The 72089-nt window shown below is 34.6% G+C and overlaps 3 long non-coding RNA genes across 5 annotated transcripts; 2 read left to right on the forward strand and 1 right to left on the reverse strand.

Moving 5' to 3' along the window:
• Window positions 1-618: 618 nt before the first annotated feature.
• LOC310900992 lies at window positions 619-9646 on the forward strand. 2 transcript variants are annotated; one of them, XR_014585506.1, is made up of 3 exons: window positions 619-743; window positions 6390-6679; window positions 9532-9646. It is a non-coding gene; the product is annotated as an uncharacterized lncRNA (long non-coding RNA). The 2 variants fall into 2 exon arrangements; XR_014585507.1 differs by having other exon boundaries at window positions 630-743; window positions 6564-6679.
• A 16125-nt stretch (window positions 9647-25771) lies between these two features.
• LOC310900990 lies at window positions 25772-35021 on the reverse strand. 2 transcript variants are annotated; one of them, XR_014585503.1, is made up of 3 exons: window positions 34889-35021; window positions 28179-28304; window positions 25772-27658 (listed from the first exon to the last, which is right to left on the reverse strand). It is a non-coding gene; the product is annotated as an uncharacterized lncRNA (long non-coding RNA). The 2 variants fall into 2 exon arrangements; XR_014585504.1 differs by having other exon boundaries at window positions 34884-35021.
• On the forward strand, window positions 30838-56862 carry LOC310900989. The gene is made up of 3 exons (XR_014585502.1): window positions 30838-31012; window positions 39165-39770; window positions 55808-56862. It is a non-coding gene; the product is annotated as an uncharacterized lncRNA (long non-coding RNA).
• Window positions 56863-72089: the final 15227 nt, after the last annotated feature.

Raw genomic sequence — 72089 nt, forward strand, 5'->3', positions numbered from 1 at the left:
ATGTTTCAGATTCTGTGTTATGCAGTAATGCAGCTGGTCTTCAGTGTACTTAAATTAAAGTAGATATCCATTTACTAGGCCACTTATCATAGGTCTGTGCAATGTACAAATTAGGATACTAGTTATAAGCAATTGCTTGTTTCTGTTCCCTCAAGTTTGCTTGCAAGCTGCTGAGAATTACCTTGCAAATGTTTTAATTTACTGTTTACTTTATAGTAATGACACTACATTGTCCCTAAGAACTTGCTTATAACAAGTACACAAATGTCTTTATTTTTTTTAATTTATGCAATTGGTGCAAACCTTCCTAGAGTCCATAGTGGTTATGCTTGGAATCTGTTTAAGTTTTCTGGGTTAAAGCTGTTTTTATCAAGAAAACAATTTAGAAATTACATATGAAAGTTCCCTTCCTTCCTTCCTTCCTTCCTTCCTTCCTTCCTTCCTTCCTTCCTTCCTTCCTTCCTTCCTTCCTTCCTTCCTTCCTTCCTTCCTTCCTTCCTATTTATATATATTACTTTCCAAGCTCACACAAATGAAACTTTTATGATGTGATAAACACACAATGAAGGTTTTAATTTTAATATGTTTCTCATTTTTATTTATTTATTTATTTTTAAGTATAAGAGATACCTATCTTTTGGAGAAATTAAACAATCCTTGAGGAAGTGAACTGAATGTATGTTCCAGAGTCTAAATAAAATGTAATTGAAGGAAAAAATCTCCATCTAAACTCCAACTAGATGGTAAGTGAAATATTACCTTTCACTAATACTGTTCTTAAATGTTTTACAAATATTAATGTCTAACCAATATTTTCAAAGACCTAATGGATTGTATAGTTCCTAGTTTTTCACCCGTTCTAAAGTTCTGTGGGAAGAAAGTAGCAATTTTGAAAGAAATGAAGTATCTTCCGGCCTCTACATTTGAAGCTCTGACAGTCTTCTTACCGTCTTGTCTTAGAACAATTCTCTCTCTCTATAACAAGATGAAAAGACTCAGGGACACAGTGGTTTCCTAGTCATAAGAAGACTCAGAAACACTCAGAGACACTGTAGTGCCCTAGCCATCAAATAGCCACAAAATCAGAATATGTCACAGCCTGCAGACAGAACTTGGAAGGACAGAAATAAACATTATGTTTAGTCCCGGTGTTCTGAACCATCAAACACATATGGGCAGATTTTCTTAATTTCTCAAATGCCTCTTCATCTCTAGTTCAGGTACAAGCTTATTGTTATCCCTTTTTTATTGCTTCCTTAGTTCTTATTTCAAATAATCATTGTGAAAAAGCAAAGGATTAAGAAGAAAAAAAGAATAATTCGCAATATTGTAGGACAAAATATAGCTGGCATATCCACATACAATGATCCATTATGCATCAAAGCTTGTTAAATTTTACATCCAGATTATAAAGAGCTGGTTTAACAAAATGAATTATCAGCCAATGTTTCTCAAATCCACCCAATACACAGAGTCAATGCAGCTGTGAGATATATGTATATCAATCAGCTGGTGACTGTGCTGAATGCTATACTATTACCTATTTATAAGTAGCAGATACAGGCATGTTTGCAAGCACCTCTAGGCTAAAAAGGGCTTTGCAGTAATAAAGCAATGATAAAATTTTGATTCTAAGGCCAAAATTTAGAGTACATGCTAACACATTCAGGAAGCCTGTCTGGCAAATGTGCTCAACGAGAGCACAGATTTGAACACCAGACCTGTTATCCCACACCAAGCTTTCTTGATTGTGAATTCAATGGTCATGACCAACCCCCAGGCTACTTCTCTAGACCTTGGCCATATATCTGTTTGAGTTCAAATGGGCAGAAGGTGTCCAAAAAGTCCTCCTAGCTCTTAGATGATGAGCTCGCTTGTCTGTTAAGCAGTCCATCTTGTCAGGACAACACAACATATTTGTATCGCTAATGAGATAAAAATATAATAAGATTATTGTTAAAAATAAGGTCAATATGCTATGTTGTAACACAGGGAAATGATGTGGCATGAAAATTAATGAACTGAATTATTTTACCAGTGCTTTTCAGTAGACTTTTTTTGGTTTGATTTTTCGCTTCTAAGCAAGTAAGAAGGATAAGGTACAAACAGGCTTATCACAGATGGCAGGAGAAAGCATCTGTTTTCAGAAATTTCATTTCAACCACATTACAAAGCATATTATCTGCATATATATAAGGAATTTAAATTGTAAAGTAATTATGGAACTTAATGTTAATTTGTACCTTTTTTATGACGTTGATTGTGGCTTTGTGGTTTCCTTGATTCTTTTGCACAAGTCTTGTCTTACATTTAAAAGCTGCCTATGTGCTAGTTACATATTTCAGATTCACTTTTCCCTGTGCTCTACCTATAAAAAGATACAAGACAATCATTAACAAATTCTAAAATGATTACTTCACTGAAATGAGCAGTCAGTAAAAATAATTGTCTAATATGAAACTGTTACCTAGACTTGTAAAATGCTTTTTCAGTTGCTGAGATAGCAGATAATAAGGATGGATCAGGGAAATACTGTGAACACAGACAATCCCAGCAAAACAGATTGCAGGTTTAAAGAGCTGACCCAAATGAAAAGTCTAGTTTAAATTTAAAAACTGCTTAAATAAATGAATGGAGCAATAGTTATAAGGTCCAAAAAATGATAAAATACATAAATTATTTTTGAAGCTCTTACTTCAAGTTCTCAAATAGACTACAGTAGTATATTAAATTGCATAGAATCCCCTTATTTCATGGTGAGTATTAGCTGCTCCATGAATTGCTGAAAAGACATTGATCACTGAGGTCAGTTCCTTACCACCACAGGCAAGATGTGTGGTCTTTTAAACTTCTTGAACTCCATCTAAGTCAGGTCACTGACCGGAATTAGGCTAATGCTTTAGTCTCTTTTTTTTTTTTTTTTTGAAAATGTACTTTAAATAGGCACAATAACATCTAATGGAAATAAGTTAGGATTACACCTACTCTGTATTTGGCTGTATGAAAAACAACAACAACAACAAAACCAAACAGAATAACTACATGGCCTGCGCCTACATCACCTCACTTGAAATAGGTAAAGTGCATAATGAAGTCTTTCCCCTCTCTAGAATTCCTGTACGAACAATTGATCTTTAGAAAACATTGCAACTCCAAATCTGTTGCTTTGTTTTGTTTACTCCTTTCTTTAGGTTTTCTCAAATTCTTAGCACTTACTGACCAAAATTCATGTGAGGCAGCTTGATCAGTGCCAGATTTCAGTGGCTGACATAGAAATATCTAGTTGTTCTCTCCCTGAGCTGAAAGCAAGTGGTCTCGTGAAATATTATCTTTATCATCAGGTGGTTGTGCTAGCAATATTTTGTCAAAGAATAAGCAATTTTTGCACTGTGACCTACACATGGATGACATTAGTTGTTCTTTCACTCTGGAACCCCACTCTAATATAGCCAGTTTAATACGTACAACTCATTCATGAGCTTTGGGCACAGTTTACAAAGCACACATGCAAAGATATATGAAAGTACAAATATATCAGATTAAAATTCATTCAGGAAAATCCCTCCATCTAATTTCTAATTATTTTTCTTTATTCTACCTATATTTGAATATATTTTTCAGATTGAACAAGATAAAATTATGATACCATTTCAGCATTTTACTTCCCAAATAGAGGAGATGATTCTGTGGAATCTGCAGTTACTAATTTGTGTAATTTTAGAGAGTTTTAATGGATGATAAGAAGATGAGTCCTGAAATTTACATAAAGTAAAACAAAGAATTTTGGGAAACATATTAAAAATAAAAATCATTCCATATGCTAACATTTTGCAGATAATTTCAATCTGCTTGTACTGAATAAGATTTGGGACGTAGCTAAAAACAACAACAAAAAAAAACAGTGTCAGAGAAAACTTTACTTTTGCTTAATGACTTATCAGAAATCCTTGTGGCTGCTTGGACGGATGTGTTTCATGTTAGTCTTCACATTTAAATATGTTCTTAAAAGCTCTTAAACAGCTTAGTGAACTGTGAATGTTCTCTGACTTCTGCATCTGTTTCTGAGTGCAAAACATTTTTTAAAAAAATCTGCATTGATATCCAAAGCATTTATCACAATTCTGTCCTTGATAAAGTAATTATATGAGCAGTATAATCATACTGACCTTAATATGGCTTAATATGGATGGAAAGAACAGGCCACAGTGGAATATCATCAAATTGATTCAAGTTCTGTTATGTCGTTCTAATGGCTTTCTCACTACATTAAGGATTTCTTGTTTTCAGGACTGATAAACACAGACAAAATCCAATTTCCATCCATGGGTTAAGGAAAGCCTAATTAAAAGTGGTTATTGCTGATATAATTTTCATGTTGAAAGTATCTAGTACTTACTAAATTGTGAACAGATCTTGAGGTTCTGGTGGGGTGCTAGTATGACACTGTTCAGGCTGTTAATCACTATATGTTACAAATATAAATTAAGTATCTTAGTATAGTATTAGTGCTACAGCCAAGTATTTTCTTGTGTGATTTTTACTACATTTAGTTAGTTAACTCCTCACTGAGCAAAGGAATGCTCCAGCTGTTCTGTAAGCATACTGGAGTCTTGCAAAGAGTACATACATATGTAGCTAAAAGGAAACCTTCCGTTCCTTCAGGAGAATGATTGCCAAGGATGCAGTGTTTTGTACAAGGACTTACTACATTGCTTGGGTGGTTCTGTTTGTTTGATTTTGAGCTGTTTACACTCATGACAGTGAGAGCTGTTGATGCTCATCATTTACGAAAAACAGGTCAGGCATATTCAAATCTTTAAATGTGAATTTCAGTGTCTAATACTGACTGTTAAATAACTGTTTAAAAAATGTATTTACTTTTGAAATTTCCTGCCTGATTGTTTAAAATTTCAAAAGTCCTAAGAGCAGAAAACAAAACAAAACAACAAAACAAACAAAAAAAAAACACTTTTTTTTTGGTAGCTCAGTAAAGGAACATGGGAAGTTTATCAGTAACATATAACATTGCTGAAAGCTTGTTAATACCCATTTTTAATTCCTTGACACTGCAGAAGGACCTGACCTGGCGGTAGTTATATTTTCTGTTTGTACCCTATCTTTGTCATAGATTAAAGCAAACCACCTGTGCTCTGAACTTTGAGATCTTCACATTCCAGATGCATGTGAAGAATCTGTAACTTATCTATATATCTCAGACAAATGCCTTTAATGTCAATTAAAGCAGAAAAGTTTCAGTTGGTTTCACTGGAAGAGGGCTAGGTCCTTTAACACTTTGTAAACAATGTGCTAAGTTGAAAAACACCTTTTTCTTTACTCTGCCCTTAGAGCAAAAAATGTGTTGAGTTCATGAACAAATCCATATTCATTCAGAACAAGGAAATGGGGAATGAGCACTTCATCTGTGATCTCATTGACTGAAAATGGAAGAGCCAGATGGGTTAGCAAAGTAATTGATTGCAACACTGCAAGTGTACACTTTGTTATGTAGGTCAGTAAAGACAGGAGTGTTATCACTCATTTTGTTTGCTTAGGCATAGTATACCCTCTTAAGTGGCATCAAGTAGTGAAAAGATTTTGTAGCACTCACACTCATTTATGGAGTCTGTTCTTGTCCATGAGAACAGTAGCTTCAATTGTCATCCTGCCCAAACCACTACTATTAATTAATAAAGAGAGCATTGCTTTTGAGTATTTTGTCTTCCCTTGCCTATTGGGTTTAAATACAATATCCTTAGGACCTAATAGGTCTTTTCATTGTGGATTTTTATATTCGGCTTTTGCACTGTGTCATTGCTACTCTGCAAAGAAAATAAAAATAGCCAAGTTAGCATTAAACAAAACCCAAAACAATGCTGCTGACTCTACTAAGATATGGATCAATGTACCACAGATTGAAACCTTTTCACTTTAGAGTTTTGAAAGCAGTTTGGTAACTCTCTACTTAAGAACACTCCTTGAATTACTGGAAGATACACATGACCTTGGATTCTAGCCAGTATTTGTTTGCTGTTATACATCAAGGAGACTGTGTTACAAAATGGAGAAAGGCTGTCCCCACTCTCTGTCCAATGGTTTGGCCATTTAAAGCATGTGCTAACATTTATTATCCACCCCCATCTCAAGAAAAAATCTAGTTTACACCAGTTCCCATTGTGTTATTAACTTTAGATTTAGCAGTCTAAACACAAAGTTTACTCCTTCTCTATCAAGCTTTTTAATGTTAATATAGCTGTTCCTGTATTAAAGAGATATAATTATGAAGTACTGACACTACATTCTTATTAATTACATGATAAAATATAACACCCTACTTGGGGTTTTGCTTTTACTGGGTTTTGAAAGGGCCCTTGTGCTCCACTGTCATCTAGATCAGGCAGGATTTTGTTGGTGTCATTCTTGATGGCTAAGCTGGACTCTTCAGAGGAGAAAGAAAGAGGTAAAGTGTCTAGTGCTTTTCAGAGCTTACTCTATTAAATATAGTTTCCTGAAATTATCACGCTTATTTTAAAAATATAAATATAATAATGTTGAATATGTCACAGGTGTTGAGAAACACTTACCTGAGGAAAAAGAAGTGATAGGTCACCTCGTCGAAAAGGCAACTGCAAAAGCAAAAGAAGAAAGCACAGGAGATGAAGAATTCTTTAAAATCAAGGAGGTAGGATTCTAGGGGGGGCGTGGGGGGGTCTCTTAACGCACTCCATTGAGCTGATAAATCAGTACATCCCTTTCAGTGACTCATCTTTCAGTGACTCACTTAATGCCAGTTCTACTAAATTTGTTAAATTCACTGCTGTTACATTGGTCACGTGAATACAGAAGGGGCACTGGTGTGCAATGTACTATGGTAGTTTTTTTACCCAAGGAATTGTTTAGTAAAGTCCAGGTGGTAGAATACTATCCCCTCTTGCAAGTTTGCTCCAGCTTTCTACCATCTATGATCTATAGTTAATTCACCAATATCTATACAATGGTGAATATCAGCTTTATTTATTATCTTAGGCTATCTTTATTATCTTAAATATCTACGATATTAAACAAAGGTTTGTATGCACCATAAGCTAAAGAAAACTAGCAAAAAATAAAAAATAATTAAAAAAGAATCACCAGGTTAAAGTGAATGGAGGGGTAGGTTACTACATACAATCAAGACAGAACGGCACATGATCCTACTTTCTAAACCATGTAAGAGGCTTAGTTTTTATGCAAGTTTTCCCTTGCATTGCTTTCTGATTGAAACTCCCACTCAAAAGACTGACTATCTCAAACTGAGGCCAGCTACTGGCTCTCCAGTCATATTCAGTTCATAAACAATTTGAATGCAGATTCTCTTCTAGGCCTACATTCCTGGGTGTGGGAGTAAACAAGATTGCTGATGACAGGCTTTGGTAGTTTTTCTGAAATTTAGCCAAAAGCCAGCCCTGGAGTCTCAGGATCCCTGCAAAACCATCAACTCCAGTCTCCCCTGTAATATAACACCCTTGTCTCTCCAAGGAATGCAATGTGTATCTCTCAATTATGTAACAGTTTTGATATGCAAGTACAGGAGTGAGGGAAGTTGGCAGCTTCTGCTATACAGACTTTCTATTTGCTTCACTTGCTGTTGTTTCTTAAGTGGAGCAGACTATTCTTAGCCTGGGTGATTAAATGAAAGCATTTTACTAAATGGAGCACTGCAGTCTTCTTTCTTTCTAATGTATAATTCTAACAGCTCTATATTGGTTAGAAAATCTCACTACACGCTTTGAACTCTGTACAAAGATAAGATTTTTGTCTTACTGTCTTCTTGTTTCCAACAGAAATTCTCTCAATCTCTGTCATCTCTCCTCTTTCCCCTCTTGTCCCCACCTCTCTTTCCTTTCCACTCCTTCTTCATTCTCCCCCTGCCCCCCCAGTAGAAATAAATGAGCTGATATTTTTGCAAGTACGGAGATTAAACAAAGCTTTGATGAGTCAATTTTTCATTATCATTAAGACAAGCCTTTGATCTTAGCCAACGTGTGATCTCTCAGAGCAGCTGCTTGTATTCCACAGATACACTCCACCCTTTTTTAAAGGATCTTCTTTATCTCCAACGTGAAGCTAGTTTTAATATGGCCAGTGTCTGAAATTACTGACTGGATATAAGTAGGTGGCTCACTAGGTTATTGAAGTAGTGAGATATGATTAAGTAATAGCACAGTTTAACAGTCATGTAAATGATTGTAAAACGTAGGTCTCAAGCAGTGCTTAATCGGTAAGAGAGAAAACATCCTAATACCATTATGTTAACAGATAGTGCCAGGAACCTTCTGAGTCACCAAGTCCAGTCCCCTTTTAGCAAAAAAAAGAAAAAAAAAAAAAAACTAGTTTGTGAAATCCCTTCTGTCAATCTCAGATAAAAAATGCTTTTGAAATAAGCATAATGAATGTAATCCATAGGAGAAATGAGCCTAATCCAAGCAATATACAATTTACTGTTACTCTAAATCATTTGTTTGTACACTAGGTTTTGGAGACAGACTAGTGAAAAGAGATTATAGAAAGTATGCATTAAAAAGTAGCTTTATAAACTATGTATAGTACAGCTTTGCATGAAACACTTTCAAACTTTTATATGATATATCCCCTCAGGGAGAAAGAATGTCAAAGTCAGATGTGAGTTTTAAAGTTGCATAAGTACTACTGAATTTGATGAGAGAGGAGATATGGTGCACGCACTTTTCGAAAATACACCTGTTTAAATTACTTATATGTGTTTCTGTGATCTGCACTTCTATTTATTTTAATCTTCATATCAGATATCATGCTCATAAGCATTAGTTTTCATTGGTTAGTACAAAGACCATCTTTTTCAGTCAGTTATCATAAGGATTATGTTTTTCCAGAATTTGTATTTTAGAATGATCTTCCTTTTCTAGTTTTGGTATTACTGTGTACCATTTCTTTAAAATTCAAATAATTATAAAAAGTAAAAGAGAGCAAACAAGCTTCTTCTTCAAAACAGCAACAACAACAAAAAACCACCTTTCTGACTCAATGACCAATAAGCAAAAACAAAATCCTAAAATTGTGTTGCCTCCATTTCATTCTGTCCTCCATGCTGCACCAAGCATAGCACAACTGAGTAAGGGACCTGAGAGATCAGAAGGACACAGCATCATAATTTTTAGAAAATCTTAGCATTACATTTTAATTTACTTTCTTTTATTTTTTTTAATTATTATTTTCTTAATTAGAACCTGTTGGTATTCACTTCAAGATACAGATATCCCATACCTGTAATCCCATCTTTGTAAATAATCTTTTAGCCAAATACTGCTGATGTAAGCATTATTTTACTTCTGCTTTTGGATAGTGCTGGGAGTGAAGTACAGAAATGTTTGTTTGTAAACACCCACATTATAGACATTCAGAACTGGTTGAGAAAAACTTGATTATTAGTATTGTGGTTGGGGGGTTCTCCTCAATTTGTTTTCTTGTTGCTATGAAATAAAGTAAATTACTATTCAAACACTGTGTCTATTTCAGCTTGTCTGAATACCTGAACACATTGAGGATGCCAGAAATGAAAAATAGAAAATGTATTTGATCACAGAGTACACAAGACCCAGAAAGGTTTGTTTCTCTCTTCCACTGTGCAGAGAAATCCTATGTGCTATTTCACAGAAAGAGTAAGTGATTTACAATCTGATCAAACAGGAACAACTGTTTTTAAGTACATATTATTCAGATTGTATATCCAATTATGAAGTTTAGCACAAAGTTACAGTACATTATAGAAAGAAGGCCTCTGTTCTGAATTGCTGGATTTGGGGAGGCGTTTAAACCCTGTTACTGCCAAAGGGACAGCCTAATAATGTTAGTGGCAAGCTTCTGAAAACTCTACTAATAGTACTGCTGTTTAGGATACTGAATAGCAACTGGTAAACCTAAGGAAATTATAAGGTAAAGGAAAGTAAGGTAAAATTATAATTGTGGAGGTAAAAATGCTATCTATTTTTTTCAAATTCCACAAGTTACTTTCAGTTTTATTGTATCAAGTCAGTATTACACTTTAAAAATAATTGAATATTTCTTATCTATAAACTATTCTCTATATATTTGCATTTTTACCATCAATAATTATTCAATGTAATTCACGTCGTATTTATGATTCTATTTTCTTCCTTCCTCTTGCAAATTTCTCCTCAACACAGTGAGTTTTACTCATGTCCTCTGATTTACACAGGACTAATATTCACAGCTGGTAGGAAGACTGGTAGCTTTCATACAGACTGGGATTTTATTAGCATGCAATATAGCTCCAGTCTTACACTATGGTTCTTGAGTTCTATAACACAAAGCCAAAACTTTTGCCACTTGAGCTTATAGCGTGTATTTTGTATTATACAAACAGTTGCAATATTTGGACACCCAGTCATAAGCCAGACATTGAAACTTTATTTTTAAAAAAGGCCAGCAAATAAAGATGACTAAGCCTGAGGAGAAGCAAGGTGGAGATATGGACAGACATATCTAACTACGGTACAACCATTAGTATTATTAGTAAGGAGCTAATATATATGTATTTTTGTTTTCATACTTGCATATTTATTTGACTAAAGACAAACAAACAAAATAATTATGACTTTCACAACCCTATGTTTTTCTATTGTGTTTCATAAAAATGAAGAAAGCTATAGAACTGGTCTGTATGGATAATTTTTGTTGATTTTTAAAAATCTACAATCAACAGTTTAAAACAACTGGTCTGGAAAAGAGATCAGTCTGTATGTCTGGCGTGTCCACAGTAATTAGTTCCCAAGTAGTGTAAAATGTTTAACTCCAACAGAAGAATTTTAATTTCATTTCAACCATTCTTTTCAAGGGTAACATGTCAAAGCTTAGCACTTTCCCCTGGATTCAGTTCAGCTGGCTCACAGCCAGCTAAAGTCCAGCTTTCCAATCAGTTGTGATCTAATGCATGAGAATGAGTTATTTTGTTCAAGATGAAATAAAATCTATAACTCTACCACTAGTCAGAACTTTGATTTAGTGGAATGTGTTGAAATATATTATCCCAAGCTGTGTAAGCAACAAAACAACCCAGGTTTCCCAGTTATAAAACGCAAGCTGGATTGTTTCAAATACTTTTTATTCATTTATGTGATCAAATTGTTTCAGACATCTGTGCATGACAATTTGCTATAAAATTCAACTCATAGTAATATCTGGGAATTAAAAGAACAACAGTTATATATTTCAGATCAGAACATTTTTTTTATGCTTCATGATCTGTGAATGTGCAAAGGCTTTGCTTATTATAAACACCCCAAAAATGATACACAGATGAAGGCATATTCATATCTGAAAAGGTGCACTGTTGTACAGTAACTGTATTTGTGACTGAATTTTAGGTTAAAAAGTCAATATGACGTCTGAGGCAATCCATGTCAGAAGTATTTTTATAGTTCATATTTTTAAAGTGAATCAGCATTTGAAGAAACTTTGTGGAGCAAAATTTCCCTTTCGTGGAGAGTCAGAATACAGAGAAATCTATATCTATGAAAATATGATCAATGAAACAAAGATTTAAGTTCATAGGCAGACAGCAATTATAACATTTCATAGTGGAAATTAGACAGCAAGTGCTTCGTTTTCTTTCTGTATCACAGCTTAATTTTAAAATGCTGAAGATAGTTTCTTCCCAGTTAGTTTTTAAAGAAAATATTTTACCCCTATTGTTTAGGAAATTGAGATTTACTGTGAATTTGTCGAAGTCTCAAAATTTGCATTATTGGGAAATATAAATTTAAATAATGTAACAAATATTTGTTCACAGCACATTTCCTTGAAAAGTATTGCCTAGAAGAGAAGAGAAACAGGAGAAATAAGAAAACAAAACAAGATTATGTTGCTTTTCTTGGTCTATCACTTTTACCATACCACTGACTAGCTGTTTTTGTCCTGACTGTTCTCATGTAAATATTCCTACTGTTTAAGAGGAAAATCTAAGTTGTTCTCCTCCCTATACAAAGAGAATCCTCATTGCTAGAGGACCAGTGTACAAAAATAATTGCACGGACAACTATAACTCAGCTAATTACCTTGTCCTTTCTTTTCATTGCTGATTGTAATAGCAACAAACAAACAAAATCAAACCAATGAGAAATAGTCTGCAGTTATGCGACAATAGTTCTGACTGTGCTGCCATGTCACACCATATATGTGTCAAATACTGGACTCTGCTCTTTCCTCTGCTAAAATTCATCTGCAATTTTCCTAGAATCTAAGGTTTCAGTGCCTAACCAACACAGCTATGCAGGCCACCTGTTGCAATTAAACAGAAGAAAGGTCTGTATGGGGGCACTAAAAACCGTGTCCAAGCAGGTCGTCTAGACATGGACTGGGAGCTGAAAACCTTAAGAAGTCCGGAGACTTTTATACATCTGGACAGCTACTTGAAAAGCCACCTGAAAGGATCTAAAACTTCTAAACTTAAAAATTTGGAGAGAAATGTCAAAGCAAAAGATATAGTGACAAGCAAAATTTGTAACAAAACAAGCAAAATAATGTATATTACTCGCTTTGATTTGGGTTGCATTCACATCAGGTCATTGGTTATTTTTCATTTTAAAACAGAAAGTAGGTTACCTCTTAGCATTTGTGGTCATTTCCATTCTTTTTAACATTTTGAAATTTCAAGCAGAAGAAGTTTTGCTCAATGCAGACTTAATATTTGGGAAGGATTTCCCTGAAGAGATCTGAGAGAATCAATTAACACTTTTGCACTAAGTATGCTAATTTATTCCAGTATGCTACACTCATATCTAGATATACACATATTTAAGGGTTAAAGTTTCATTTAACTTTTCTTTTAAATGATATATTTCAGGATTGTATTTAAAAATACTATTTCATTGAAGATACGTATCCAAAATTCTTTTCCAAGGGTAAAATATCCTCCAAGAGTGAAACAATATTCATATATTCATTTTTAAATTACTAGAAAACTGTGGAAAAATAGATACCAGGCTGATTAATAATTATATAAAAATGTTTATATTCATGCATTTTACCAATGAAATAAAGCATTCAAAAGCTATATTATTTTCTTTTCCTAATGCGATTATACCATACGAGTTATTTTGCAGTCCTTCAATAATGGAATTTTAATGATAGTGCTTGAATTATTCCATATACTGGGAAATATCTATGGAACAGTGCACTCTTCTCTACTATTTTTCAGTATTTCCTTATATTTCAGGATTTCCGTATTTCCAAACATTGTGTTTACATCCATATCAGCTCTACAGTTAAGGCATTGCTTATTCTGTGTGTGCAGTGCATTCATTTTTTTCCAGAATATCTGGGTACATAGAATTCACTAATCACCAATTCTACCGCCCCCAAGATATTGAGCATGCTGTTAGTACATTGCCACCAGCCACCTCATCTCTCGGATATCTATAGAGAATGCCAGCAGAATCCATTAATTTCTCTCCCAAACGTTCATTAGAAACAACTCACCATAAGACCACAATAAAGAGGGAACATAATAAGAATTTTGAAGGAATGAGGTAATTCAGCTTAACTTCATCACAGACATTAGTGTTCAGAGTGGCAAGACAACCCTAAGGTCAATGGAGTTAAAAGCTTTTTGTTTGCTGAAGAATTCTCAATTTTTATTCTAACGGCTGTGGCAAAGGTGTGATGATCTGAATTGTTCTACAAGTTGAGCTGCACCGTGTTCTACCACCATCTTCTTGTCTGAACATTTGCAAATTTTCTCAGAACCAGACTTCTCTCATGCAATATCAAGATTAATTTAGCTCATCTTACAAACAGATATAATAGAAGAATGACGTATCCCATAGCAAACATAGCTGAGCACATGTTGTGTGACTATGTGTTTAAGCAAATTCACTGTGGCTCTGTGGCCAATGCTTTAAATACAAATTATTCTAGACAGTTGTAATTAGGTCGTGGATGAGAAGCTGTATTTTAAATTTTCCCTTTCATTTCCTCCATGTCTGATAAGGCAGCTCTAACCAGTGGACCTTGCTTTCTTGCACTATACTTAACTGTGCTGCTCTCATCAAATATTTAAGTCTTATTTGCTTCTTCAACTCTCTTCTCTCAGTATTTACCTACGGACTTTTCAAGAAACTATATCTTCATTTAAGAATCTTCCAGAGATTCCTATACTTTCACATACGAAGTATTAGTCTTTTAAGCATTCAAAATTTTAGTAACTTTGAGGAGCAAGGGTTCATTGATGGGTAACATTGCAAGGAATCATAAATGGGTAATAGCAAAAACAGATGTTATATAGTGTTCAAAGTAACAACTATGTAGACAACAGCATGCTTGGAAGGTATTTTGAAAATTGAAACATTTCTGCAAGTGTCACTACCAGACTTTAAAATTAGTTATGTTGATGGTTGATTGATTGATTGATGATGATTATGAGAAAAGTTCCCTGAAACTTATCTTAAAGATGCTACTGAATAGAACATCAGATACACTCTAGATGCTTGTTTGTTCCCTTTCACATAGAATATAAGAAAATAAGCTCTTAGGACGGATACTTAGTTCTGCTCTTTGATTTATTGTTCTTCACTGTATTTCTCTTTTTTTTTCTTTTTTTTTTTCTTTTCTTTTTTTTCCCCAAACTACTAACACTTGCCTGTCTGAAGGTAAGACAGTAGTGATCATTCATTATGTGAAGCAACACCTGGAGTTGTATTAAAGTTAATTATATAAATAAAGTGCATTACAAAAATATTTCTATTCTAATATGTTGTGGAAACTGAAATGTGAAGTTCTGTAACAATCCTCCTACTGGTTCACTTTTCCTTTCCAAATGAAATGATGTATTTCAGACCAGACATATGTCCCAGCTTCACCCTGGCTTTGGATATTCCAAAATCTCAAAGCAAGCAATACATAAATTGTCCACTCAACGGGATCTATTATTGACTTATTTAGGTAGTTTTGCATATATCAGTCTCACACTTCTTATGAAGATTAAGGATATAAACCATGAAGTTTAACTCTGCCGGATACAACTGCAAAATATTTCCCATATTTTTTTCACAAGTTGAAAAATGAACAAAAGAATGGGAACAGCAGAATATGCTGAAATTGGCAGGATCAAGTAGCCAAGCCTCAGCTGGGCTTCTTCTGCCTTGTATGGAACCAAAAAAGGAACATATTATATTACAAAAATGTTAGTTCTGTGTTTTCAGATGTGTCTACTTTCCACAGCTTTTTTACTGAGTGCACCTAATACTTAAGGTGCAACAGAGTTCAGATGTCTCCTCCATGAGTTAACATTAAATGCCATATAGCTTTCCATTTACACTTGAATTGGTATGAAAGTATACTTAAAAATACTGTGCACTGAAGAAGTTCCTTCTTCACAGAGGTCTGAACATATTTTCCTCCCACTTTTACTGTGTCTTTCCAGCACCTTGTGGAGCTTCTTACTGGAACAATGGGAAGATCTGATTGAGCATGAACACTGCAGAAGCTTTACATTGGTCTCAGCATGCATTGTGTGCAGATACAAATAATTTTCCAGGGAACTTACATGTTCTTTTATGAAGAAAATTGGAACATTGTTTCAAAAATACCATTTTTCATAGCTTCCCCGTGTCTATGACCCTCTGTCCTGTGGAGGGAACAGGACAGAGAATGAAGTGGAAGGATGTATTTAAGGGGTAGAGAAGTATACATCTGATTAAAAGTTTTCAACACTTCACAGGTTCATATAGTTTCTACTAGCAGGTTTCTGTCATGAAATCCTTTCAGTCAAGAGTTCTATGAAAGGCTCTGGCTTCATTTACACTCCCTATTCAGATGGCTGTTTTTATTTCTGTGATATCTTTGGAAACAATTAAATTTTGCATTGGAAATTAATGCATCCAACAGTGGGACATCAAATATTTCTCCTCCTAAGTAGCTTTTTCTGGGACACAGAAAAAATGTTGAAAGGAATTTTCTGACTTTCCAGAAAAATAAATAAATTAAAAAATAAAATAAAGTTCATCGACAACATAATTGGATTAATATTTAATTTGTATAACTTGAATCTGACAGCTAAAAATTAGAAAAAAAATCTGTCTGTTGTGCCTTGCACATTCTTTTTGGTCACTATTTTTGTATATTTCAGACGCAAAGTAGCCATTGAAAATGGGGAAAGCATTTACCCTCTAACAAAACAATGAGCTTGAACTGCTGAGAATGAAGACTTGATTAGCTTCTCTTGAGATCAGGTGAATCAGAAAGTGTCTAATACCTGTAATTCTATGTAGCGGTCATTATTATTATTTTCAAGAGTATAACCATCAGAAAGAATTGGATTGTATGTCTCACTTTTGCCACAAGGTCAGTGTCTGACTCCTGGTTGGTGATGTCTGAAATTGAAAACATTGTAATTTCAAGTGTTGAAATTACCCAAATTAAATGAACCTGAAATGTTTGACTGGAAAAGCTGTTTCACGAGACCTTGAAGAAAGAAAATCTTAATCTTTTCCTGTGTTCTTAAATATATGCATATTTCTTCTTATTGTCTTAATAAATACCAAAAGAAATCTAGGACAATGTTAAAATAAATAAACAAATAAATCTAGTTTTAACTTTCAGTTTCTTGATATAAACCATTACATTTTTAATATGGAAAGTAATTAATATATTTTCAAGAAGGTCTTATTTTCCATCATATCATTCTTATTACCTATATTATTCTCATTTTTGAGGATTTATTATTATTATTATTATTATTATTAATTACATGCCCCTTTTTAAAAACAATATTCTTATATCTTTCCATAGCTTTATATTAGAATCTTTTATGTTCAGGAATCTTCTACAGACTTTTATCAAAACAACAACCTACCTTATAAGAGATTTTCCTTTAGTTAACATGTCATGTTTGTACATGCAAACATGCTTGCATAAAGTATTTTTATGAAGTTTGCACTATGTAGCCTAATCTTAATAGGGGCTGTGATGTAAGAAAAATATACTTAATTTTGCAGTATAGTTAAGCAGTTTGATAATATGGCCATTGGTATCTAGCTCAAATAAATTAGACTTTGCAACTTGAAAAGATAGAAATTATTATTAGGTTCATAGAGTAGTGGTTGACACACTGAATATTAAAAGTAACTTACATGTAGTAAATTCTGAGTTACTTATAAGAAGATACTAAAATGTTAGTAAGGAATCAGGAGTTAAACTCATAAAAGGCAAGGCAAGGCAGAAAAGAAAACTAGCCAAGGTTAAGATAGGCATCTAGATGATAGGTATGAGCCAAAGGAAGCTGGTTCACAGCCCGAAAGGGAACATAGATCTACTTGTAAATTCATTAGCAAAAAGCAAGTTAGCCAGCCTACCATTTTAAAGCAGTCTTATTGCCAGTAATTATTGATTATTACGCAGTAATATTATATCCCCAAACTGACATATTTCTCATAAAAACAAGTAATAAAATGTGTAAGTTAAAAATCAGCTAAAATCTTACATCTAACGTGAGGTAAGTGTTTATACCTGACTTCCCTTTTTGCTTTATCAAAATAGAGAAAAAGAGCACATGCTTGTATTTATAGCAAAGAGTTTATCTATCAAAAGAACAGCTGTCTATTTTTTAATGAGTAAAATTCCAGCTTCATTTATATCAAGTCTCTGTTTTGTTCTGTAATGCTTCTATCTGATTAATTAAATGTATGTAGAATGATTAATTGATTAATCAATTATTTGGTTATTCCAGTCTCTCTCCGGATATTTATTTTTATACTTATCTCTATGGAATAATCACTTGCTTCAAATTCCAATGCATTCATTAGTGATGAAAATTAATTGAATCTTTTAAAGTAATTTTACTTTCTCTCTCTACCCTGAGTTCACCAAGACACATTTTCAGATGTAATTATAAGTAGAAAGGATGATTTCTTAGTTAAAAATAAATAAAAATCATTAAAAGTATTGCTGTATATGTCAGTATCTTAACATTATAACAAAGCTATGTAAAGATTCAGACACATGCCCAAGGCTATCACTAAAGAGCACAAACATTGCACTTTAGGTGAAAAATGCTTCTGGACATGCAGATGGCAAGAAAGATAGGATCATCAATATGTTGGTAGCATCTTCTGCCTTCTCAAGGAGTTTACATGGATAAGAGCACACTGACTCATACTAATACCTAGGACTCTTTCTGATAAGAGTTTGAGGATGTTGCTTTGCACCTTCTCAGATTTCATTTCTACCATTCTTTGAATGGCAAACTGAATATGGCGCAAAGCTACTTATATTGCAATTTTATCCCCTGTCTGTCCAAATCAGCAGCCAGAAGAAAGTGTCTGAAGGTTTAAAATTCACAGAAGTTATCAAACTTCTCCAGTACTGAATACCATGATTTTTTATTAAATTAATCAGTTTAAGAGACTGATGAAGCAGCATTTATTATTTTTTTCTACGCAAAATTGAATTTAAAAATATGCAAATATAGTCTGGTATGGAGGTGAATGATCACATGAAGACACAGACCAGCTGAATGCCCAATTAGTAAAGAACTAGTAAAGTAGTTTTACCTGTATAATGTGTTACTTCAACCACCATTAAAAGTACATGACTATCGAACACTTTTTAAAAAGGCTCCAGGTCTCATTATTAAAAAAAGTTTACATCAAGGATGGAGGAATAAGTCCAAGCAAAGTCAAGATGATACTTTGATAAAATACTAATATTATTTATAATAACAATAACAACAACAACAACAACAATAACAATAATAATAATCTTTAACCATGTTGGATATTCCCAATGAGGTTTTTATTGTAAAGTGTTTGGACCAGTCAATTGCCTACTGCTATTTTCTATGTAAAAAATCCAAATCAGCCAGCTGTGTTTATCTGTAAGAAATGAGAAAAGAGAAAGGACATTTTTCTTTGTGATACACATCCACAGAAAGAAGCAGTATAAGGGCAAATTTAGTAAGCAGCAAGTTCACTCAACTCCAGAGATTCTCTTCAGAGCATATTTGAAATAAGAAGGTGTCTGTCACTCGTTCCCCTCTCCCTTCCTCTTGATTTCCTAGGTCAGAAACACTAGATGAGTGATTCAAGTACTGTAACAATATCGCATGGTTGCTCAGCTGTGGAAGAAGACTATACTGTGGTAGTTCAATTGCATCTGTGTATGTGTGCAAAAAAAATAAAAATTGCAAGATGACAAACGCTTTTCTCTAACTCTTATTGGCCTCTCTGCAATAGATTAAAAATAACAGAGCTAGGAAGAAGACACTGTGCAGAAGGGCTAACTGGCATTATCTCCCCTGCTTGAACTTTCAGCAAAGTGCTTTCTGGCACTACTGCAAAACGACAACTACAAAACACTAATTTATTCTGAAGCCAGGTTCTTCAGTATTTCACACTGCTCCTCAGCTAACAGTTAAGCTTTGCTGCAGGCTAAACATTTATTTACATATCACTCTTGCTTCATTTGAAAGGAGTGTCAGTATATAAAACATTGAGTTCTACAACGAGGTATTGTGAAATACTGTGGACTGCAAGACTGCTTGGTATGGCAATGCATAAAAACCTAAGAAAATGGAATCACATGAATGAAATGACTGTGTCACTTTCCCTGTTTGCTTTTCTAAGCAATATTTTATTTTATTTTATTTTATTTATTTTATTTTATTTTATTATTTTATTTTATTTTATTTTATTTTATTTTATTATTTTATTTTATTTTATTTTATTTTTTTCTGAAGAAAAGGAATCAGTGACAGATGTCTCCTGAATACAGTCAGCTGTTACAATTCAGCTTAACTTTGCTGGTGCTTGGTTACCGCTGATCATTTATTGATCCACTTCTTTTTTATCAGCCTCTTTTTCTCATAAATACCAAAAATATAGCTATAAGCAATAGAAAAAATAAATCAACTTCCAAACTAAGAGTCAGAGCTTTATCACAGTAATAGTAAATAGTAAACTAATAGTAAAATGCTTCTAACAGTAAAATAATCAATCAAATCATTGTTTCTTTGTTTTAGAAAATAGCACTTTATAGGAGGGAATTTCTTAAATTACTGTTAGTTTATCTGTTGCCATTGAGGTTACCGACAAGGATGTTGCAGACTTCATCAGAAACTTCACCAACACTGAGTCCTTTTGAAAACCCATTCATATGTCACATAGGAAAAGGAAAGGAAAAAAGAAATAAGTTGCACAGGAATATAAAATCTTCATAGATTAAAATTATTTTATAGTATAAAAAAAGAAAGAATTGCTAGGTTTGCCCATCTGATATTCATATTGAATTTTAAGCCCTAGATATGTCATTACTGAAGCCAGCGAGGACTGGTTGACCTCAAAAAGAATTTGGAAGATCCTGGTTTTCATACTATCAGACAGATTTTGTTTCTGATCAAATTGAGTGATGTTTTTATTAGTTATTTGAATTTTGTTATAGCCTTCTCCAAGGCAGGAATTTTACCGTTAAAAAAATAATGGCATTGAATATCAGAGAAGTAAATTTATTTCAAAAGTAGCATTTTCTAGTGGTCCAAAGAAAGGAAGAGAGGAGAAAGCTATTACAATATTAATTTCTACTTTATTCAGTGGAATCCCTCACTGAGAATGGTGTTAACAGAGACAATGTTACCACTTTGTCTCTGACCACTACATTTTTAGAATAGCTATCCCTATGTATCTGTATCTATATAGAGATAGTCAAATTACAATTCAATTACCAGAAGGATTAACAAGTTAAATTTCATAAAAGATTTTTTTTTCTTTTTTTTTTCATGGTGTGATAACAAAAAGCCTTATATGATTCCTACCAAGACCAAAGGAACCATTGCCTATGACATTCATAAAATTTACATAATGACTGGTGTTCTCAACAACTTCTTCACAAAATGCGAAGATACAGAGTCATAGAACCATTAGGGTTGGAAAAGACCTCCAAGATCATCTGGTCCAGCCATCACCCTACTACCAATGTCACCCATTAAACCATGTCCCTAAGCACCAAGTCCAACTTTTCCTTGAACACCCCCAGGGACAGTGAATCCACCACTTCCCTGGGCAACCCGTTCCAATGCCTGACTACTCTTTCTGAGAAGAAATGTCTCCTAATTTCCAGCCTAAATCTCCCCTGTCACAACTTGAGGCCATTCCCTCTAGTCCTATCACTAGTTATCTGAGAGAAGAAGCTGACCTCCAGCTCCCCAATACTTCCTTTCAGGTAGTTGTAGAGAGCAATAAGGTCTCCCCTGAGCCTCCTCTTTTCCAGATTAAACAACCCCAGGTCACTCAGCTGCTCCTCATAGGACTTGTGTTCCAGGCCCTTCACCAGCTTCGTAGCCCTTCTTTGGACAAGTTCCATGGCCTCGATGTCCTTCTTGTAGGGAGGGGCCCAAAACTGAACGCAGTACTCAAGGTGCAGCCTGACCAGTACAGGGGGATGATTACCTCTGGTCCTGCTGGCTGCAATATTCCTGATACAAGCCAGGATGCTATTGGCTTTCTTGGCCACCTGAGCACACTGCTGGCTCATGTTCAGGTGAGCATCAATTAACACCCCCAGATTCTTTTCCTCTGCACAATTTTCGAGCCACTCTGCCCCAAGCCTGAAGTGTTGCAGGGGGTTGTTGTGGCCAAAGTGCAAAACCCGACTCAGCCATGCTGAACCTCACCCCTTTGGCCTCTGGCCATCAACCAATCCTGTCCAGGTCCCTCTGCAGGGCCTTCCTACCCTCTGGCAGACTGACACTTCCCGTAATCAGAATAATCTATTAAGATTAGGTAACCTATTAAGCTTTCAAGAAAAGCTCAGTAACAACAGAAATTCAACTAGAAATGTAACTCACCAAACTTTGCAAATCCATACACTTCCAGGGGTGACTTACCAGTTGTAAGGCTCAGAGGGCGAAGAGTTGACAGCTTTGTACTGCCTTGTGATGCTGAAACTCACGCTGAAGACCATTCTCAGACTAAATCCTTCCTACTCCACAATGCCACACCTGACTATATTTTTCTTTAATTTTTTTACTTATTGTTTTACATATTTTTATGTATTACTTAAAAGAGAAGTAGAATCAGGACCAGACAACATCCATAATGAAATAAAAAAGCCTGTGGCTTCACTAAACTTCAAGTATAAATGCTTTTGCCATACAAAACGTCACTGAATAGCTTGAGAGATATTGCCAACAGAGCTAAATCATACCAGTTTAAACCCTGAGTAAACTAAATCTTGTCATGTTTTTCTATTTTTTCACATCATAATGCTGAAATTAAGACACAGCTAATGATGTACTTCTACAGGGTGACAAAGATGGCTCTTTCTCTTAGGCATCCTAACCTTTCTTTTTACTACAGATGATACAGCAAAGACAGTTAAGAGTGAAAAGCAGAAGAATGTCATGTGGCAAAAAGCTGTTGAAAAAACTCTAATCGCAGTTGAAAGGATCTTGTGGAAGTTGACTTCTCCAAGTCTCCACGTCTCCAAAGACTGTTTCAATAAAATTCTTAATAGTTGGCAATTGATAGTGACCAAAACTTTCTATCACATTTCTGGTCTCACATAAACTGTAGGTTGTTGCATAACAACATATTAAAATGCAATGTGGGGACTGAATTTCATAAATTGTGCCTGCAGGGCTCTGATTCACAATGTAAGTCATCCAAATATTAGTTTGTGTTAATAGTATTAACTGCATATAGCCATCTGGGACAAAAAGAAGAGCAAAAAGATATATATGTATCTTTTTTTATATATATTTATATAAAAGACTTTTTTTTTTTTTTTCCTCAGAGTGCACATATGTAATCATTTTATAATGGCTGTACAATACTGTAATAGTCAAATGCCTGTATATTATTGAGAGCTAGAAGGCTTTTCCATGTGTGTCTATTTGGAAGATCAATTTGACAGCACATTTCTTATAAATGAAACAGAAAAAAAACATAGTATCCTGTATTTCAGTGAAAAACAAAATGATGTCTTTGTCAGGTTTAAGCATATGTATCATGTGTAAGGGTGTGGGATAAGCACAGACTGAGGAAATGTCAGAAAACATACATAGTATAAACAGCATATTTTAATGACTCAACAGCACAATGATGAGAATTCTACCTGGTGTACAAAATTCAAAAATATTTAGAAATTTAATTCTGCCAACACACATACTAAGTCATACTTTTGTTCACATGGCTATATTTTTTTTTTTAGTAATACAGAGCTCCTGGTTTGTATTAATATAGATTTATATAAATATTATGACAGTTATGCATGGGCTATTACATATAAAGCTACAAAATTAAGATAGCTGTATGTAGACACATATGCATAAACAGAAAAAGTCTTTCAAGTTTCACTGTTGGGTTCCCCTGCCCCCCCCCCCCCCTTTTTTTTTTGGCCATAAACATTTATGGTCAATTTCTATATTATTCATCCCTTTCTTCTCTTTCCCATCAAGAATGCCAAGGCTGAAAAATTTTTCCATTTCAAATTCAATCTATACAGATTTACCTGCCATTATTATTATCCTACAGACAATAATTCTGTGAGAATTTAGTTTATCACATCACTTAGTACAGACACCTGAAACATCACTGCCAAATTTTTTATGTACATCAAATGAACGGATTTCATTAGGAAAAAAAAAAAAAAGGCATTTAAAACCCAGCAAAACAGAGCCTAACAGAGCACTATAAATCTATGAAAGTTTGTAGTAGTGATTAGGAAGCACATATGTTCAGAACAGAAGAAGTGCAAAGTGGTTTACTTTGGTTTACTATCTTGAAATCAATATTTCTGTTTTACATGAAGGACTGGTGATTAGACCTTGGGGGCAGGGTGGGGGTGGGGATGGGGATAGATGGTGCATAGCAGCTTGCTGACTGACATGTCTGTGGTTAATCACAATAAGAAAAGCAAGGTAATTTTTAAAAGGTAAAACAACAACAACAACAACAACAAAACTAGAAGTCAGAATTACCAAGTCCTTTGATTCCAGAAATACTGCAAATTCATCTCTATATCATTTGAGAACTAAGTGGCAAGGTAAGAAGGAATTTTGTGGGAAGGCTACCATAGACACACTATTTGCAAACATTACACAGGCTGTTTGCTGAAGATATGCATTACATTTACTATTCTGTAATCCCCATTGCCTTGACTTTTCCCTTACAGAAAAGAGTTTCAGGATTCTACTGTATTTATTTTTCTCAGCAGGGTATGTTTTCTCAAATGTTTTATTTAATCACTATGAGATGGGAGATGGCCTACATAATGAAAAGACTATAAACTAGCATCTCTAATCATATATATTCTGTACTGTCCATTTTTTTAAGTCTCCTCCCTAAAACACAAACTTTAGAGTGAGAATACTTTAATACTTTAGACCATATGATAGAACTAAGTGGTTATACTATTTTTTTTTTTTCAGAAAACAAAACAAAGCAAAACAAACAAACAAAAAACATTAAAGGAGTGGATTTGGGGTTGACTCATGAACTCATGTAGAAATCATCAAATTTACAAAAAAAAAAAAAAGCAAGATAACCTGTTGAAGTCCATCCAAATTCCTTGTTTTATGAATTCTAGTAGTGTTTTCAATTGAGGGGGGAAAAAATGCAAAAATTTCAAGTTGTTGGTAAGACTTTTCTGATTATCTTATTTTTGCATTTTAAAAATACACCTTAATTTATTAAAATGAAAAAAAATAAAGAAAATCTAGATTGTGATACAGCTTTTGCTGGATAGGAAAATATTTCTTCTTTTCAATCAGCATGAAAGAAAATTAAGATAAAAGAATGATCTACCTGTAAATATTCTTTTGTATTTTTTCTTTCTTTCTTTTTCTTCCTTCCTTCCTTCCTTCCTTCCTTCCTTCCTTCCTTCCTTCCTTCCTTCCTTCCTTTCTTCCTTTCTTCCTTTCTTCCTTTCTTCCTTTCTTCCTTTCTTTCTTTTTCTTTCTTTTTCTCTTCATTACACGTATCTTTTAAAAATAGCAGTTTAAGATCATGAAGCTGAACATGACCTTCACCATGTTTCTGCACTATTCACATATATGTGATTTCACAGTGTTCTCCCATTCAACTCTCTCTTGATTTATTTATCATATCATTTAAAGATGTATCTGGCTATTGGAACTAGTTCACCATTCATTGAAACAAAGAGGTATCAGCTCTGAGTACCCCTGAGAATTGCTTTGGTCTCCTCTGCCTTCTGCAACACCCTCCCTCCACCCTCACACCCCCAAATTCTTATTACTTATTAACATTACATGGGACTTTTCTTATCTCTATTTTTTTTTTTTACATATTTCTATCTTATTATTGCAAAAGTTGCAGAGATGATTTTGAATTTCATTCTGAATAGTATCTTCTGCATCAAGTTGTTTAAAAAAATATGATGGGAGCATTTGTAAAATAAGATTCTGATCAACTGGATAAAAATATCAGCATTTAATCCAAAAATATTTACCTTATGATTTAATAAAGTTGATGTTTCTGTAATGAGATTTCTTGGTATTTTATTCTGTGGCTAGTGAGACTGGAATGACCATCAATCTCTAAATATACTTAGCTACTTTTGTCATAATATCTGTCTTATTTCACACACACACACACAAGCTTTTGCCAATTATAAAATCTGAAAACCAACAAAATTGTTTCTTGATATAATACAAACAAATGCAAAACAAGATGCACCATGAATAGAAATGGATTGCTGTAAAAGATACTATGTTTTTTTTTTTCTGCCATGAGAACATTTGGGTCCATATAGATACTCCTCATTATGACATAATAAAATTTAATTAGTATAACTCTTTTTTCTAAATTGCTTGGACTGTATCTAGGGAATCTCTCCAAGAAAGAAATAAAAACCAAATAGACAAAAGCAATCATCAAAATTTGCTTCAGTATTCCAATGCATAAACTACTTTATTCTTAACTGAAGAATTTAGAAGATACATTAGAGACTTCAGCTTGCGCTACAGGCATACAAAGGCAAAAGATCCAAGTTTCTGAGGGAAGATGAGTAAGTGCTTACTTAGTTTTGAATCAATTTTCTATCTGTTTATCAAGAGGAAAGAAAATGAACACAGGTGGATAAAGAGTTTTTATTCCAAGTTGGTTCTGTTTTTGTTTGTTTGTTTGTTTTCCTTTTTTTTTTTTTTTTTCTTTTTGAAGCTTAATTTATATTATTTACTATTTATCAGGCTGTGGTAATTTCAAGGAGAAAATAGAAAGCAAATGTTAATGTAGTATGAGATCTGCTGGAGCAGCAAAGATTTTGTGAAGAAATAAAAATCAAAAATAAGTATATATATTACAGTCATGTTCTTTCTCATGCATTGACTTTAAAGTGACTTTTTCATAAATAAAGAAAAATAATATTTTAATCTCCTAAGATTTGGTCCAGCATTGCTTCACATCTTACTAGTGAGCTAATTCATTACTAATGTGTAAGGTAAATAACAATATTTTAATGACATCTTACAGAAGAAGCTTACAGGAGAAGCTTATTCTACATATTTCTAAAAAACTTGAAGCAATCTTTGCATTGTCCTGATTCTTGGCTTGTAGGGAGAAAGAGAGTTTTCAGTCTCTACAAGATGATCAGACCTTCAAGCTATAAGCAACTTTTTCCAGCTGTTCTGTAAATGTAAATGTCAACAAGCTTTTGAATCTAATTCTGCTGCCAGTGAACTCTTATTTCTCTAAGTGAACTTAATTTTCTACACACTTGTGTGTCTGAGAACATTCTCAGCTCTCTGAGCTCTGTACCATGCAGCTGGAGATGGGTCTTCCAGTCTCTCTCCCAGTCTTCGGCCTCGGTGTGAATACATGGAAAAGGAAAGTTTTGTATCAGTAACTTAAAAGATTGGTAAGGATGAAAAGAAAAGATGGTAAACTACTACCAGCAGTGGTATGAACAAGTAAAAATTTCTCTTTGTCTTATACTTGAACTATACAGCTGTCAGTGTCAAGTCTTCAACTGAGACAGTACAAGACCTCACAAGATCGGATTTAATTTGGAGAAACGTTAGGTCTCGTTCTTAAAGACTCATAGTGCTTTTACGAAAGGCTTATGAGTAAGTAAATTTTGCAGATTTCCCTGCAAAACCAGTGTCAGGTTACTCTTCCAAGTTGTCCATAGGATCTTCATCACTCCAATCAGAAGGTTTTGGGACTTATATTGTGGAGCTCAACAGGAACTTTTGAGACAGAAAGATCAGCAAAAACAAAAATCTCCATGATGGGTCTAGATGCCTGGTTACACTTCCTTCTGTTTCTTTAGTTTGTTTCTGTACTGTTTAGTTTTTCTTGAATATGGGGTATTATGTCAATTAGTATGGAATCTCCTCTCATTGCCTATACTCTAGCTCCACTAATAATTTCAAGCTATGTTACAAATTGTTCAAGTTTCTGCATTTTGTTTCTTTCAATTACTTCAACAAGCATAAATCCCAATGTGTTCGTAGCAACAGAAAAGCCAACAAAGAAAGTCATGAAGCATTACCAGAGAAAGCATTTTGTTTTGTTGGTTTATTTCTTACTCTCATACTTTGGTTAATAAAGATAGCCTCTCCAAACATCTCTGGAATTTGGGATATACTCAGGAATCCAGCAGGAAGCCCATTTATCTGTAGAAAAAAGAAAAAATTATATATATATATATATATATACACACACCTTCAGAGTCCTAAGAGCTTCAGTGACATGTCACGATAGTAAAGAGTGAAAGAAACAGAGAAAAAAGAAGAAAGGCAAGGAACAACCAGCAAGACAGAGCATGTAAAGCTTTAGGTAATACTATTTTGCTAGTTTTTACTTCAATCATCTAACGCAACCTGTTTATTCAGTGAATTGCATTGCATCTGCAAACATATTTATTTGTTTGCTTTTAATAACGTTTTATTAGAAAAATATTCTTTGTATTGACATGGGCTAAGGTGTGGCACATGAACCAATTTTCTGTTGTACAGACTATGGGAAATACATATATTATTTTCAGCCCTTACGTTGTTGTCACCAGTATCATATTCTTATTGACAGCAAATAAGCACTATGCTTGTATTTGTTGGATTCCCTCTGTATCCTGGTCTTAATCTATCTGAACTATATAAAAGCTATAAAAGGATTTGTCATATTGGGAATTATTACCAGTTTACTGCCAATTATGTATTAGACAGTCCTCAGGTGAGAAGGAAATTCCATCAGGCAGTGTGGCAAGTTGCTGGACTCTTCCTTTTCTAGTAGATGGTGCTTTTGATTTCTTTTGTATTGCCCCTAAAGAAAGTGAAAACAATGACTCTGTAGACAAGAAAAGATATATTATATTGCTGGAATAATTCTAATTCCCTGTGAAATCATTTTCCCAGTCTGCTTAAGTTTGTGTCTCTACTATGCATATGGACAGAAAGGAAGCCTTGAAACAAATCACCAATTCTAGCACTTTTTCTCTGAGCTTATCAAAGGATGCAAATTTGACTTTTGGTGCTCCTGAGTAGTTTATTTTACTCATTGAAAAGTCACAGAATAGATGGAGCTGTAGTACTTGTTAACAGCTTAGGAATAAAGCAGTTTAGAGGAAAGGTGATGCCATTCTGAACACCTGAAGAAAGTTTGTCTCAGACTGCTAGCTATACCCAAAATCACACCAGAGACTCATGGAGCCAGCCTAACCTCCCCAAGCGTTTCAGTGAAATTTTCACATCCAACCCATTTCAAGTGCTACAGCAGTGCAGAGAACATGAATACACTTAAGGATGGAGCATGACCAGACAAATACAGATGTCATTACTCATATTTTGGCATTTGTCACTATGGTGTTTTTGTTGTTGTCGTTGTTGTTGTTGTTGTTTTTCCTAGGCCAGTGGTTTGTTGCTGTTTGTTGTCATCTACCTTGATAGATAGCAACAAGAGCTTGGCTGAAATTAAAGGTCACTACAAAAGGCCCTGGCTCAAAGCTCTGACAAAATCCTTAACTTGGGGAAATGATAAAAAAAATTCAGTCTTCTGGTGAACTCATTTTCCCTTCCCTCAAGTAGTCTCATAGTGGTTCATTAACCAATGTTGGTTTAAGAGGGAGAAAAAAGCTCTAACCAGAAAGCTTAATAGAGAAGAAAAATAATCTTCTGCAACTGAACTATGCCAATAGCCTCTTTCTCTGTGGACTACACTGCTAGGCCTACTGGTTTCCTTTCTCCTCTTGCAATAGCCTTCTTTCACTAATGTTTTTAAGTCTTACAGGTGCTAAGGTCTGAATTCAGTTGTGATATGATGCTATGACTTACATGTTACCTGTTCCTTACTCCATTGACCTGTGCCTACTATCATTGTAAAAAAATCCCACATATCAGAGTGTTTGCTATGTCAGCTCTTGAAAAAGAGTGCATTGCATAGTAAACTGAACAATTTTTCAGCTCAAAAGAGATTAAAATTCTTCGTATGTCCTTACTCACAGGAGACTCTTGCACTGTTTTTTAATATTGTCTTATTTGGGACTTGAATTTAACATAATACTGAAAGCTACTAATTAGGATTAAGGAAACCACTCACCCCAGGAACATTTATGCGGTGTGAGTCTAGATTTCTGTATGTGCTCAAAACTGCAAACTTATCTTTACTCAAAGGTATAATTGCCTATTTAATAGAAATACGTCTGAAACATGCATAACACATGCAAATATGTTCCCATCCTGCCCTTCTGTCATACCAAATATCAACAGATTTCCCCTCTGAGCTGGTATTTTTGGAGAGTTCTAGAGTTTTTCTTTTGCTGTAGGTGTCAGATACCATGGTTACGTGCTACTTCAGAATATTTAAGCCTAAAATCTTCATGCCAGTATGTGCAAGTATGACAGATCTGTTATCATCAAACTACAAACATATCATAAAAACTGTGGTATTCCTATTTTATTGTGTCTTTGAAGGACTTTTTTTTGCCAGAAGATCACACAGTAAATCTGAGGTGAATCAGTGTGCTGAATCCCAGTTTGTAACACAATAGAAAGTCACTGCAACCACTAAGACATTTGTTTCTCATCTCCCAAGGTAAGGTAAAGAAATTCCTGATTGTTTTTAGAGAATGTAACAAATTAATATGAAAAGAGGCAAAGGCAGATTTTATATAATTTACCTTAGTTTTAAAAAGGGTATAGTTTTCTGAATCTCTGCATATTTGGCATACTGGAGTGGAAAATTTCACTACTGTTGACTCGTTGACTCGCTGTCACATTAATTGCATGGTTGTTCATTTTTGGATTTAGGCAAGATTATATTACTCACAAGGTTTACTTCAGTTTTGCATATGCCCCTGTAATGAATCAATCCAGTAGCACCAATTTATTCTGTTCAGATATCTGTATCTGTTGAGCTTATCATTTTGATTTGCTCTTTCTGAAAACTTGTAAACTGGTACCTTAGATGCTAGCCTAAGCTCGTGACCACCTTCTAGCTTTCATCACTTTCCCACCATCAGTTGTGTATGTGGCACTGAATCTCTCTACCATCTGAGTGTTTGGTGCCTTTGTAGTATATTTCATTCTTATGCTCTAATTCTTTTATAGAGTTATACCAGAAGTTGAATAATCTCTTTCATTTGTCATAGCGCACAGTGGATCATCACTGTATTGTTTGCTCCCATACCTATATAAAATATGTACCTTTATATTTTCCTTTAGATATTGAAAGCTATGGAGCTTTATAAGGTCCTCAACCTGGAGGTTGGGTATGATCCCTTAAGATCAAGAGAGTCAAGAATACAGTCTGTCTGTCAAGTCAGACAACATTGATTTGTGATTGGATCCTCTTTATCTGATCCCCTTAGCTACCTATTTTCTTGAGGATTGTGTTTGTTTTTATTAGTTCATTCCCTATCAATTTTATACATGTGTAACTTTTCTGCAGTCCTTTTCAGCATCAAAGATTCAACAGTTTAAGCAGATGTTTGTGCTAGTAAGACCTTTTCTGGTCCTCAGATGCCATATTGCAAGGTAGGTGAAAGAGAGGTTAGATCTCAGTATCCTTTTCATCTGTCTCCCATCTAATTATCTTGTTTATTTTCCTTTTGTTGTTGTTGTTGTTTCTTTGTTGTTGTTTTTTGTTTTCTCCTAATTTCAACTTCCTAAAGAACATATTTAACAAAGTTTAAAAAAGAATAAAAATTAAATAAGAATTTTGCTTATTGTTGTTATAGAGCATATTCAAGCAAATGATCCTCACACTCTATGACATTATTTATCATTGTGGTATTTGTATCTATCTCCTTATACATTGCATTCACTTTAAGCACCTTTTTACTGAATATTTTTTAAATATTTTAAATATTTAATATTGAATATTTTTTATTTTTTTAATATTGAAATCTATTTTAAAACCTATATTAACAGTAATTTATTCCAAATGTCAATGATTATTTTTATTATTGCCAGAAAATTGACACTGGCTAGGAAATTCCTGGGATTTGAAGACACACATCAGTGCAGAATTCTTTAGTGTTGTATCCCATTGTTTATTTTACACCAGTGACATCTGGCCATCATTTATCTAAGAGAATCAAGACATGTCTAAAGTCTACATGGATTCCTGAAGAGCCAATATATTGTGTGGGATGTATGAGCCTGTAGCTGGAGAACCATTTGGAGTAGTCCACAGGGACATGTTAGAGTCTGTAGCAGACGTAAGGCCATCTGCACACCACTGAGTGTTGCATTTTAGAATTCTAAGCTGTTACAGCACTTACTTGCTCTTCTAAATTTGAGAAGTATAATGATGAGCAAAAGTCTTGGTTTAGTTCCTATTTCATTTTATCAAAATGATCTTTTATGATCCTCTATGGAGTCAGTGTCATGCCTGCGTATGTTCCAGCCACTGACCATATTACCATTTAAGCTCAAAATACATTCACATCACTTTCTCATTTACTTCATATTAACATATCCATGCCAAATGAGTCTCTGTGCCTTTCTTTATCTGCTCTCAGACACTACTATTTTAGTTAGCTTACATGTAGTGAAGAAACATTTGAAAGCCATAAGCATTTTAAATTCTGTTTTCTAACAATTGAAGTAATTAATTATAATTATAATTCAGACAATTTTTTTCTCCACATTTTTTCACTAAAACCAAACACAGTATTTATTACCTTAGAGAGTTTTTATTTGGAAAATATGTATTACACACGTGTTATGCATGAACATATACTGTGTCAATACACTGCACGCTATCAAGAATATTTAAATTTACTTAATATTTTCTTGTATGTAATAAAGGTCTCCAGTGAAATTAGACCACAGCTAGGCTGGGTACTCTTCTAGTCATGAGGGACAGACTTCATGTTAGAGTCCACAGTTCTATATGAACAAAAAACTGGCAGAAAAATATCCTTCAAAGAAGCTTAATGCTAGCTTTGAATTTGACTGGCATAGGTGGGAAGACTAAACCCATGTGGTCAACAGCTTTCTAAAGCCACTGTGGAATATTGGCTCATCAATACACAAACTGTTCATTGTACACAAACTGTAACAACTCCTGGGCCATTTTATTCTGTTGTTCTATTGATTGTTTTAAAAACAGAGCTTGAGGGAAATGGAAGGGAAAAAACATTTGTTTTTGCAGACAATAAAAATACTTATGTGGATAAAAGAAAACTTCTTCAAAATATTTTCTATTTCTGCTCTGAGATAAAAACAAGATACTTAAAGGATTGTATGAAAATTATGTCTTGGGAAAGTCCAGAGATAAAAGATAACCTGCATATGACACAAGATAATCAGGTCCAAATCCATTGTGAGTCAAGAGCAGGGGAGCTTGAACCTCAGGTTTCCTATGTTCTTAACATTGGGCTTTTCTGTGAGACTATTTAATTTTTAAGTTTGGTCAGGAACTTCTCTTTTATGTTTATGCATTTTTGTCCACAATTTGAGTTTTGAATAAGAGTCTTTCTCAACAGAAATCTTATAACCAAAAACAAACAAAACAAAGTAAAACAAACAAACAAAAAAAAAAGGCAAGTAAAACAAAAAACAGCTACAAAAAAAAATCAGAATTTATTTAAAGGAGAGCAATAAAGATGGTGATGGATCTAGAGGGCATGAATTTTGAGGAGTAGTTGAGGTACCTGGCTTGATCAGCTTACAGGAAACTGAGGGGTGTCGAGGTGAAAAAAGGTAAAAACTGAAGTGAAACTGTAAGTGAAACTGAAAAGATATTCTATGATTCTGTGATTGGTGATATGAGGAATTTAGAGTATCCTCTATTTCTATTTTTTATCTGGAAAGTTAAACTGAAACACAAAGTAGCTGCATATTGCAACCTGTCTGCCCACTGTTTTTCTTTCTGAAAAATTCTCATCTCTTTGGTCATACAGCAAACTACATGCAGAATATTCCACGTAGCGAAAGTACAGTTAGCATTAACATTATTTCTACTGTGTTTATCAATGCAATAATTACGTAGGTCAGGAAATGTTTATTAATTCAAGAAAATACTATTATGAAAAAAAAAAAGATCATTAACGTCACTATAAAAAGGCTTTTTATTTCAGTAAACTGAGGCATGCATAAATCAGGTGCTATTTTGTAATAAAGGCGAGAGAAACAACTGCCAGGACAGCAATGCATTGCCCACTAACCTACACTAAATCTTGAGCCTGAAGAGCCAACTTGGCAAACCTGTTCCCAGTTATACTAAGCATACAATGAGAGGATAACTTTCAGAGTATTCAGCAGTGGAAAAGTATTTCTCAATATTCACCAAAGGAAATAGACCATTTTGAAGCAGGGAATTTGATTTATCAAACATAGCAAAGATGATATAGACAGGATATTTTAGACACCTAATTGTGCAATAATGAATTTCCTTACATAGTGACAGTGAGCTTGGTTGCCCTTACAGAGTTACTCTGAATCATCACATTGATCAGCTCAGAGGGAGCTGCTGGAATATGTATTTGCAAACAGATCTTGTGACGGTGTGACAAAAATTTTCCTGGCCTGTGTGAAAGTTCTTTTGGATTTTGAAACAATGCAGGCATTTTCTGAGTAAAAATCAGTGTTCAAAAGGTTTGATTTTGGTGAAATGCCAGTTCCATACTGATCTTTCAGCAGCAAGCAGGGAAGTGAGTTTAAAAGTGAGCATTTGAGCAAAATCTAGTCAGCTTTTAAACTGGACAGATTTCTTCCTTTCAGTGGCCACCTGGTCATTGCTGTTACACCAAATTAGGGCTATTGTTTGGCTGGATGCTGATTAATATTTTGAATGATTAAATAATCAACATTCTAAATGATCAGTTAATCACAAAAGGATGAAAATAAATGGCATACTTAAACTATACTTTATCACAGCTTGGAGACCCAGCCTGTCCTCAGAGTTCCTATAACAGAAAAGTGACTACTAGAATTAAATCAATGTCATAAGTCATTGGTCAACACTTGCCCTTTACAGGAGAGAGATTTTTCTTGAAGAAAATAGAGATATTCTTGAGACTCCTCCAGTAGACAAACCAGATTAATAATAAATGTATTCTCAAATAAGCAGATGTTCAAATATCAGATTACTTTCAGTAAAAAAAAAAAAAAAAAATCACATATTTTTACCTGTCTTGATGTTTCTACAAGCCTCCAAAAAATTAATGAGAACATAACATGTGATATATATCATATACAGACTACTGTGGAAAATTTGGATACAGGGAGAGAGATAATGAGCTATAAATGGGTCATGCATATGAAAATATATATATTCAGTATGCAATAAATACAGTCTGACTACATACATAAGATAAATCAAAACTCAATCTAAAGAACATGCACAAATTTCAAATTTGATTTTAAAGAACAAGTTGCAAGCCTTATCAGAAGTCACCTTACTGTAACATAGATCTGAGATGTGGAAGGTCCTCATTTTGTGATCTCTTCCCAAACTCATCTCACTTTTTCCCTCTGGATTTCAGACAGAAAACTGTGATCCCATCTACTACTTGACCACCTCTTTATAACTTCGAACCCCTTTTTTTTTTTTTTTTTTTTTGTAGCCGGTGTAGCCACATCACTCATGAACAATTTGACATCAAATAGAAACAATGCATTAATTCAGTAATACAAGAGCTACTTTAAACTTTCATCTTTTCTCCTTAATGGTGATCTCTTGAGGAATGTAGGACGAATTTTCTACTTCAAAGATGACAGTCATGAAAGAAGGGGATAGATCTTCCTTAGAAATAAAGATAAGCCCTTGTAACTCATATACAGTTGGAGATATGGTTAAAAATGGTTAAAAAAGAGCCAAAATCTTCTAAACAATTGAAAAGACACATTTCTTTCAAGTAGAGCTTCTAAAAGATATATTTTCCAGTTTTAAATAAAATTAAATAACTAAAAAAGAAAGATACTGAGAAGAACAAAAATAAGCAAATACAGTAAGAAATGGAAAATTAAGCAAATAAAAGTTGATCTGTTAAATCCCAGGACCTTGGTATGGAACATTGTATATTTATTTTTAGTTCCTGTGAGGCATTCTGGTGCCACAGAAACATGATTCATTTAAATGTGAATATATAGCTAAATAGGAAAAACACTTCGTGGATGAAATCACAGGAAACAATCTTTAGTGATAAATCCTCCCTCCTCAATAAAATTTTTCTGCAGTCAAATGAAAGAAACTGGCAAGGTGAACTTCAATGAGATAGTATGTGCATACAGAACAATTAGACTATAAGAAATACTATCCAGGGGAACCAACTAGAATTATAGGTGCACACTGGTGGCAAGACAACAAAGAGAGAGATATCACCAACAGTAAGTATGAATAAAAATAAAATAATTTGGGACAAATATGGACCTGATGCAACAAAAAGAAACAATTCAGATAATACCACTATCAAGTAACATTTGGCTGAATTTACGCCATCTATGATTCTGTCACAAAAGCACGAACCCTCAGTTTGATGGATTTGGTTATACTAGAATAAGGTTTGCTACAGTATTATTTGTTAAGAAAATAATATATTGAATCATAGGGAACTGTGAATCAGCGATGTTGGTCAGTTTTGCTTTATTAAATCATTAAAGATCCCTTCTTATTCTCCTTTTGCTTTTCTTAACACATTTTTTAATAGTATGTCTTAGTTGATATTCACCTTTCCTATTGTCTTCTGTTTGGTATTAAGGTCAAGTTCCATTTCTAATTGGTTGTACAGCTGCATTCAATTCATTATATTTTCCAAAAGAGTCCTTGGGCCCTTTTTCCCGTGCTGACTCTTCTACATAGGAAGAAGTCACTGTGTATTTCTGCAAATCTATCTGATTCCAACACTAAGATCTTTATTCTGCTTTTTTTTCTTTTTTTTCTTTTTTTTTTTTTTTTGTCCCGGTGCTTTGACAATGAAAACAAAAAGATAGTATTTCAACTGTTATGGCACCTGTCTTCCACACTGTTATATCACATAGATTTGGCCATGTCTTTCTTTTCATATACACACAGATATTTTCTTGCTTCCTAGATTGTAAACTCAACAGGGCAGAAATATCTTCTTATTCAGTGTATTGTAAACTATCTGCCACAGTGGAGATGTGATTAGGATACTTGTGCTAGTAAAACAACTTATGTTGTTGAAAAGATCAGTATTAGTTTTTTTATTATTTTTTTGCTATCTGCCATTGATTATCAGAATCATAGTTAGTCACTGAAGTACAATAAGAAAAGAAATTTAACTATGTATGTCTATAGGATTTCAGCTATTTAAAATCATGTTCAGGAGGACTATCGTAATTCTCTCTCTCTCTCTTTTTTTTTTTTTTTTTTTTTTATGACTTTGGCAGTATTTACATCCTAAGATCTGTTTCTACAAGTAAAATTTCCATATTGTAGGAATCCTCATGCACCTGCCTTTATAGAAACCTTAAATTTAGCATAACGTAGGACCAAATTAACTACATCAATGTAACTGAGCCACCAGACGGCTAAGGATTAGAAATGATTTAATGTGATGGAAGCATGGACATCCACATCCCATGCTTTCCTGAGAAAGTATCTCAAGTCCAATTCAGACTATTTTTTTTTTCAAATCAAGTTATTTCTTGTTCTGTATATCAGCTTCTAGTTTAGATTTCTTTGTTAGTTTGGATTTTATTTGAACATTTCTTGTCTTTTTTTTGTTCTGCATTGTCCTCCAACTACAAGGCCATCTGTTCCATTGGCAGATGCATTTAAATTCTGTAATTGTCATTCTTAGCATAGTGCAAACCATACACAATTCAAAGGACAAGGCATGCTATATTTGTAAGTTGGCCAAATTGCTTGACAAAACATTAACAGCAACAATATTTGATTTTCTGACTATTTAGGATGTGCATCTGTGTCACAAGGATTATAAAAGAGGATTTTTATGGAACTGCTAACTGCTGTGTCCCTCTGACATATATTTGCCAATTGTTCATGAGATGAGATGAGTTACTTCTGTCTTTTGTAATCTTAGGGTTACATTTTGGATTATTCTGGAGTAAGGGCAAGTTGTTATCAGTCAAACGTGACAGAATATTTACTTATAAATCTAAACCCTTGTACATATGCACAATCAAAGGCAATGTAAATTTTATCTTTTTGTCCATTTGTCCATAACTCAGCTAAAGGATGCAAGCTCTTCCCTGTAAAAAGAAAAAAAAAAAAAAAAAAGCATACAAGTTACCCTGAAAAGAAAGGCAAGAAAATTATACAGTGAAAAGACTGAATCCTTTCTCTTCATTTTAATTCTATGGAAAAGCTAAAACCTGGAGGTGGTAGTAAAATAGAGGCTCACACAAAGTATAGATCTGACAATAGTAGAGCATTAGACTTCTTTGAGGATTCCCTTCTTAACAGGATGACCCTTGGGTACAGAGATGTCTACTACCTTTTCAGTGTCTTTTTCTTCATATTTAAAAAATGAAAGTTCTATTAAGCAGAAAATCTGCCTACAATGGAGATTTTACATCTTCTTTTGAGGGAAAATCACCCAGATTTTTGGTACTTACGAGAGCCTCTCACTACGTTGCAATCACTGCAATTTCTGAGACAACTAAGTATATCTCTGGAATACAGACAAAAATGATATAACAATATATTTGGCAAATCTCAGTTACATTGTGGAGCTTCATAAGATACAAGCAGCAGTATGCTCTCATTTTATCCTGTAACTCCTTTTCCTCATATATCTTGATTTTTCATTTCTTGCATTTTAATAAGTGAGTGAATTTAAAATACATAAAGATGTTAAGAAGATATAACATTCTGGTGGCTGAAATTAGTACTTATAATCTCTTGGGAAGTACATTTGCACCTTAGATATGGGATGGGATGATGGGATTACTGCTAAACTGGAGAGCTTTTCAAAACCCTGATGCAAAACCTAATACTGTTAATAGAAGAAATCTTAGTGATTTCAACGATCTTTGTTTCAGTTCCTCAGAGAATACCTGTTTGCTTTCATATGAGACCCTTGGGGACCTAGAAGCTGTTTCATGTCAATTACCTGTATTTCCAGATGCTGATTTGCTGGTCTAACTAACAAATAAATTATTTTTATTATTTATATTATTTTTTATTTTTTTTATTTTTATTATTATTATAATAAAAATTATCATTTTTACCATCCTGATCGCCATCACATGAAATGTGTAAATTGTTACAAATAATGGTTTTATAGAATGTTCTTCTCCACAGTTTAAGCATATAAAGCATGAATGTTACAAGGGTGACATTTAGTAAGCTCCGTTCAACTATGTCAGTTTTATCTGTCTGCAAACTGAATGAAGGATTGGGTGCTCACCTCACAGCTAGTCCGAAGGTCAACAATTCTTCTAAAGGCTGGCTAGTTCATGCTATTCCAAAGCAACCAATTTTAAAGTTATTATGAAATATTTCTTGCTTTTTAATTCTTCTGCGTTTTAAACCCTAGCCAGTATAAATCTTCAGGCTGATGTACATTAAATGGGAAAGACGATGGTAGTGAATACAGGGGTAACTCTTTCAGAAGCTGCTGTCATTTCTTTGTTTGTTCACACCTTCCAATAATAGTAAGACATTGCCATACTGCAACATTTACAGGACAGCAAGACAACAGCAATTATTTAAAGGCACGTCAGTTATAACTCTTTCTTCTTTCTGTAGTGATAACAGGAGTTTGAGAATGTATAAACACCTTTGAGCAAGGATACTCAAGTCATCAAATAAGAATATGCTCCTTTGGTGGAGAAATATAATAAAAGAGGAGAAGATAGACAGTAAATTACTGTCTTTGGGAATCCATTCAGGGAAGCTTTCAGAAAATAACACTGTAAATGAACTCAGCTGTTGCTGCAAACATCAATCTCTGCGAAAGCTTTGTAGAAGAATGTTAACAACCACCTGGTGCCACCCTGCTGGTTAAACAAACAGAGCATTGGGGGAAAAAAGCACAAAATCTAGTGGTGCTTGTTTAACTTCCATTTCTTTTTCCCATTGACATTGAAGCCTCCCTGCAGTCAACTTTGCTTTTAGCAGACAGATTACACCATTGTCCTTGATTCCAGGTCAGCGTGTGCCGATTTATCTGAGTACCTCATCTGTGAGAAGAACCATTATTAAAAGCTTCTGGGGTAGGAACAGATCATTTCTCCTATTAAAAGTTTTGTTTGTTCCAAAGTTTGAATGAAATGTTTTCATGAGTTTTGCTTGAGGACACATCTTACTCGCTGAAGCTGCTGGGAGTTGTTTCTTCTGTGTATGCATCTCCAAGTAAGTGACAGACAGCTTATAATATCACCTCCACTACAAAGACATGGTTGGAAACAAAAATAAGCTTATTATGCCAGATGAAATCAATTCCTCCGTTCTTGTCATTGCCTGACGATATACAGTCCACATTAAAATCAGAGTGGTAAGAGCAAAAATGGTTTCTGATACGGATAAATAGCAGATTGGTCACCTGGGAAATGGTGATCAGCAGACCTGCAACATTTCACAGAGTCAGTGGTGAGCCTGACTGAGGCATAGTAAATCCATCTGACAAAAAAAATTGTTCAGGACTTCAGACTAGTCAGCAACTTTTGGGTAGTTTTTGCTGCCTTTCAGTTAGTCATAAATTAAGATAAGAAAAGCACCTAAAAGGCTGAGCACATATCTTAAGTTTTTTAAAAATTATTTTCTTAAATACTTCTTAGATTTCTGGATTTGGACAGTAGAACTTTTTTGGGGGTGTAACATTTTGTACCAAAATATCTTCAAATTATAATTATGACATGAGTAGGTGGATACCCATAATTCTATGAAGATAAAAAAAAAAAAAAAAAAATTGCTCCAGAACCTTTGTTTGAAAGAGTATCAGATTCATACTGCAATATTTTTGTCTTTTACAACATTACGAGAAGTGTAATGTTAACTCACTATTGACAGAAGCAAACAAAGGTAATGACAGTATAGTGTATTACTATGTAAGGAAACCAACACAATAATAATATCAACAAAATATATTTTTTAAACATAATGGATCACAAAGAACAATTTATCTGTGTATTTTGTAAAGTATAATTTAATTTTCACAACTAATATTCACATTGCAAGGAGTAATGAAGGTTATTATTAAAAAAAAAAACCTTAGTGGTGGACTATGTCACCGTTGTTTCTGCCCTAAGTACTTCTTTTGAAAGAGGCTATTCATTTTATGTACGCAAGTTACAAAATGTATGGATTAGTAAAATAAAAAAATAATATTATTTTGCTGTATACGCTTTTTAGAATGTTCAGCTCTTTTCCCTAAATGAGCTAATAATTAATCTGTATTGATCATAAAACCAAGTTCAGTTAATGTATTAACAGGCTTTGTAATGGTGATTTTGCCATCAAAGTGCATTAGGTGAAACATTACTGTCAGTAATGGAAGTAGGTATTAAGATAACCAGTGCCTTTTACAATGTAAAATTGTAGTTTGATTCGTCACTAACTGTTACGTAGAGACTTTAGTTGTCAGTGGTATGGAATGGAATGTGAAGAATTTGAGTTATATCTGCTAGTAATGAGTCCAAAATCTGCCTAGAAACTGAGGCAAGAGACCTCTGGTCAAGGTTCATGGCCTTCTTGAACGAATAGACAAACATGAAAAAACATAAGATGAGGGTGAGTTCTCCCATAATTCACTGAGTAGAAAACATCAGTCTGTCTGAATGGCTATGACTGCACTAAACTATCCATGGAAGAGACTACACAGGCAATAATACAGCATGTGGGCTTTCAGTTCTGTGGGGCTTAGTATGAGACTGGTTTATGTCAAGAACAGAACCTCATGGCTTTAATTAATTGCCAGGTGTTCACAGCACTACCATGTACTGTCGTGCAGTTCCATTAAAGGAAAACTTTTAAGCATCTGCAGAGCCATGGAGAGAAAAGTGCACAGCACCTGCCCACACTTGTTCTTTTCAGAATGACACAAAACCTACACTGAACTCATGAAAAGCTATAAAAGGCATGTTTATAGGGATTGCATGTTGCTTCAGAAATCTGTAACAGTATTGAGACACAAAACTCATTCTCTGTTGCCTTATGTGTTTTGTGTCTCTGTGCCTAGAAGAAGAAAGCAAAGGTATGCGTTGCTGTTCGTTTTCAAATTAGTGACTGAAATCTATATTACCAGAGAAGTTAGAAAGCTTTAATAAAAGCTATAGTTCTCTATTGTAGTCTGTTCAGTCTTGATGCCTCAAAAGACCCACTGAATTAATTGTTGGAGACAAGCATATATAATAAGAAATACAAACCATATTGTTATGTTTTTGATTGTTTGTTTCAATTTGAATAGGAGTAGACAATAATATAAGTAATGATAGCATTAGTAGTGGTAGAGAAATAAATGACAAAACAATTAGAAAGAGTAGCTGGCTGTAACCTGCAATTGTTCACACTTGGTGACAAAATTTCAAAGTTGGGCGTTTAACCTTGTGGTAAGAAAAAAAGAAAAAAAAATTCAAAAAGAATTCAAAAGCAAATTTCCCAAACCCCCAAATCCGTAGATCTGTGAGGGACATTTCTGGAAGCCAAGAAAAGAAAAATCAAACAATAACACAGTGTTGTGGACACTGCATAGTTTTATGAATGATCCTAAATTGCACAGCTTTTGTAGAGATCTTGGAACGTGAACAAAGATATGAGCTGAATTGTAATGGAAAAACCCTCATGACCTATATGAAAAAGGGTGGTGCAATACTGTTAGCTTCTGCTGTGAATTCAGAATACTTTGGAAATATCATCTGGGCTATTTTGGCCCTGCACATGTTACTAAGAACAGAATCTGTTTTCTCAGATACAGCTTTTGGATTTCGAAAGCTTTAAGACCTAAAAGCAGTGTTTAAAAATCCCATTGTTGAAATGAGTTTGAACTTTTCTGCTTTATGAGAAAATTTGAAGTTAGTAGAAATCACAGAATAGAATAAAATCAAACTTTCACTCCATCCTTAATAGATATAAGGGTCATACAATCATCTGGGCTAAGGATATGTCTACATAACATAAAGTTAAGGTTTCCCTCTGAAGTACCAGGAGTGCTAGCACAGGGGTTAAACTGGTTCTAGATCATAGACAGCCACACTGTCCTATCAATGCCCATTGACCTTCCTTGAGGCGAGTGCAGTAAGAGAATTCTGTCTCACGAGACAAACACAAAATATAAATATCTTCCTGTTCTATAGTGACTAGGGATTTTACCAATCTTTCTTTGCGTCTTCAGCTCTACAACTACCAACTGTTTTCCTCTGAAGTCATCTAATAAACTGACATATGTAACCATAAATAAATTGCTCTTGATTTATAGATATTTTGCAGCTTGCTACTCTTATTTCAGGCTTTAGGAAGGACTTGTATTCTTAAAAGTTTATCTGCTTTTTCCAATTATATGTAGATGTTCTACTGCTTTTCCTTGCAAACCTTTCCAGAACTACTCACATAATCTGATACTCCAAGGGGCTAGCAGAGAAGTATCAATGACAGAAGTGATAGGGTGGGGAAGGCTGTCAGGCAGAAGATCCTCATTACATTTGGTAATGTAGAGAGGAAATAAATTGATGAAGTTTTCTTAAGAGGGACAGTGGACAAAGTAGTTAACATTTGCAAATATTTTTGGGGATAGCACACTTAAGGAATGAAACTATGCAATAAATCAGGCTGCTGTTATTGAACTTGGATCTTGCTTATTACAGATATGAAAAACAGTATATGATAACATTAATAAAAATAAAAGTTTTCAAAACAGCAAGGGAATTCCTGTTTCTAACAGAGAGTGCCTATGTCAAGCTAGGCAAATGATCCAGTTTTTAAACCAAAACTTCTGAGGGAGGGTCCCTAACTATATACTTGTTGTTTTTAGGTTTTACTTGTTCCTTTTTCATGCTAATAAAATTAGCCTGATCTGCCTTTTGAAAATACCTGCTAATAAGTATACTCAAAAAAGGGAAAAATGACATCACATGTATGCCAGGTAGCATTTGAAATTGGTCTGTCCCTCAATTACTCTGAATAATGAGTGTGTTGTAAAGGAAAATTAATTTCTGCAAAGTATTTACATATTGTAGAAAATAAATAATCCTGTCTTCTGAGTGTGCTGAATAATCATGCAGAATAAAAGCATCATTCATTTTGAACACTAAGAACAAAACAATATAGTCAAGGGCTGTTAAGAAGCATCATCTCTTCTGTGCACTGAGACAGGAAGCTTTCTCACTTTTACAGCTCACCATACAATTCTGTATGGAATGCATGTATAAAAGTCATATTAAAGATGGCAGAAGCAATCTTATTTGTGGAGCATGACAGATTCTGTATTCCATATTTTTAGTTTTCTTTTAATTAATTCTATGCCTAATTTTACAAGTTCTAAAGGATTTGTTTTACGCTTTTTTCCATTCAGAGTTGCTGTTTTGTGTTGTGGTTTAACTCTGGCATGCAGATCGCTCACTCTCACCAGGTAGGAAGGGGGATGGAATCAGAAAGTTAAAAGTGAGAGAACTCATGGGCTGAGATGAGGCCATTTTATTAGGTAAAGCAAAAGCTGTGTGAACAAACAAAGCACACCAAGGAATTATTTCACCGCTTCCTGTCAATAGGCAGGTGCTCAGACACTCCCAGGAAAGCAGGGCTCATCACACTAATTGTTTCTTGGGAAGACAAATGCCATCAACCTATTTATTCCATTCAAAAAGGATAACTCAGATACTGAACCCATTAAAAGACCATTTTAACAACACTTCCCATTGGTCATAATGTTTAAATAGCAATTAAAATCTAAGACCTGAAAAATTTTTATTTTTTTATATATATATTTTTTCACCAATGATTATACAGATAAATACAACGATTTTTGTCTCTAGATCATGTTTTAGCTGGATACTTGTATAATCTCAGCTAGTGTATCTGTAGGCATGAGGACAGGAGTGTGTAATACATTAGGTATAGATCTTCTACATTTTCTTTAGTAAAGACAGAATGTCACTGTTTAATAATATTTAGTGCTGCTAATATTTAAACACTGTATATATATAAATAGAAGCTCTCACATATTTTGTAAGCTTTTAGTTTCTTGTGAGGAAAAATGCGTTGCTGAGGGCAGGGCTTAGGAACCAGAAACAAATATGCAATAGCTTGTCCTACAAAAATCGTGTGCTCTCTAGCATTAAAGACTGACATAGTCAGTAAATATTAAAGACAACATTAGCTGACTTTTTTATTTGTGTTAAATATATTTGATTACATCTTTGAGACTACAACAAGACAAATCATAAATCTACAACTATGTGGAAAGGAAAGGAAAGGAAATATAAACAGCTACATTCTACAGACAGAATTATGGCCATCTAGACAGCACATAGTTGAATGGTAAGTTATGTATAGGTTGATTGTTTTTACTGGAGAGAAAAAGTTACCTTTATTTGGGCCATTCATAAACCTTCCTTTCAGATCAGGAATGAGTAGTGTATATATTCCTCACCTACTTTTCATCTCTATAGTTATCACAGACATAAACTGGGACACTATTCACTATACTGAAAAGAAAGCAGGCAAAAACAACAACAAAAACTAGGAAGCATTACAGTTCATTACAGTCTGACACTGTGTCAGAATTTAACTGTCTGTGGTCTACCACAGTTTGCTTTCAGTTGTCAGAAGACAGAACAGTGGAGCTAACTTTTTCCAAACAAAATGTCAATGCATAGATAAAATAGACATAACATATGCCAGTTGCAAGAAAAATTAGGCTGAGGGTTTCCAATACTAGAAGAGGAGAAAAAAATCCAGATAAAGTGGCATAAAGAGCCACCTAGCTATAAATGAAGCTTCAGGCATTCCTCTTTTCTTCCTTTACTCATATTTCTTCCTTTTTGATCACATTGCTGTAGATTTTGTCAGCAAAGCTCTCTTTTGGATTCATTTCCATTCTCTTTGATCTTCTTAATCAATGGTTTACACAGATTATGTTTACCTATTGCCACACTGAATCCAAATGAACTAGTTCAGCTGAAGATCTTTTCTCAATCAATAGGAATGTCCATGGCCATATACCACAGTCATGGGAAGACAGAAAACTGTATAAGACTGTAAAGATCTGCCAGAGCCCCAAGAATCACCTTTTAATAGCTAGAAATGGTGAACTGGGGCTAAATGGCTTCTGTGAACAAATATTCAGCATTTTCTAAAACAGCAAAAGTTATTTATGAATGTAAATTATCGTTGTTATTTATAATAATATTTTAAATTCTGAAAACAGATTCTTATTAGTTGGAGCTTTAATAAAGTTATGAACCTTCTATACAATGCTGATGAGAAGACAGAACCGTTCCACTTACTGTACAAGCTGTTGAAGCACACTTAAATCTTTAACTGCTTAACTGTTGCTTAACTCTCATTCTTCTCAAGTTATAAGAGTGTTTAATCATTCTTTTATGCAGTCTTTTGCTTTATGAAGCATTGGGCATCTGAGGGGAAATAGTGATTTTAGTAAAAAGAAAACGACTGAGCAAGAACTACTTTCATAGATCAGCTAACAGGAGGGCAGGGAAAGAAAAAAAAAAAGTGACTTTTTTGCAGTGATAAAATTCAAGTAGCATTGCTAGTGTTTCCATTCAAAATATATCTATTTATTCTGAATTTAAACAGCAGACTTGAAGGAAAATTTTCTACGTGTTTGACCGTCTCCTTCACTTTCAAATTCACTTTGAATTTTGATACATACTTTAGAAACTTAGTAAAGCAGCTGCACCATAAGCATGCCCATGTAAACACTGGAGGCTTCCTTATGAGCACTGCCAACAGGAAGGAGATGTTATCTTAAAAGAACAGATGTCAGGGGACAAAATCACTCAGCTTTAGAAACTGCTACTTCATTGCTGACTTAACCAACAGTCTTAAATGCAATGAATTTGGTCTCAGGAGTCAAGATGGAAATCACATTCTGGAGCAGAAGACAGTACTTCCTTCTGTCATCTTCAGATTAAACTGTAGATAGAATGTTTAGAGTGTCTGAGCTCGTATAATGTGACTACACAGACAGAGTATTTTTAAAAATACGGAAGCCAATGTAACCTACAGATTTAGGTAGACATAATGCTATGTAGTTAAGAAACTTCATTAAACATGGGTGTCTTAATGTACTTTCATAGCAGATATGATAAGAATGGCAGAACATTAGTTTGGATCATGCATCAAGAGCTAGAAAACTTGGGAACAGATTCTAAGTCAGTATAAAGACACTTAGTTCTAAAGTAAATGTGAAGGAAATTATCTTAGGCAATTTACACCACCTCAGAATTTGAATCTTGAACTATTAGTACCATCATTCCAAAACAGGAGTGCAATTCTGAGACAGACTAAGCACAATGTCATTGCTAGCCTGGAGGAGTATTGAGTACAGTACAGCATGGAGACAGAGCTTCAAGGTGGCATTTTGTCCTCACCTTCTCTTTTCTGTTATGATATAAGCAGGATATAAGCTCATCATTTCACAAAGAGTATGAATACTCCACATGTCTTCAGAAAATTATAGCACATAATTGTCTCATGAATGCAATGCAATCTTGCATATGAAAAGAGAATAAAGGGTGCTCAGACTCAGCCACTCCGGTTATGAGCAATTTTGTCAGGAACAACAAATGACACTGGCAGTTCACAGCCCTAAAATCTGTCTATACCATGACTTTGCACTTGCTTTTCAAACATAAATACTGGAGGTGGTCTGTGGTTCAAGATATGTTTACAGGCCCACGTTCAAGAGATACCAGGTTGATTAAGAAAATCTTTTGACAGTTTGTGGTTTTAAAAGTGTTTCTCTGCTACACTTATTTCTTGATAGAGATAACAACATTAGATCATTTCATACTGCTAGATGCTGATTGGAGCATGATTTCCAAGCCTTCTATTTTTCTACTGATACTTCAGCAGTTACAGTTTTATGGCTTTTAACTCTTATTCACCTCCCAATACTGCAATTGTCTGATCATTTTGATAGAGTATTTTTGGCCTTTGTATAGATCAAAATAATGATATGCTTATGCTAATACTTAAAGGTGCTTAGTCTCTCGAGTGACTTGAATGATGAGCAGGTCATCTCTTCAACCTAATAATCTCTGAATCTATATCTCTTCCATATTAGATGCTGGAAAATGTTTTCTAGCTCTGTGCTGTGTTTTTATTCATGTTTTCCTCAGAACATGAGGCTGTCCTTATGTTATCTGTATGCTTTTGACATCCCATTCCTAGTTGTCCCTTTCTAAAGGCTCTGCAATATCCCTACATCTTATTACCTGAAATACGTACATCATGCTGTCCCTTACCATATAGTAGTAGCATATTGCTTACACTATGTATGAATGGTTCGAGTCTATGCCATGAGGTATCAGATCATAAAAACTTCATTATGTCTATAGAAAGCGGTTTAACTTGTCCTGGATAAAAGGTCTGTCTCCATGACATGTGACATATACATTTTTGTTGAATACTGGTAGAATTTCAGTTATATATATATATATATATATACATATATATATATATATAGCTCTGTATATATATGTATAGAGCTCCATCATCTAACAGACAGAAAACATGACTTGGATTTTCATTACATTTTTGTAACCGTTGTTGATACTTCTCCCATTTAACAAGTCTAGCACAGTTTTTAGATCATCTTCATTCCTCTTCTCTGAGTTTATCTGTATTCCATGTCACCACGCAAATTCAATGCAAAACCAAATGTTAGATGAGTCTTCAAAAGTTTCCCTTTAAAATGGGGAGAAGTATACCTTTGATGATTTATTAACACACACATTTATAGATTGCGTCTGTGTTACAGTTTGTTCATTATGTTCTGTGTTAAGGATTCTGTGCCAGTACCTATGTCCTGTCGGCAAAATGAATTTTGTAGATGGGATGCAATTGCCATCCTTGCTACATTTGTCTCCATGCTGAGATAAAACCTCAAGGAAATGACTAGGGAAATTCTTGCATATAACACTGTGGTAGTTTAAATTCTCTTCTGCTAAATCAAAATCCTTGAATTGAAAGATGGCTGTCATCCAAAACAAGCTATTGATAAAATCTGACTCTCTGGGGTGATAACTAAACAGTAAATTGCTTAATAAGGGATTTTAATCATTTGACCATTTAAAGGTAACATGATAATTTAAAAGAAAATATTTTTCTTTTCATTCCAAAAGGGCAGGAACCAGACTCAAAGCATGTCAGGAATATTCTCTGAGTTGTAAAACTTAGTGATTTAAGAAAGAAATCAGAAAGTGCTAGAGAGAAGCTTTAAATAAAAATGAATATTCTGACTTGGTCCCAGACAACTTCTGTATAGTGAGGGAACAGAAACAGAAGAAATCATGCAAGAGCATATTATTTCATCTATATTATATCATCTACACAATTACCTTCCAGGGTGCTTTATCATGCAAGAGTAATAGTGCAAGTCCACTGCTCCAGCCTACCCAAAACAAGATCAGAGGGAACCTGGGGAATCTTCATTGTTTGGTTTTGTGTAACAGTATCTGGTAAGAACCTGCTTTTCCATTTTGCAATGGCTGTACCAAGGCTGTTGAAATTCTGTCAAAATGAATAGAGACTACCTTGAAAAAGGTAAAATTATGTAGTGAAAGAAATACCTTCCTCCAAGAGTCTGAAAGCTTGCAAGAGCTGTTTCTACCTTTGTTTCTACCTTTGCAGTCAAACTGTAATCCCCAGATGAGGAACAGGGAAGAAATATGGGAAGGAAAGAATGAGACAGGGAACTAATGTGAAATAGCTTCCTCTGTATGTGGACTGGTGTCCACCCTGTCTCCTGTCTCCATGAACAGGTGAAAACTTTTGTTCCAAGACATGGAGATACCCAGCCAATAAAAAGAACTAATCAATTACCAACTATATCCTTATGACAGGTAGAAGTTTGACTCTAATATAATTTTTCATACCAGTGGGGAAATTAACTTGGAGCATATATATTACTGTAGTGTTTAGTAAGAAATACTATTCTGTCAACAGTTACATATAGAGGTGTTGGTCAGGAATCAAGGTCTGACTAAACTTAAAGAAAATATTTAACCCAAATAACATAACAATTGCATATATATAATGAAGTAGCAATATAGGGCTAAAAAAAAGTAAAATAAAAAAATGTAGAACAGGAAAAAATAAAGTGTGGAATTGCTAGCTAGTCAGACATTTTGCTTAAAAAGCAAGAACAAAATTTCAAACTTCTAGTCAAATCTCATGAGTTTTCTTCTTAAGTAATTGTCTTTGTTTTAGAGTGAGTTGTTCCTGATTTATATCAGTGTATCTGAATCAAACTCGGAATTCAAAAGGTTTTTACCTGGACATCCTTTATAACCATCTTCTTCTCAGATTATACTGGAAAACCTGAACTTTAATTCATTCTTCTTTTGTTTCTGCCAGGTACCCAAATGATTTTCCGTAAGTGGCATGCTTCCTGTGAAATAACTACACTAATATTGCTGTGCAAAAATAAAATAAAATGGATATAGGAAAGGGGAAAATACTATTCTTCTGCATATTTGACTTGAAAAGTAGATTAGATAAATAGCTTTATTGGAACTTTTCAAAACTATAATATCTAAGCAGACAATAGGAAATAATTATGCATGTATACAAAACATTGTGAAATTACACATTTTCCAAGCCATTGCCAGTAACTATATGAATAGCTTAATTATCTTTCCACTTATATAAAAGTTTTATAGAATAGGCTCTCAAAGAAATAAAAGTGAAAATCCAGTTGCAATTATTGAGCTTTATCTTCATCGCTACAAATTGTAGACTATTCCCAAACTGTATTCCCTCTCACAAGTACATAAACTCATCATCACATGCATATTTTGCAAAAGAATTGTACATACACAAACCAACTATTTATGCATCTGCCAGGCATCATGAATCATTTAAAATAAAATAAAATGACTTTTATTTTAATTTTAGTCCTATATGCACAAAATTTCACTGAAGTTTCACAATAAAGAGAACAGAGGAAAACTTAAAATTTAGGTAATTTACATATATATTTTCAGTGATTCTTTCATAATCTATGCAATGTAATTATCAGTGAAGTGCTATAGATAATTTCCCCATAATTTTCTTCCTTCTACATTAGGCATTATAATTGCTTTCTTCCTCTATACCATGTGTGTTTGTGTCTTGCTCCCCCTCCATCCTGTATGGAGGGAGAGAGAGAGAGAGTATTAAATCAAGTACAGAGCTGGTTTTCATTTTGGCAGGTAAAGCTTTTTATTGCAAATGAAACATTTTCAAATGTGAATTTAAAGTTCTTGAAGTGATTTAGTCTCCTCAGCTTTGGCTCAGATTCTAACTCCAAGCCAAAATCCACTGCTTTGCACCTACCCAGCCTCACTAGGGCCATTATTAAATGTTTGGTTGGAGCTGGAGGGGGGTGTAACAAAGACATATTTTGATTTCTGTCCTGCTCCTCTCATGCATCTCTTGAGAAGAAGACAAAAGAATATGCATAGAATCAAATCTTACTTTTTTAAGGTTTGTTCCAACTCCTCCTGTTGTTTCTGTCTGCTGCTCCCACACTTGATTTCCAAATTCCTTACTTCCCAGGAAGTAGCTGATTTTGTGCATTGTATTTACCCTTATTTGTGGAACATTCCGCATTGGTCATGTTTGTTGGGAGCCTTTATACCTGCCTTCATCCATGAAGATGACCAAGGGACTGGAGCACTTCTCCTATGAAGACAGGCTGAGGGAGCTGGAGTTGTTCAGCCTGGAGAAGAGAAGCCTCCGGGGAGACCTTATAGTGACTTTCCAATACCTAAAGGAGGCTTACAGAAAAGCTGAAGACGAACACTTTGTCAGGGGGTGTAGTGATAGGACAAGGGGGAATGGCTTTAAACTAAGAAAGGGTAGATTTAGATTAGACATTAGAAAGAAGTTCTTTACTCTGAGGGTGATGAGGCACTGGATCAGGTTGTCCAGAGAAGCTGTGGCCTATCCCTGGAATTGTTCCAGGCCAGGTTGGATGAGCCTTTGAGCAACCTGGTCTAGAGAAAAGTGTTCCTGCCCATGGCAGGGGGTTAGAACTAGATGATCTTTAAGGTCCCTTCCAACTCAAAGCATTCTGTGATTCTACAATTTGTATTACTGTAAAGGAAATGATGTTTTAATAGTGTTAACAGACTTACCTGTTGGGTACCCAATCTACACTTTGGATATATTCCTTACAGAATTATCGTATTTTTGATCTGATTGCTTGTATAATTTATTTCCTACAGTTTCAGTAATCAAGGTATTGCATTGAGCACAAACATTTAATACATTTACTTAACATATTGTATGCTGGGCATTTTTCCTTCTCTATCTTCTACCTCCAAGCCTGCAGATAATCAGTTCTGGCAGCAGTTCCTTCTGTCGGTGGAAGCAGTCTTTAATAGAGAAAACCAAATGTGTTTTCTTGAGACCCTTTTAAGACACAGTACTCAATATATCCCATGTATTCATCACTGTCATCCAAGAAGTAAAGCCACGATCAGAAGTTTTAGATAGTGGTTTGTGTGTATTTCATTGTAATACTGTCAGACGTGATGTGAAGCACAGCAAGCTGCATAAGTAGCTATAGTTTTACACAAGCCAATGAAGCTACAGAAAAGATGCCTAAAAACCAGAGCATTACAGTTTATTATATTTGATTTTTTTCCCAGCTCTCTAGTGACTTGCTCATTGGGAAAACCCAGTATGTATACAGTTGGAGAGGAAATAATTATTGCTATAAGATCCATATATACTGTGGCCCACACTCAAGTGGACTTCTTGTCATCATTTTCTACTAAATTACAGCAACTGAACAGGTGATATGGGGGACTAGAACCAGTACTCAGTTTTTACTGTGCATACTTTTGAGCAGTTTTATGTCATATTATATTTATAACACCATCACCAATTGCCCGTCACGTCATTGACTGAATGGCAATTGACACAGAGCAGTGATAACTCCAAACTGTGTGCACGTGGGAATTTGCATCCTTCTTCAAACACAGACAGGGAAAATTCTGAGCACTTCTTTTAGTGATGCTGGACCTGAGTAACTCAGAACATTTCTGGATTCTCATATTCTCGTATTGTCTGCTCCAATACTGACAGCAGATTCTGACAAAGCTTGCCTCCTTGGTAAAGCTCATCTTGGAAGAATTTGGAGTCAACTCTGTTTTAACCAGATTAGAAAGTGAGAAAATATGAAAACCTGTTATCTTGAGCAGACCTTGTGATAGGTGTTTCCTATAGGTTGGTTCCTATATAGGTTCCTATAGGTTGCCCCCCAATGGACACCAAAGCTGACTTGGAGGTATGATGAACAGGCTTAAGTAGTTGTCACTCCATTTTTAGTACCGATGAACAGTCCACGACAATATAATGATCAAAGAGTGCTTCAGTTTTTACAACTATATTTACCTTGAATTCTTGAAGTGACAAAGTCTCATCACACTGGGAGACAATAATAAATATATTGGAAAAACTTCAAAATTTCAGGACAGAGCAACATGTTCTTAAAGAATATTCACCTGTCATACTATAACTAATGTTTATGGTGAAAACCACAAATACACACTGCACGAACTGACAGCATGTGTATACATCCACATTCCAAGCACTGCCGCCTTTTTGACTGCATCAACATATAAAAGTTGATATTGACAACATCAGAAATAGCCAAACCACCCAAATAAGCAGTATAGTCAGAGCCTAATGAAATGTCTTTTGTAAGAAACCGCCACTGTCATATCTTACAGCAAATCAAGCTCACTAAAAGACTAAATTTCAAATTACTTAAAAATGCCTGAGAAATAGAAGTGACTGGAGACCAAGTTCACTTCTCTCATAGTTCAGATACAAAACCAAATCAAAAGGTGTTATATAAGAGTAGGAAAGATTCGTAGGTGTTCATGAGATGTCTCACAAGAGACTTTGCCTTTGTCAGAAGACATCATTAAAATTACTTTGATAGAAAGAGATGTCTGTCAAATCTGTATTAACTGGTATGCATGTATTAGAAATATCTTAAACAAAAACAAACAAAAAAGAAACAAAAACAAAAACAAAACAAAAAAGAAACAAAAACAAAAACAAACAAAAACCTGTAAAGAAGAAAGCTTATCTTACAGCCAAAGAGGAAACAAGAAAAGTTTCATGTCAAGAATGATAAACGGTGTGTAGAAGAGTTGGGAAATATTTCATCAAGCTGTAGATCCAGGAAAACTTCACACATTTCAACAGCATTCAAACAGTCTGTTGTCCTAAAATCAGTGGCATTTTCTTCTCTTTAGTGAAGATGTCGAGGTTCTATTAAGAACAGATATGAAATAGGACAACACTGATGCATATCTATTCTTTGTCCTGCTATTTTTATGTTAACTTTACAGAAACTTTTGATAAAATTCCACTGCTCCCCTTAGGAGTCAGCTAGCAAACCTGTATCTACTTGCAGTATAGTTAGAAGGCTATACAGTTGTTGCTGATCAAGGCTGTGAGGTCTGTTGTTATTCTTACCAACCTATAGCAGCCAGCACCCCAAGAGGAGATTAAATAAGGAGATAACAGTTTGGGAGTTCAAGTTTGCTGGCATTATTGAACTCTCCAAACAAAAAGGTCACCTCTCATGCTGTGATAAATGCTGGACTAGCTTGCTTCTTTCTGCTTCCTGGAAAAATCTTTCCAGAAAAATAGGCATTAGAGTTGCTAGTGGAGTTACTGAAAAAATCTTCTACTGGTCAATGCAGCTTAAATTATAAATTAAATTTAGCTTAATATGATCTCTGCAGCTGAATAGATGTAAGAAGGTATTGAAGAATGGAGTAAAAATCTTTATGTAAACACAGATGACTTGACCACAGCTTCTCATCCTGTCATCCATAAAGATCTCTTGAGACTTCTGTGAGACTTTGGCTATACACAAAAGCCTGGGAATATTGGTTGCTTATCTTTTGATAGCATGGTGAGGTGAAGAGGATCGTTAGTCTAGAAAGACTGATAGATTCTCTTATCATAAAAAATGGCACTAAGCAAAGCTGTGCTGTCTCTCTCTGCTTGTATATAAGTACTTTTCTCTAATGCTTTTAGGGACAAGGATAAAATCTTTATTCAACTCTCTCTAGAAGGCAGAAGCTTTGTGCTACTCCAATGCTGCTAGTCAGTATTCTGGGCACTATTAATAATGGCAACTTGCTGGTGAACACTCTTGTATATATTCAGCACATTTTTGTCTGTTTTGATCAAGTTGCCAACTGGTCAAGTTTGACAATTAGCATAAGAAAGCCAGCAGTCTGTTCCAGCCTTCTCCCTGCTGAAAGAGATGTTGAGACCTTTAGGAACACTGAAATAACAGGGAAAAAAAAATCTGCTACCTCTGCAGCTTGCTGCTTGAAGGACCTTGTCACATTGAGGACAGCAAGAACTGAAGCAGTCTCTGGAAGACAAAAACTAGTTCTAAACTAAAAGAGATAGCCTACAAACAAATGTGACCTACCACATAATGGTTGTTATTACTCTGCCATGTGGCTGCAAAACTGAAACATATTACTGTTATTGTTTCAAGGGATTAAGTCAGTGAACTATGCTGTCTTTATGCATTTTCTGGAATAAAATGACAAGGTTCAATATGAAATGGTTAAGTCATAGACTTGTCAAACACTCTCACTGAGGCAATGTAGCTTTATTCTTCGCTTGATGGTGCATCAGAAACCACATTACCCAAAAACCATTTAGTACAACCATTTAAAATACAAAGAATGGATGAGAAGGAGGCTAATTACCCTTGACAAAGAGATGTTCAGAACAAATCTTGAACATCAGTTCAGTGACATCATTACTACAGAGCTGGAGGGGTATGAATAAGGACCATCTGCTGCATTGGGGAGTATATACTTTTTGTGTTTAAATTCCTGAAAAGAAAAAAAAAAAAGTCAGAATAGTGGTATGCAACTCAACGATATGAGAGAAGTATATGTGAGTATAAAGACCACAGGAAATAACCACATGAGTGTAGCAAAAAAATGGACTGCTTATATGATAAAAGTCACATGTTGAATTCTCACACAGAAATGCAGAAAAGCTTCTTTACAAATTATTGGTACATATTACAACATGTACAGACTATTGGTGATTCAGTGTCATGGTTTCAGCTGGGAGAGAGAAAATTTTCCTTCTAGTAGCAGGTATGGTGCTATGTTTTAGATTGAGAATGAGAATAATGTTGATAACACACTGATGTTTTATTGTTGCAGAGCCATTCATACAATAAGCCACGGATTTTTTAACTTCTCACACCACCCTGCCTGCAAGGAGGCTGGGAGTGCACAAGAAGATGGGAGGGGACAGAACCAGGACAGCTGACCCAAACTGGCCAAAGGGATATTCCATGTCATATGGCATCAAGCTGAACAATTAATATGGGGCAACTGGCTGGGGTGGGGGGAACCACTGCTTGGGGATGGGATGGGCATCGGTCAGTGGGTGGTGAGCAATTACATTGTGCATCACTTGCTTTGTATATTCTATTATTATTATCATCATCATCATCATTATTATTTCTCTTCCTTTTCTGTCCTATTAAACTGCCTGTATCTGTGCCCACGAGCTTTTACTTTTTTTTTTTTTCCTTTTGTTTTGTCGTGGTGTTGGGTGTGTGTGTGTGTGTGAGTGAATGGCTGTGTGGTGCTTAGCTGCTTTCTGGGTTAAACTACATCATTCAGAAAAGGTCTTCCTTTTATTTAGAAAATGTTGCACTTTAACATGTCTCTGAAAGAACAGAAAAGACAGAACCAATCCTGAATCACTTTTAGATTTTTATTGTTCAAACCAGTATTAATCATTAAGCTTAAGAACAATTTCTTTGCTGTGGGAAATTGTATTGTTTTTTTTTCCTGATGAGGACATAGTCCCTGCATATAATTTTGGTATTTCACAAGCTTGGGCTTCAAATTCACAGAAAGAGCTTTTTTAGACATTTTAAAGTGTTATTAGTATAATACATACCTCTTTCAGGTTCTTGTAATAAATAAAGCACCTGGCTTCACAGGTGTAGGATAAAGACATGGTTTCTATAATTTATTTTTTCAAAAAACTCGTTTAAAACACATTTATAAAATAGCTCCCTTTTTCTACTGTAATATATGTGGCACGTTCAGATTGCTTGTAGTATGGGGTGGTAATATAACTCTGTTAATGCCCTGCTCGGACAACATGTATAATTCACTCATGGTTTTGCCATTTAGGAGTAATGCAGTGATCTCAAATGCATACTTAGAAAACTCTTCCCACAACTCAGTGTCTTTCCTATGATTCATTTATATATTTACAGATGACACCAACAGCTGCAAACTGCATCATGGTACAAGCATGAACATACTTCTATTTCTAGCTAAAGGGCCAAGTTTTATTTCACTTCTTGTCCAGGTTCCTATGCTGAACAGACAATAGCATTGTAAGAAAACACACAGAGATGTAACAAAAAGAGTGGGGACAGAGATAAGCAGGACAAACCCCATGAAGTGCTACAAGCTTGGAGAAGAGTGGCTGGAAAGCTGCCTGTTGGAAAAGGACCTTGGAGTATTCTCTGACAGTTGGCTGAACGTGAGATGGCAGTGTGCTCAGGTGGCCAAGAAGGCCAACAGCATACTGGCTTGTATCAGAAATAGTCTGGCAAGCAGTACTAGAGAAGTGATTGTCCCCCTGTACTTGGCTCTGGTGAGGCCCCATCTCAAATACTGTGTTCAGTTCTTTGCCCCTCACTACAGAAGGACATTGAGGTGTTGGAGTGTGTCCAAAGAAGGACAATAAAGTTGGTGAAGAGTCTAGAGAACAAGTCTTAAGAGGAGCAACTGAGGGAGCTGGGGTTGTTTAGCGTGGAGAAAAGGAGGCTCAGGAGAGACCTTATCACTCTCTACAACTACCTGAAAGGAAGTTGTGGTGAGGTGGGGAATGGTCTCTTCTCCCAAGTACTAAGTGATAAGAAAAGAGGAAAGGGCCTCAGATGGCACCAGGGGAGGCTTAGGTTAGATATTTGGAAAAAAAATTATTCATTGAAAGAGTTGTGAAGTTTTGGAACAGGCTTCCCAGGGAAGTAACTGAGTCACCATCCATGGAGGTATTCAAAAGTTGTGTAGATGTGCTTAAGGACATAGTTCAGTGGTAGACTTGGCAGTGATAGTTTAACAACTGGACTTGATGGTCTTAGAGATCTTTTCCAATCTAAATGATTCTATAATTCCAAAAAAAAAGTAGAGAGAAAATGATTTTTTAAAAGCTGTCCAGTGCAACTGGCAGCTACATTGTTAAGTTTTGACACCTTAAAATGTTCAGTTCAGTTCAGTTTAGCCCTGGCTTTAACAGAAAAATGAGAATCTTGGAAATGTTATGTTTCAAAGGTTGAACTGCAGCTTAAAAAACATCAAGTGAATCAACAATGTATGTGGTTGACTTTATTATTATGACTGAGGAGAAATTTTGTTTGATTTGGATTGGGCATTTCTGGTGACTCACTCTTTCTCTCTCTGTCATGTACACAGAAAAATTACCAAGATATCCATTAAATGCATTCCTTACTTTAGAGCTGTATCAATACCTGCTCTTCACAATTTTTATTTTATTACTGCAAGCTATTTAGATTGGAAAGGGTGCCTCCCAAACAGAGACGTGATAATTAATCTTATTCTTGTGCTGAACAATAACTCCTCACCAAATTTTCTATTATCATTTTATGGTGCATTATCGTAGAAAATTCGTTGTGTTGGAAACATATTGGAAACTTTTGCTGCATTGATGGAGCCACCATCCCTGGGAGTGTTTAAGGAAAGGTTGGATGTGGTACTTATGGACATGGTTTAGTGGGCAATATTGGTGGTAGGGGGATGGTTGGACCGGATGATCTTGGAGGTCTTTTCCAACCTTAATGATTCTATGAAATTATTTGGGCACCCGCAAATAAATGAACATATGCTGAGGCTGGAAAAAAGCGGAATAGTGAAGAGACTATTAATTTCAGCAGATATGGCACATTTTTATGTTTCTGCCTGCCTGACAGATCAGTAATTGAGGACAGCTACCAGTGTAACAAAGCTTAACAGAACCACTGAAATTCCATGATGGACTTAGGAGGATTTCTCAAAGCAAAATGATGTAAGGTGAGAACTATGCAAGAGGAGGACAGGAAGCAATGTTGCATGCTAAGGGTCAGTCACTTCTTTAGAGCTGAAATTAAACTCTTTCTCTAATTTCTTCTGAAAAACTTCATCTCTCTGTGTCTGTGAGATGTCTATCTAGCCCTCCAGTGGAGAATACTACCACTGCCTAGTTGTGTAGCAAGACTAGGGCAAATGACGATGAGTTTATGGAAGAGACTACATGTACAAAAACAGCGTTGAACTTAGCATTACCTGGTGCTCCTGGGCCCTTATTTTACATTGGAAAAAGGAAAGTACTAACAAGTTTGTATCTTCCAAAGCTTTCTGTGTAAAGAAGACAATGTTGGAAATCAAGATAAGCAAGTTTCCCAAGCTTAATCATTATTTTTATGGGTGTTAAGACGTTGAGTTGGTTTATCAGAGTTTTGGCTGGGACATAGAAGCCCTGGCATTCACATCTAACCTTACAACTGTGTGTTTCACTTTGCTTCTCCACGCCTCTGCTTTCCTGTGTTTAAATGGAACCATCCTATATAAAACATCTTGAAGTCTACAGATAAATAGGCTTTTTAACCTATTTGTTAGTGAGATGCCTGGTATGCGGAAATAATTTCATCTCAAAGAGCTGTGAGCATGAAATATGTGGAAACAATTTTGTGTCAATGTTAATGAAACCATTAGGGCTCAGGCTGCACTCTAAAGTACGACTTTGTTAGATCTTTGGCTCAGAAAGACAACTGAACAGCAGCATGCTGTGGGGAGGCAGGGACTGCTGGAACACCTATCACATCAGAATCTGCATTAGGCAGTCCAAATAATTTCTGTGGAAATTTCTTGTGGAAAAATAAGCAATTACCTGCAAGATATAAGGAGGAAAAGGAACTGTGACATATTCTAGAACAAAATTAGAATAATTTTAAAGACAGCTAGAACCTGGGCCCAAATGAGGTAGATATTCTCCCAGTAATGAGATAAAATGGGTAGCTGGAGGAAGAAAGAAAATCTTTTAAAGCATAAATCTTTATTAATAATTGTTGACTCTCAGTTTTGGATGGAAACTCAGTGGAAATGCCTTTGTGATCATTCTAATACCTTCAGCACAAACATCTCACTGGTTCCAGTTCCCACCCCTGGAGCAGAGGGGATACAGAGAAGCACAGGTGGCTTTTTATGGCTTTGGTCCGTTAGGCCCAAGGTGTTTCTTTTTGTTTATGTGAACATAACGATTTTGAATCAAGGCTAAATTGGCTTAAAAAATGTTGCATACATTGCCCAACTTCTGGAACACATAAAATCAGCAGTTGGAGATGAAGCTGGATAATATTTTAACCAAGTTCCAGACAACTGCACTGTCACATCAAGTTCCATTTCCCCTTCTGGAAATGACTTCAATGCTCCTCTTTACATTTTCACTTCTTTCATCCCAGAACACCCACAAAGAAGTATATATGGCTGGTACAACCACACAACATGTTTATATTTTATTTTGCCATATTAAAAGGGCAATCATTTGCAGTTTAGAAAAAAGCATTTCATTCATTGAAGAATTGTTACCACTGATAGTGAATGTTGAGCTAACATAAAATATTAGATCTTCAAAGCTGGTGGCAAAGCAAAAAAATGATAGAACAGGTATAATTATAGAAAATAAGAAATTTACTTGTATACAAAATACTGTGGTATTTTGTTATGGCACCCAAATACCATAACATTTCTCCTTCTTTAAAGTGAGAAAATTAAAATGGTGTTTTCAGTAGAACTTTCGGTGTAAGTAACAAAAATTCATTTTACTAGTAAGTTTATTTACTAATAAAGTTACATGTTTAGTCTCATTCACTCATTCCTTTTATTTTTAACACAAGCTATACAGAGAGTAGAGTGGAAAGAGCCCTTGCAGAATTGTGTATATGCAAATATATATTTTATATATATATAAACTTACATGTATGTAAACTTACATGTAAACTTATCTATGTATCTTAAACTTATCTTAATATACATCAGAATTCCACATTTGAGAATGTTCATTTGAAAGGAAATTTTCATAATGGTTTTGGTAAGGCATAAGCAGAATTTTTTTCCACTATTATTTCACCTATAATGAGGAAAAAGAACTTTAAGATTCATAAGATAATGCAACATCCAGAAATACCTTTCTACTCATTTTCTTTTTAGCATTAATTTTTTTGTGGAACAGTATCTTCTGCCTGTTGTGCAGTGATGAGTGTTACATAAAGGATAATAAAGCTCTAAACAGCTTAGTTTATAACAGGTTTCTGCAATCTCCCCTCCATATCACTGCTACAGGAATAGACTTCATAATGTTATGGGGCACTATCAGGTCTGTCAGCACATTATTAAAAAAAAAAAAAAAGTTAAAGATTTAGGTTTGCATGGTATTTTTCATGAAGTATATGGAAAGTTAATACCAAGATAAGCAACAGAAAGAATAACTATATAAAGTTTCTTTTCTGAATGGTCTTATGCTCTAAACACCTACACACATGCTTTTCTAATCCATCTGCTTTTGTGAATTTAATAAAACATCTATTTTACAACTGTAAAGTTCAAATATCTCTTAATAGGAGGGAAAAAGAAACAAACAAACAAAAAGATATAGACGACTATAGAATATTTCAGTTGGATTGAAGCTGTGATCTTCAAATCAAGGATTCTGTCCAATCTGTCAGAGCTTTACTTACTTGCATACCCTAGGAAACTCTTCTGTTTCATGTGTACATATGAAAATGGGTATTCCCCTGTTCTACCTACTTAAATAATATTCCTGATCTCTTCTGGTAATAATAATAATAATATTCCTTCATCTTCTGGTAATCCTTTTCAGATGCTAATGAACATTAACATTTAAAAGGCTTAACATTAAGTCTGCAAGCTCTACTAAAACCCAGTGTTCATCTCTTCTTATTCTTCTCTAAGATTTTTAAGTTTTTATCGTACACCTCCTGCTTCCTCTTCTGAATGTCTATTTGCTTTGTTTTCTAGCAACCTACTAGTGAAATGAGCTGTTCTTTTGAATTGCTCACCAGGATTTCCCTCCCACCCAACCTTCATTAACCTTCCAACCAACTCAGTGAGGTTGTCATGTCACATAGGCACAGAGAGAGAAATGTGCTGAGTTACTTAATTACCTCCAGGGAAAAAAAAAGATAAATCAAAAAATAATAATTTTCCTGTTTTAAAAAATATAAATCTGTAAAGTTGTTTGTTTTTCTTCATACAAATTGCCAACTCTGACTTTCTATCTTTACGTAAATTTCCAGCTCTGACTTTTAATTTAAAATGATTCAAATTTTAGATTATGAAAAAAAAAAAGAAGAAGGAACAAGAATAAAAGTTTCAGGTAAGAATATAAGCCTTTTCCTCTTTTGTCCAAACATTTTAAAAGTCTGCTAAATGATATGTTGCATCTACTAATAAGTTTCCCAGAAAGTCAGGTATACATATACATGCATACAGTCCATAAACATAGAAAAAAATAATAGTCTAGTAAGTACACATACAATTCAGAGTTGTTGCCCCAGAATTTATGATTCTTGATGATGGTTACAGAACAGGAAAAAGTTTATATGACTGCACTATACTGCACATCCTTCCATATCCTATGTCTCCATCCTATTATTATCAGAATCCATTGTAATATATATATTAAAAAAAAAAAAAAGTATGCTTCAAGTGTCATAAAAAAATCCTGCCCTGACTTCCAGTTTAATTACAAACAGGAACAGTAAAGGTGAATGAAAAACAAGCTGGTGAGTTTTAGTGTGTTTATTGAACAATTAATAAAAGCACAATTTTATGCCTGTAATGCTAAGACTGGGATGAAGAAGGAACTGCATATTGCTGTGAAATTCAATCAGCAGAACTCTTGTTTCTTATTTTAGTCTAGTTGGTATCAGGTGCTTAATCAGATTTGGGCCACTGTTTACCCATTTGAATAGAAGGTATGGAAAGTGCATTGGGACTTCAACTGTATTTCATGGCCATTTTATGAATTATGGATATGAATTACTGAGTTGTACATAGCACATTGTTGCTGCTGGATGTCTTGGAACACTATAAAGACAGTTCTGCATCAGCTGGGAAGAGCAGCTGAAACTTCCCGTATTTTGATATTTTGATACCTGAGGTTTTTTTCAGCAGAACAATCTCATTTTGTTTGGAAATTTCTCATTTTGCCTTTAAAACCAAGCAAAGCAAAAGAAAACTAAACTAAACAAAGACAAACAAAACAAGCAAAAACAAACAAACAAACAAACAAAAAATCAGCTTTGCAGCAAATGTAGTTTAACCAGGATATGCAATACTGGAAATACTCGCCAGCAGACATATTCTACATAGATACTTTTGGCATGCTCTGTAAGACAGATGGTGTTTGCTCAGCAGCACAGCCGGAGCACTCTACCTGAAGCTGCATAGAGGGTTCAGAAGCAACCAAGTCTAATTAAGATCAAGTCTAAATAAGTCTAGAAATACTTACTTCTTCTGAAAATTTTCTTTCCAACTTGTTCTTCTATTTTAAAATAAATAGACTGTCAGAGCCAGGCTAGACCAGATACTAGTTTTCAGGAAATTTGAAGCCGGACAGAGAAAGAAGCAAACTAGGGAGATTCAGAAGAAATTATAAAAATCCATTCCAACTTGACTGAAAATTGCTTTTTTTTTTTTTTTTTAATTTAATTTTGGAGATAGAACAAGAAGATAGAAGAATAAGTTTATAGGCATAATAAAAGATTTTGCAACTATGAAAGTACAAAATTAATTTTATAGAGTTAACTAATTTTTGTGTCATAAGAATCCAAAAGTTTGATGCAAGCTTTCTGACATGTAGCAATCCTATTCAGTCAAAATATTCTTGCTTTTCTTATTTTTCTTGTGGTGTGTTTTATTTCCCCCTTACAAAAGCACCTGTCTGAATTTGGAGCATTGAAAATTTTTTTAGAAGTAACTGTTAATCTAGGATCCCAAAGACTTGCCTAGAACGGCTCTTCTGCAGACACTTTATTTTAAAACAGAAATAACTGTATTCCAGAACAATTGTTCTGCTCGTGATGAGGCCTTAATAATAAAATTACTATGCAATCCACTGTTTGTGTTATATATATATATATATAAACATTTGTTAAATTCTCACCTACTTGCCCATTACACTACCTCTAAAATTCATTTCATATTTTTCTTTATTTTTTCAAGAAGAATAATAACAATGCAGAACTTTGTGTCCTCTACTTTTGTGAATCCTACCTTTATAATCAACCCTGATTTAAACCCTAAATTCAGCTAAGAAATTTTCAACTGTACAGGATCTGTAGTTAAGTTTCTTATTAATTTTCACTTTCAGTCCTTAAAAGTTAAAGATAAAAATGTCTTTCTCATGGTGTTTCAGCAAATCTGCTTGGAATCCCCATTCAAATCTACATTTTTTTAATTAATTTTTTGCTTTGAAATTTGATATAGCATTTAGGACAAGCATAAACAGAGTCAAAAGGATCAAAAATTTTTAAAAATTCTCATTGAAAAAATTAAAGAATCCCCTTGTCCCTCAAGAAACATAAATTGAGAGACTTTTTTAGTAGCAGTTAACAGTAAAATAAATCTACATTTGAACAAATAGCTTTCTTACTATGTTTATTCTCTTTATTTCTTCATAAATACCATCATCCAAACAGGACTTAAACAATCAGAAGAGCTGAGCTGATGAAATAGCACCCTGGCATCACTGTACTAACACAGCAAGTTTATTAGGTTTGTCAGACTCACCTTTAGCTTACGAGAAAGCAAAATAAAGTTGCAAACCCTGTGTCATGAGCAATTGTTCTGTCTGCAAGGAGCTTCAGTGACAAAAAAGTGAAGGCCAAATATTTCTGCTAGGACATGCAGAAAGGCACATAGTTTTGGGTGCATTTGTGGTTATGCCTTTTTAGTCTAAGGCTGAATCAAAGCAAGCTCATTAGCTTCAGAGCTGGAAACAGTCATTTTTAACAGAGCTGTTTAACATGTTGTAAATACATGCAGATGAGGATGAATGCAGGAGAAGGGAAGGAAGTGGCACTCTGAAATGAAGGAGCGTGGCTTTGACTTTGGAAGACCGAAAAGGTATTGTACAAATGGGAACACAAACCATGACAAAAGAAGTGGCTGCCTTTATTCAGTGGCTTTCATTAAATCAAACACTAAGTGGCAATTACTGAGATTCAATGGGTACATTCAAACTTTGACAACCTTCCTCCCCCTCCAAACATGGCTTTATATTTCATTTGTCTTGAAACACCTGATGGCTTTGTGACGTGAAACAACTATTACCCCATATTAAGTAACACAGTATGGGAAAATCAAGTACTCCATGAATGGTTCTTTTATTTGTTGGGAATTTGAGACATTTTTATTTATATTGATGATTGTGTGGAAATGTATATGTGAATGCATGTGGAATTGTATTTAGAGGTTAACCTCTTACATCTTCATCCCTAGCTACTGTCATGTAATATGAGTGTATTTTTAACACAAAATTAGTTGTCATTTTTGTTTTCTTTTTTTTTACCCCATTTTGTCTATATCTGAAATATGGCAGCCACTCAAAGCCACTCAAGAAAAAGTTCATGAGAACAAAGTAGTAAAGATATTTTTAAATCTTATGATTGATACAGACAGAATGCAAATAAAGTAAAATATAGAATCATGTAATGGCTTGGGATGGAAGGGAACTTAAAGACCATCTAACTCCAAACCCTCTGCCATAGGAAGGGATGCCACCCACTAGATCACGTTGGCCAATATAAATTAACAAATCTATTCAGGCCACTCATAGTAACACATGTGCTTATTTAGTTGCTAAAAAGGATAGTCAGATTTAAATAAAACAGCATTTAAAAAATGTGTTTATCACAAGATAATAACTCATTTATTTTTTTCAATCTCAACGTGTACATTTTATGTGTGCCTCAGTGGTTCATAGGACATTCATTTAAATGTGTGTTTAGCCCTATTCTAGAGCAAAGAATCAAGATTAAATAAAAGTGAAAATTCTTAGATCAACAAGAATATGTCAAGATTTTTTACACACATGCACACACACACACACACACACACAAAAAAAAGATCATAGAAGATATTGTGAATGGTAAATGAATCATTTTATTTCTAAATGAGCTTTTCCCCTCCACTGTTTTGAAGCAAGATAAAGTCAAGAAAATGAAAACATCAACCCTATCAAAGCATTTAACAAAACAATTAGCTTTTGGCCTTTAGCCTTAAGCTAAAGGTTTGTCGGTTTCATCAGTCTGTTGGTAAGGCCCTACTTTTTTGTTTTGTATTATATTGTATTAACCTAACTCTGAGCAGTGAGTGTTCTTGCTATGACTGCAAATCATAAATAAATAACAATAAGCAATGGATGATTTAGTTTGAACAAATAACATTGATTTGATAAGATGTTAGAGAATTAAAATCCTTATAACAGTTACAAGAAAATAGTCATCATGTCAGGTTTCATGTGTATTAGGAAAGAAAAATATCAGTGTTTGCCAAATGAAAAAAAAAAATACATCAGGAAAGAAAAAACTTTTTCAAACTTGCAACTGAATCTTAGGATAAAAATGGTTAAGCACAAATGAAAAAGTTGGCATTGTTGCTTTAACCAAAAGCAAAAGATCCAGATAATGTATATTTGAAAAGAACTATACTTCATGCTGAAGTGTGAAGTGGTTTTTTTTTTTGTTTGTTTTGTTTCGTTTTTTTAATAGGGTGTGTTTTAAATTGCATAACAGCAGAAATTTCTGCTGAACAATCCATCAGTGCCTCTTGACATCAGGGCTTCAGAGATACATTTTAAAGGGACAGTAAAACAGAAACCATTATGTAGTCATGGACAATAATTAGGAAAAAAAAAATCATACATGCATTGCTCAGACTGGTTAGCATTTAGTTGCTTACTGTTTTCCCTTTGTGCAATAGGTATACATTTTATGCATATGGACTATATTATTTTTGAAATGCATTACTCTGAATGAAAGAGAGACCTTCTGAGCCATCCTTCATACCAAATGAAATTGTCTCCTATTCACATTGATATACTCAAAACCAAGAAAATTTTACATACATGTCTTAAGAGAGAAAATGAAAAGCTGAAAGATCTACAACTCTCACTCATTTGTAAGTTTAATGAAATGATTATTTTCCTTGCTATTCTGGGATCCTTGGAGCTTCAAGTTAGAACTGATGAGAAGAACATATCTGATAAGGTCTAGCAGGGGGAAAAATGAAACCTCCCATGAAAATATATTTTCAGAGCAAATGTGAAGTAGGTCATATTTGATTCAAGGTGTTAGAGGGGTACAAAGAATAGATTCTCCTATTCATTGTGCACTTGTGAAGGCACCAAGCATCACTTCACTGAGCCTGAAATTAGGTGACATTTTAAGACTAAGAAATATAAAAACACAGGTTCAAAAAACCACTTCCCCCCTCCAATAATCTATATTCAGAATCCAAAGAGTATAACTGCAGCCATACTTCATATTTTTTCTAGACTTGCATGTCCATATGTGTTTTCCTCTACTGCAGTTAAAATGAAATATTGCCTCATATTGAATTATGGCTAGAAAAGTCTAGTGAAATATTCTGGCAGCTATACGCTTTCTAGAAAGGGTCAAAAAATTGCTCCTATGGGTGCTATAGGACGAGAAAACAAGACAGATGCTATGATATCCACAAACTGAGAGATTTCATAGAATTCATATTGTCAGTCTCTTTGGGACCAAATATTGACTCATAATCTGCATCCTTTTCAAATGCATGTTTGCAAACTGATGCAAATCACATTTTTCTTTAATAAATACCAACTATTAATATCAACTGTTATATTGGTACACTGATACTTAAAAAAGGAGTGACATATGAAGCCAACTTCTATCAAATTTTAGGGGGCTTGATTTCCAGATTCAAGTTTTCTCTGGACACATCCATCAAGAAATCTAGATATCACATTATTTCACACTCTTTTCACTGTTCCCTTCATTTCTCCTTCTCCCATGAAAATTAGGCACTGTTTGGGTGACTGCTGTCATGCGTCCTGAAAGACTCCTAGTCTCTAAGACTAGAGGAACTATGCCTCAGCGTATGCCACAAATACAGAATCACAGAATCACAGAATTATAGGGGTTGGAAGGGACCTCAAGAGATCATCGTGTCCACCCTCCCTGCCAAAGCAGGTTCCCTAGAGCAGGTTTCCCGGGTAGGCATCCAGACAGGCCTTAAATATCTCCAGAGAAGGAGACTCCACAACCTCCCTGGGCAGCCTGTTCCAGTGCTCCATCACCACATAAAGTCTCCACTCACATAAAGTCTCAGATCCTCTGGATTATTTTGGCTCTAGTTCTGTCTTTCCAAGTTTAGTTCCATTTCTCTAGTAGTGTTCAGTGTCAGACCAGCTTCCTTATGGCTGTGCAGGAGAATATGAATTTTGAGACAGTTGTCCCATGTATCTGCCAAACTTTTATAATACCAGAGCACTTCAGACTATCTTGAGCCTGATAAACCCAGATCAATTCTGTTAAAATTTTGAAAACTTATATACCTACCCAACACAAACAACAAGTAACATAAACAGTATTCAAGGCCAAATGTGAAAATTTGTAAGCATCTTTGTTGAAGTATTTGACCTCTAGAATTCATAAATCTTCCATTACAAATTCAGAAACCACCATAATTTGGCCTGGAGTTTTATTATTGGATCTTCTGCCCAGATTCATCATGAGGTTTTTCTAACCTTTGAATGAAAGCCACATCCAGACTGGAATGAATCTCGGGAGAATTTGTGGTTCTGTGTCAAAATCAGGTCAGACTCAACTGTTCTGTCTAGATTTTTCTTTTTAATTTTTGTGTTTGATAGATCATGAGACTTTAAAAAGGGAGCTGGACAGATGAAGGAACACATCCTTGTGAAATGTTTTTAAGAAAGCTGGCCCAACCCCATAGGCTTCTCCAGCCTTCTGCTTAAATCAAGAAAGGGTACAATATTTTTAAAAAAATATCCAAACTTTCCCACTAACAGCTGGGTATCTCTGATGGTTCACTTTGGTTTATTGCATGTGAATTTTGTTTATATTCTCTCATTCCAGCTTTGCTTTGCCTAATCATGCTAAAAATTATTTAACCCTTAAAGCTAAGATGCTCTCTGTTTAATGCCCTCAGGTGATAAACTTAGATTGTACAAGTATCAAAGAGACATCCTGTATCCACAAAGAGAAAACAGCATAAAGGCTTCTTGTGAACTATACCTTACATGAGTTTTCAGTCAGGTAGTTGGTCTCAATATTGTATCTTAGTTACTAAATTTCTCATAGATGTTTTACCAACAGAAAGTACTCAATGAGTTAAGGCTCTTTTATTTTGTAAGTACATTAGATTCAAAGCTCACAGCCATTTGTAGCTTCCCATGCTCACACAGACTCCCTGACCTCACCCTCCTTGGGTAGGATGTTTGGAGCCAAATACAGCAGCTGGTTAATCCAAGTTTTAAATGAAGCTCACTGCAAACATTTGCAGCAGTAAACTCGTCAGGTTTGATCAATGAGAGCCTTTTCCTGCATAATTTTAAGTATTCTGGACAAGTGCTATGAATATTTCTGGCTCCGGGTATGGTTTCACTTAGGAATTTGGGAGGGGTGGGGTAGGCTCAGATGGGCAAAGTGAGGCGTGATGAATGGTTTCAATAGAGAAAAGAATTAAAGGTTCAGTAACAGAAAGATAGGGAGCTGAAAACTGTATGTCAGAATTACTTCATAAGGGTATATCTTTGGGGAATGCACTTAATTTATTATTTCAGAAAGTTTTCCATCTTCTGAGAGGAATACAAACACACCCAAAAACAGTTCTGAGAATTTATGCAAATGAAATTTCCTCCTTGCCTCCAAGGCATTCAGTCATCTTGTTTACTTTGTAAAGTCTGGAAGACAATAAGAAACACTTTTCTTGATTAGGGCTTGGTGAAGGTTTCAGGGGCCATAATTGGTTCACAGCTGTCAAGGCTTTTCTTACTACTGCAGGGAACAGCTGATTATTCTCTTCACTGTCTGAGTAGTACATGACTTTACACATGCGTATAAGGCTGTGGGGTTTTGCTCATTTTATTTTCTTATTATTTTTCCTTCAATTTATTTCTCTCTTTAACTAGCCACATAATCATGTATAGTATTACCAAATAGTAAAATTTCACATTCTGATATGTTACATCATTAAGAAAGAAGTTTTACAGACTATAATTCCAAATTTCTTGATGACTATTTCAAACTCTCAAAATTCTTTACCAGCTAATTCAATCTGGAATTTGTAAGAAAACCAAACTACCAGAAAATATTATACAGTAGCTTCTGGTTCCAAGTAATGTATAAGGCCTAAATAACCTGCTGGGAAATTAATTAATTTACCTTCAACTTCTGGGAGATAAAATAATAACAATAATAATAATAATGTCACCTTAAAATGAACAGGGTATATAGGTACTCCTGATATGACATTATTTATAAGTGCCTGTTTACTTATTTGTCTTATTCTAGTGCCAGTGTGTCAGACTAGCATCTAAATATCTTCTATGTTCATCTTAGATGGCTGTCTTGACCCCTTGTTTTCCGTTCCCATTACTACAAGAATGCTAGCAGAGGTTTCTATAACCTTATATGCCTTTACCCTTATATGCCTATAACCTTATATGCCTCTATAACCTTTCTATAACCTTATAGTTGATGGAAATCAGGAACTTTTTCATTAGGAATTCAGATGGGATTTACCTCATCAAATTTTAGATGTTCACAAAAGAACCCCAGGTGCTTCAACAGAATATTCCATTTTACCTTAAAACAGCCATTATATTTTATATGGGATCTTTTTTAAACAATTTGTGTCCTACAAATACCTTTTTCATTGACATAATGTAGTTGCCCTGACAGATGTCTCAAATGCCCATCACTAGTTACATGGAAGCAATTGAACCAAATGCCTAACACAGAGGTCTACACTACAAATGTCAAGTTGATCTCTCCTGAAGTGAGTGTCAAGAACAGCTTAAAAAGTGGAGAGGTGAAGTATTTGACAGTTAAAAAGGGTCCTACTCATTTCATTGATATTGTCTCAGTAACAGGAACTATTTGGGTTCAGTCTGGTTTTAATTTAGATCAAAATCACAGAGTAGTAATTGTTTTAGCTGACAATGTTCAGCCTTTCTTTTAAAACCTACTCTAAATGTTCAATATATGAACCTTATTGCTAATTCTTATTTAAGTTTTCAAAACTGATTTGAGAAATAAGTTTATTGCAGGGTTTTTTTTTTTTCCCTCTCCTCTTAGGTCCAACAACATAATTTAATGGGGAATTATGCTCATTATGTGGCAGATATTGAAGGCATTACAATACAAAAATAAAAGACACACTTTGATGGCTGAGTTGATAACACTGCATTGTCTCCATTTTTGGTGTATGTGAAAAATTTCTGGCTAAATTCTGGGAAAGGCTTAAAGATATTTAAACAACATCTAGAATTATTAAAATGTAAGCATGCAGATCTGCTGACATACTTTTTTTTGTATTGCTAAACTCAAACTTGACTTTTGTTTAAAGAATATTTTTTTGGAAGCCTAGAGTAATAATAACCTATATGGCTTTTAATATTTTAAATGACTGATAATTTATGGTGGGGTCAGTAGGTATTTATTCACAAAGATGTTTATCCATTTCACTTGAGTACTAAAAATTCATACATAAAACATGCTTGTCCAAAATACTTGAGTTAAAAAAAAAAAAATTGCTTTAGAAAATTAACTTATAAATTTGAAATTAAAACACCATGTTAGCTTGGAATACTTTTCCTCAATTTTATGGAATATTCAGGAAGAAAAATGGGCTCATCTTGGATATGCTTTATACATGGCCTTACTTTTAAGACTTTTAAAAGCAAAGAAAGGCATCACAGCCTAAATCCACATTAAAATTATGTTTATTGCTGAATTCTTGAAAATGGTCTGATACTGCACTATGGGATTCACTTTTAGGTACTATGTCTTTGTACATAATTCAGAATATAAACCTGAAAATGGGTAATAAAAGATTATCTATACTGTAGGAAGTATCTATGTTTCCTATATATTTTATCTGCTAAGATAATGAGGGAAAGGTATTTTCTTAAAGACAACTTTCTCCATGACTATGGTGACTTACTTTTCATTTAACAACATACATATCTCTGATGGATAGTGTTTTCATATGTACTTTCATTATTAGCTGTCTTGATTACAGTATGTTGTCAGTGATTCTTCTTATTTCTTAGATCTCTTTAATACCTTTATCAATGATCTGGATGAGGGGATCGAGTGCA

The sequence above is a fragment of the Anser anser genome (genome assembly GCF_964211835.1).
Source record: "Anser anser genome assembly, chromosome: 5".
Taxonomy (NCBI): Eukaryota; Metazoa; Chordata; class Aves; order Anseriformes; family Anatidae; genus Anser; species Anser anser.